Source organism: Spinacia oleracea, chromosome 6 (genome assembly GCF_020520425.1).
Source record: "Spinacia oleracea cultivar Varoflay chromosome 6, BTI_SOV_V1, whole genome shotgun sequence".
In the NCBI taxonomy this organism is placed as follows: domain Eukaryota; kingdom Viridiplantae; phylum Streptophyta; class Magnoliopsida; order Caryophyllales; family Amaranthaceae; genus Spinacia; species Spinacia oleracea.
This window is the reverse complement of record NC_079492.1, coordinates 58,308,603-58,380,691: the sequence shown is the minus strand read 5'-3', so window position 1 is coordinate 58,380,691 and position 72,089 is coordinate 58,308,603. Positions and strand designations below refer to the sequence as shown.

At 37.2% G+C, this 72,089-nt stretch overlaps 1 protein-coding gene across 1 annotated transcript; it reads right to left on the bottom strand.

Annotated features, from left to right (window-relative positions):
• Window positions 1-20,516: 20,516 nt before the first annotated feature.
• On the bottom strand, window positions 20,517-23,914 carry LOC130462789 (uncharacterized). The gene is made up of 2 exons (XM_056831701.1): window positions 23,776-23,914; window positions 20,517-21,151 (listed from the first exon to the last, which is right to left on the bottom strand). Exons 1-2 carry the CDS (start codon window positions 23,831-23,833, stop codon window positions 20,820-20,822), a joined length of 390 nt encoding a protein of 129 aa, XP_056687679.1. The 5' UTR covers window positions 23,834-23,914; the 3' UTR covers window positions 20,517-20,819.
• Window positions 23,915-72,089: the final 48,175 nt, after the last annotated feature.

Genomic DNA, 72,089 nt, shown 5'->3' with positions numbered 1-72,089 from the left:
TGGTAATTAGGTCTAAAACCACGCATAAATACATGATCTCTAATCACCAAAACATTATTGACCGTGTTCACATTCTCACAATCGGAACAAGGACAAAAAAACTCTTTGACCCCCGTACTAGCTTGATGTTGCAAAGCACTCATACAAAACTCCGAAACCCCATGCATGAAATCCTTTGTGTCACGACTACCATACATCCAACTACGATCCATCTCCGGGAACTTCTAAACAAACCAAAACCCCCGTTTAATTGGCATAGAAAAACAAAAACTCTACCACTTTAGCATATGCATACAGAAGTTGATTTATCGAATGAATGCATGCTTCCAAAGGTCCTTATCACTCCAACCTAACCCATCCTTGAACGTCTAACCCCACTAGTGAATGCATGTCAACTATTCAATTCTAAGGAAAATCCGGCAACATTTCCCTACTGTTCACCAAGTACACGATGTAGGTAAGTTATTACCTACATATGTACCCAGAGAACAAAATAGGGAAACGACGAGCCAGTATATTCCTTAGAATCAAAAAAAAGACATACATTCACTTCCTAAGTGAGATTAGACGTCCAAGAACAGTCCCAAACCGGGGACTATTCAAGACTTACTCCTAACGAGTAAGTCTTGAACGGGTATCTAGGCATATGATGATGATGCATTTACTTCTAGCCAATAATGTAAACAGTAAACATATATGCATAAATGCTCGATTATAAAGTGTAAAGGGAGGAAAACTCACCTAAAAAACAATCGAGAATTGAATTTTCTACTGAAAAGGGTGGGGAAGCGTCTAGCCTGCACATAGGAGCAAAAAGCTATTAGATTACAAAAAAGTGAATTGTGTTCTTGATAATAAAAAGATTTTAGGCCGCATATAGATGAGATCAACAAATTAAAAATAAGGAATTGTGTTCTTGATAATAAAAACATTTTAGGCCTTATTTTCATAACTCATTTGTTTTCTTCGTTTTTATAAAATTTTAAAGTTTAATTAGTTTAATTAGTTTAGTTTTTAGTTTTCATTATTTATTTATAATTATATTTGTACTTCTATTTGTATTTCTAATTATTTATTTATTATTATAATTATAATTATAATTATTATTATTATTATTATTATTATTATTATTATTATTATTATTATTATTATTATTATTATTATTATTGTTATGGGAAACCACCAAAACGTTACAAGCTTAACAAGCTACAAAGATCAAGTAAACTACAAGAAGTTGGTGGGGAGCCGAGATACAATCTGGGCCCCCACTCCTCTAGCTATGGCGAACCCGATCCTGCTGAAAATGTGGGCAGCTGCCCGTGCCCCTATGTCTTGAGCCCTGGAGTACGTCTGGACCCGCTTCAGCAACGAAACAGCCCCTTTCTCTAACTCCCCAAAAGAAGAGAAGGAAAAAGGAAAGAAACCGTAACCCAAAGCCCTACAACGTGCCGCATACTTAACCTGCTTCCGCTGCGCAGCAACCGCCACAACCCGACCCGGAACGAAGTCTGACAACCCAGATTGCGTCATAGGTGAAGACCCAGTCAAGTCAACACACACATCTACACCGCCATCCCAAGAATAAAGCAATATATCTGCAGGACGAAGAGCTCCATCACTCTCACTAGTCAGCCCAACATCAACCTCCTTTCGAGCAGAAATCCCCGACCGATAGCAAATATCCAAAAGGGTATCACGAACAACATTATGCCGATGTTTGATACCCACGATTCCAGCATAAGACACGGCATGATCCCCATAAATATCCCCATCGAAAACCCGAGAGCAAGCAGAACACGGCGTCGAATCAGAGAACAACGGAATACCCAACCGATAGCAAAGAACCGAACGATAAGTCTTACCGTTCATAGTCTGGCCTAAACCCGAGATGGGGACTGCCCGCAACCAGGCTGAGGAGTGATCCCCCTGCTGGGATTTCCAAAGGGCAACATGACGCGAAGATAAGGAGTAGGCGGATACCGCATTGTTATTGTTATTATTATTATTATTATTATTATTATTATTATTATCATTATTAATAATGTTATTATCATTAATGTTATTATTATTATTATTATTTATTATTGTTATTATTTGTTATTATATCAACGTTATTGATGTCTATGCCACGATGCCTATGCTCTACCTCCCTCCCACCACCTCCCACCACCACTAAACCATCTCAAGCCACCACCTCCCCCACCACTGAACCGACTGTGCATCTGCCTCACTCGTCCCACTCGTCTCCCTGCATCATCCAACCCCCTCCAACAACCACCGAATCACGACGACCAACTCAACCTTCTCAAGCGCAACCTCCTCCATTTTCGCACAAACCAAGCAAAACAGAGAAAATAAGGGAGTAATTTAACTAAATTATGGAATTACACCATACCTAGGAACATCAACCACCGAAAATGGAGAGAATTGCGTGGTGAGTGAAGAGAATTGCGTGTCTCGTCGCCGGAAAAGAAGGAACAGGAGTCGTAACTGCCGGAATTACTGCGAAGAAGAACACCTCACTGCCGGAACAGGGGCTGCGGCGAAGAAGAAGACCTTACTGGCCCGGAATCTGCTAAGAGGAGGGGCTGCGAATTGAACACATGACTGCTGGAATCTGGAGCCGCGAAGAAGAAAGGTAAATGCGCCGGTTGGAGGTGAAGAAGAACGGAAACACGGTGGTGTTGGTGGTGATGGTGGGCGGTGATGGAGAGAAGAAGAAGGAGAAGAGAGTATGAAGTACGTACGGTTTAGCTCTACGTGACTGCTGCAGGATGGAAATGAAATGTTAGGGTTAAAAGTTGCGCTTGTTTCAGTTGGAGGGAAAATGATTTTCATTTAAATTTTTTTATTTTTTTTAAACCATCAAAAGTTGCTCTTGTTATTTAAGGGCAACCTTTGATGGGCATCCTATAAGCATTTTTCCTCTAGTGTGTTGAGGATTTAGTGTCTAATAATTTTAATGAAATTTACTTATGACAGATTTTCATCTCTTACAGTAAAGTTTCATAGGTCTGTCCGATACTAGTCTTCCCAAAGTAAGTATCTATGCAAATGATTACGACATTTCCATGTCCACATAGTTCAAGAAACAGAATTACTAGTCATCTTGCATTCTAGTCGTCTAACGTTTTCTATGCGTCTATCTTTATAGAAAACTCCGATCAGGGACCATTTCCAACTTTTGACATTCAAGTTCACTTGATAGACATTTCTTAGTCACAGGACTGGTCCTGACAGTCTATCTTGAATATATCGTCAAATTGAAGGGACTCATCATTTAATTATCCACAAATTAAATGGAAAAATGAATTCTATTCATTTATTGTGAATGATTAACCAATAATGTTTTACAAAGTATTAAACTCTAAAACTTTAAAACATTAAACAAGGACATCAAAGCCATTGTCCAATATGCTTGATTCCCATAGTTGTAGTGTGCGAGTTGTGCTTCTCCTGCGGCAGAGGTTTAGTCAATGGGTCTGATATGTTGTCATCAGTTTCAATCTTGCTTATCTCGACTTCTTTTCTTTCAACAAACTCTCGTAGAAGGTGAAATCTACGAAGTACATGCTTGACTCTTTGGTGGTGTCTAGGCTCCTTTGCCTGTGCTATAGCTCTGTTATTATCACAATATAGGGCTATTGGTCCTTTAATGGAGGGGACTACACCAAGTTCACCTATGAACTTCCTTAGCCATATAGCTTCCTTTGCTGCTTCATGTGCAGCAATGTACTCCGCTTCAATTGTAGAATCCGCAATGGTGCTTTGCTTAACACTTTTCCAGCTTACTGCACCTCCGTTGAGGCAGAAGACAAACCCAGACTGTGATCTGAAATCATCTTTGTCGGTTTGGAAACTTGCGTCCGTATAGCCTTTAACAATTAATTCATCATCTCCACCATAGACCAGGAAGTCATCTTTGTGCCTTTTCAGGTACTTCAGAATATTCTTGGCAGCAGTCCAATGTGCCTCTCCTGGGTCTGACTGGTATCTGCTCGTAGCACTGAGTGCGTACGCAACATCCGGACGTGTACATATCATAGCATACATTATTGAACCAATCAATGATGCATATGGAATCCCACTCATTCGTCTACGCTCATCAAGTGTTTTTGGGCACTGAGTCTTGCTTAGAGTCATTCCATGAGACATGGGTAGGTAGCCTCGCTTGGAGTCTGCCATCCTGAACCTTTCAAGCACCTTATTGATATAAGTGCTTTGACTAAGTCCAATCATCTTTTTAGATCTATCTCTGTAAATCTTGATGCCCAATATGTACTGTGCTTCTCCTAGATCCTTCATCGAAAAACATTTCCCAAGCCAAATCTTGACAGAGTTCAACATAGGAATGTCATTTCCGATAAGTAATATGTCGTCGACATATAATACTAGAAAAGCAATTTTGCTCCCACTGACCTTCTTGTATACACAAGATTCGTCTGCGTTCTTGATGAAACCAAAGTCACTGACTGCTTCATCAAAATGTATATTCAAGCTCCTGGATGCCTGCTTCAATCCGTAGATTGATTTCTTTAGCTTGCATACCTTTTTAGCATTCTTTGGATCCTCAAAACCCTCAGGTTGTGTCATAAACACAGTTTCTGTTAAAACGCCGTTTAAGAAAGCGGTTTTGACATCCATCTGCCATATTTCGTAATCGTAATATGCAGCGATTGCTAACATTATCCGAATAGACTTTAGCATTGCAACTGGTGAAAAGGTTTCATCGTAATCCACACCGTGGAATTGCCTGTAACCTTTTGCAACCAATCTAGCTTTGAAAACTTCAAGTTTTCCATCCTTGTCCTTTTTAAGTTTGTAAACCCATTTGCTTCCAATGGCTTGGTAGCCATCTGGCAAATCGACAAAATCCCATACTTGGTTTTCAGACATGGAGTCTAATTCAGATTGCATGGCTTCATGCCATTGCTTGGAGCTAGGGCTCGGCATAGCTTGTTTGTAAGTCGCAGGTTCATCACTTTCAAGTAATAGAACGTCATAGCTCTCGTTCGTCAAAATACCTAAGTACCTTTCCGGTTGAGATCTATATCTCTGCGATCTACGCGGGGTTACATCTCTAGATTGTCCATGATTCTCACCAGATACTTCTAAAGATCTCTGAGTTTCATCCTTAATGTTATCTTTAGCATTCTCTAGAGTTTGTTGTTCGACTCGAATTTCTTCTAGGTTTACTTTTCTCCCACTTGTCATTTTGGAAATGTGATTCTTTTCCAAAAAGATACCATCTCGAGCAACAAACACCTTGTTCTCAGATGTATTGTAGAAGTAATACCCCTTTGTTTCCTTTGGATAGCCCACAAGGATACATTTGTCAGATTTTGGATGAAGTTTGTCTGAAATTAATCGTTTGAAGTATACTTCACATCCCCAAATCTTAAGAAAAGACACATTTGGAGGCTTTTCAAACCATAACTCATATGGAGTCTTTTCAACAGCTTTAGACGGAGCTCTATTAATAGTGAGTGCAGCTGTCTTTGGTGCATGTCCCCAAAATTCTATTGGAAGTTCGGCCTGACCCATCATTGATCTAACCATGTCTAGCAAGGTTCTGTTCCTCCGTTCCGACACACCGTTCCATTGTGGTGTTCCAGGAGGAGTCAATTCTGATAGAATTCCACATTCTTTCAGATGGTCATCAAATTCATAGCTCAGATATTCACCGCCTCTATCAGACCGCAGTGCCTTAATCTTCTTGCCTAATTGATTCTCTACTTCACTCTGAAATTCCATGAATTTGTCAAAGGATTCAGACTTATGCTTCATTAGGTAGACATAACCATATCTACCGAAGTCATCAGTGAAAGTGATAAAGTAGCTGAAACCACCCCTAGCATTTGTACTCAATTGTCCACATACATCTGTATGGATTAAACCCAATAGTTCAGTTGCTCTTTCTCCAACTTTAGAGAAAGGTTGCTTTGTCATTTTGCCAAGTAAACATGATTCGCACTTTCCATAATCCTCTAAGTCAAATGGTTCAAGAATTCCTTCCTTTTGAAGTCTTTCCATGCGTTGTAAGTTAATATGGCCTAATCGACAATGCCACAGATAGGTGAGATCTGAATCATCCTTTTTGGCCTTTTTGGTATTTATGTTATAAACTTGTTTGTCGTGATCTAATAAATAAAGTCCATTTACTAATCTAGCAGATCCATAAAACTTCTCTTTAAAATAAAACGAACAACTATTGTCTTTTATTAAAAAGGAAAATCCCTTAGCATCTAAGCAAGAAACAGAAATGATGTTTTTAGTAAGACTTGGAACATGGAAATACTCTTCCCGTTCTAATACTAGCCCAGAGGGCAACGACAAATAATAAGTTCCTACAGCTAATGCAGCAATCCGTGCTCCATTTCCCACTCGTAGGTCGACTTCACCCTTGCTTAGCCTTCTACTTCTTCTTAGTCCCTGTGGATTGGAACATAAATGTGAGCCACAACCTGTATCTAATACCCAAGAAGTTGAATTAGCAAGTATACAGTCTATAACGAAAATACTTGAAGATGGAACGACTGTTCTGTTTTTCTGATCTTCCTTTAGCTTCAAGCAATCTCTCTTCCAATGCCCCTTCTTCTTGCAATAGAAGCATTCGGATTCATAAGTGGGTTGACTGACCTTCCTCTTTTCAGATTTGGCGCCAGCTTGCTTAGTTGGGCTGGCCTTGTTGCCACCTTTCTTAGCATTCCTCTTCTTTCCAGATTTCTTGAACTTGCCCCCACGCACCATAAGCACATCTTGCTTATCACTTTTGAGGGTCTTTTCAGCGGTCTTCAGCATACCGTGAAGCTCAGTGAGCGTTTTGTCCAGACTATTCATACTGTAGTTCAGCTTGAACTGATCATACCCGTTATGAAGAGAATGGAGGATGGTGTCTACAGCCATTTCCTGAGAGAACTGCTGATCCAGCCGACTCATATTCTCAATGAGTCCAATCATTTTGAGAACATGTGGACTCATGGGCTCGCCGTTCTTAAGCTTGGTCTCAAGAATTTGCCTATGAGTCTCGAATCTTTCGACCCGAGCCAGATCTTGGAACATGTTCTTTAACTCACAGATGATCGTGAAAGCATCTGAGTTGATGAACGTTTTCTGTAGATCTGCACTCATGGTTGCAAGCATTAGACATTTCACATCCTTGTTGGCATCAATCCAACGATTGAGGGCTGCTTGAGTGACCCCTTCGCCTGCGGCTTCGGGCATTGCCTCTTCCATGACATACTCCTTTTCTTCCTGCATAAGAACTCTTTGCAAGTTCCTTTGCCAGTCAAGGAAGTTTTTCCCGTTCAACTTCTCCTTTTCGAGAATTGATCGAATGTTGAATGAATTGTTGTTTGCCATAATTAAAAATACAATTGAAAAAGAATAAACAAATAAATAATCATTCACAGTTTCTCTTAATAAACTTAAATTCTAGCATACATGCATAATTCAATGTTCATTAAGCATTTTATTCAAGTTATGTGTTCCGGCAGGTGTGAATAAAATGATTCCAAGATCCTAAAACCCATTGAAGAATTAAGCACATTATGTATTTAGACTCAATTCTAAAATCTTTTAGGTAAGCAAAAGCCTTTTGCTAATAGTCTAGAAACTACTCTCTGTTGATAGGTACGTCTAAGAACTTATTAGGTAAACCTATCGATTTTGCCACGACATAAAAGGACTCCGTACTTATATCGTTGAGTTTCACCAAAACTAACATGTACTCACAATTATTTGTGTACCTTGCCCCTTTAGGATCAAAAAGTAACACCTCGCTGAGCGTAATCTATTACTAGATTGATGTAAAGGTTATCCAAGTAAGTGTTACTTTGGCATGGCACCTTTTAACTCAATTTTTAAGTTTGGAACTTAAGGCTCTTACTATGTTGGTTAGATTTTAAGTTAACTAAAATCCTTAATCATGCAACATAATCCAGCTTCGATCTCATGCATATTTAAGACATATTTAAAAGCAATAAATAACTTAAAGCATGCATAAGATAAATGTGATCTAGTATGGCCCGACTTCATCTTGAAGCTTCAACTTCAAAGTCCGTCTTGAAAATGGATGGAAACTTCGTCTTGAATTTCACCGTGGGAGGCGCCATTTTCTTCAAATAGGATGAGCTATAATTAAACTAATTACAACTATTTAATGGTACGAAGACCATATTCGAATTGAAAAACAAATTTGGTGCTTTAGACCAATTACATTCAAATTAATGGTACGCAGACAATATTTTCTATCCTATTTGGGCCATACTAGTCACTTCATTACCTGCAAAACATTACATATACAATATATACCATTCACCCATTCATTATAATGAATGCCCCACATAATTGGTTAGTAAAAACACATTGTATGCATCACATAAATATTTGAAGCAATTAATCAAGGGCACCAATAATCTACCAATTATTCAGTCCTTATTAATTCTAATCAAGTTGTTTAACCTTAAAGGATTTGTAGACCTAATCAAGAGTTTATGACTAAAATTGCTCCCACTTAAACCAATAACTTTATATGCTTTACTAATTTTAAACATAAAAATGTATTTCTAGTCTAACCGGAAACATACAGATTTAATTAAAATTTAAAGCTCATATAAATTTATAATTGAATCCATTTTATTTATTTTATTTTTTAGTTGAATTTAATAAATTTAAATTAATTCAAGGTTTAATTTTAGTAAAATAATTAGTATAAATAAAATTTATAATAATTATAATATTCAAAATTAAAATCCGAGAAAACAATTTAAATTATTAATTTTAAAATTAATTAAAATTATTTCCGAACTGAAAATCAGAAATTAAAATTCAAAACGCGTCAATCGTAACACGACGAGGCACTTGGGCTTGCGCCCAAGCCCTATCATGCACACGACCAATCGATGGCCCATAGCACATCGCAGCAGCAGCCACGCGTAAAAGCAGCAAGCCAAGCCACGCTTGCGCGCAACTTGCTTGCCCGTATGCATCGCAGCAGCTACGGAAGGAGCGCTCGCTCGCTCGCGCGCAAGCAAGCCCTCGAGGCATCGCATGTTGGTGCGCTGAGCGGCGATCGCTGGGCGACCAAGCTCTCGCCCTCGCGCGCGCGCCTTTCCATATGCCACGCCATCGTCCTTCGCCCATCGCCCATAGCACACAGCACCCACGCATAGGCTCCCTTGCCTCGTGCGCGCGCCATGCGCTAGGTTGCTCGTTGCATTCGTACCGCACGGGCGACGAGCTCCCTTGCTCGTCGTCGCATGCCCGCACTATACAACACCCGTTAAGGGTAACACGTAGCGTCCATTGCTTTGTGCGTGCAAGATTTATGGGCGTGCTTAATAAAATTTAAAATTTTAATTCAAAATTAATGACAAATTAATAAATCATATTAATTTCATAATTTTAGGGCGAAAAATCGAAAATTTATTAATCAATTAATTTCCGATTAACATGGATTCAAATCTAGGTCATAAAAATTTAAAATTTAACATAAATTAACAATTTTTATGGTGGATTTTAATCATGGATACCTAATTAAATTATTAATTAATTATGAAAAATAAATCAATTCTAAATTATTCGAATTTCAACAAATTAATCATAATTACAAATTAGGTTGTATAATTAACAAGTCTAGGCATTCATAATTGTTAAACATATACTTTAGGTCAATCAAAAACTCAAGATTTATCAACAAGAATCGCAAATACTTAATTTAACATCTTAAATTTACAAACTTTTGTGTTCGAAAAACTTAAACCTCCGAAAAGTCATAGTTAGGCTTCGAATTTGGGAATTCTGGGTTCGGCCGGCACGAATTCAAAGCCAAAAATCTCAACTTGGGAGAGGTTGCTCAACCCAAATATCCTAGATTTTGCATATTAAACTTGAAATTGAAAGCTTGAATATTTAAATGTTTGAACTTGAAATGATTGAAATTTGAACTTGAAATGATCCTAGTTTAGAGAAATAACTATGAATAACCCTAAACATGGCAAGATCTTTGAAAATTGAAGACTTGAACTTGTATATTGAAAATGGAGTTTTGAATCTCAAAGACTAAACCATTAAATGTTAAAAGGTGTTTATCTTTGATTACCCCATGTTTAATGGTGATTCTATCCCAAGATATGATTGTAAACAACTTGGACATCCTTGAATCTTTGAAAATTGTATTTTGTATTTTGAAAAAGTTTGTATTTTTGGAAAACATGTGTGATTGTTGCAAGTGGTGTTTTTTATTGATTAAAAACACCAACTTGCTAATCATTTAGAAATCAAAGCAACATAGTAGATTAGAATGGGATTCGGATTTACCTAGTTAGATTTAGGCAAGAGCTCCCAATTGCTTTAGATTTTAGGAATTTTTTATGTGTTTTTGAGGAGTTTTGAGTTGTATTTTGAGACGTAATGTCGAAATTACAACGTTGTATTGTTGTGCTCTCTCTTTTTTCGATGGAAATGAGGGGTATTTATAGGAGGGAATGGTGCAAAACGCCAGACATGCCAGCGTAGGGCGCCAGGCCAGCGCAGTGCACTGCTGACGTGGCTTGAATGCCGCCAAAGCAAGGACGGGGAATCGTCCTTGTTTCGTCTTGTAGCGTTGTACCTGTTGTACGAATAGTACTAGGTTTGGCGTTTTGTATTTTCTTGGAGGTTAAGGCATCGTTTAGCGTCTAAAAGCAAGCCTTTCTCGGGTTTTTTAATTCCGGTTTTACGGGACGGGGCCCGGCATGCTTGGTTTTGTGGGTCGGCGCCCGAATTTGACTTGCCTTATATGATTTTGAGTGGAAAAGGCCTAGTAAAACCAATGGAATGGTCTACTAGTTGAGATTGTACTTGGATTTTGAAATTGGATTTGGAAAGTTTCTTAGCAATTGGGATTTCCGCCTGGAGTTACTCCAATCACCTAACAAGGATAATGGTATCGTCATCATCCCAAAAGGGAGACACGAATTAGGTGTCTACAGCTTCCCAAAGGAGCACGTTGATTGTGGTTTCAACTCAAACAACAATGGCATTATGTTGTGGCAATGAGATAAATTATGGTATTAATTTATTAACCAAGAGTAATTTGGAGATTACTAGGAATAGGTTTTGCTTACCTAGAATCTTAAACTACTTAAGACATGCCAAAGCTTCTTAAGGATTTAAGACTTTTAGGGTCTTGGAATCGTTTCATTCATTTTGGACCATGTTTTTACTTTTGCATGAATGAAATGTTTAATAGCTTTAATGATTGCATGCTAGCATTTATTTTAAAGTTATTAAGTTATGAATGGTTATTTATTGCGAATTCTTTTCAAATGTAGTAATCAAATGGCCACAAACAATAACAACACATTCAACCTGCGTTCAATTCTCGACAAGGAGAAGTGGAATGGCAACAATTTCCTCGACTGGCAAAGGAACTTGCAAATAGTTCTAATGCATGAGGAAAAGTAATATGTCCTAGAGGAAGGGTTACCAGAGGCCACCGGGCCAGAGGTGACTCAAGCTGCCCTTAACCGCTGGATCCAGGCCAACAGGGATGTCAAATGTGTGATGCTTGCATCCATGAATCCTGAACTTCAGAAAACGTTCATTAACTCGGATGCTTACCAAATCATCTCGGAGTTGAAGAACATGTTTTAGGACCAAGCCAGGATTGACAGATTCGAGACTCAGAGCTTGATCCTTGAGACTAAGCTCAAGAAAGGAGAACCAGTGAGCCCACATGTTCTTAAAATGATTGGACTCTTTGAGAACACGAGAGCTCTAGATTCTGACGTCTCAAATGATATGGCTATTGACATCATTCTCCATTCGCTTCATAGTGGATATGATCAGTTCTAGTTGAATTACAACATGAACATCATGGAGAAAACTCTTACTGAGCTTCACGGCATGCTGAAGACCGCTGAAAAGACGCTCAAGCAAGAGAATAAGCACGACGCGCTTATGGTGCGTAAGGGCAAGAATTTCAAGAAATTTGGCAAGGGAAAGGGCAAGTAGGGTAAGGGCAAGGCTACACCCTCACCTAAGTCAAACGGCACCATTTCTGGTAAACAGAAAAGGGTGACTCGTTCTCCTGTTGACTCTGAATGCTTCTACTGCAAGAAGAAGGGGCATCGGAAGAGGGACTGCTTGAAGAGAAAGGAAGATGAGAAGAACGGGAATGTTGCTTCTACTTCAGGTATATATGTTATACATTGTAATCTTGCTAATTCTACTAGTTGTGGCTCACACGTATGTTCCAATTCGCAGGGACTAAGGAGAAGTAGAAGGCTTGATAAAGGCGAGATGGATCTACGCGTGGGAAATAGAGCACAGATTGCTGCATTAGCCGTAGGATCTTATTTTATTTCTTTGCCTAGTGGTTTTGTTTTGGAACTAGAAAACTGTTACTATGTTCCTAGTATCACCAGAAACATTATTTCCGTTTCAAAGGTTTTAGTTTTCAATTTAAAGTAAATAGTTGTTCTTTTGCTTTGAATGGAATGTTTTATGGTTCAGCACAACAAGGAAATGGTCTATATGTGCTAGATACGAGCAAACACATTTATAACATAAATACTAAAAAGGCTAAAACTGGTGATTCCGATCTCACATTTCTATGGCATTGTCGATTAGGCCATATAAACACAAAGCGCATGGAATTACTTCAACGGAAGGGAATTCTAGAATCATTCGACTTAGAGAAGATTGATAAATGCGAAACTTGTTTACTTGGCAAAATGACAAAGCAACCTTTCTCAAAGGTGGGAGAAAGAGAAAGCGAACTACTAGGGCTAATACATACGGACGTATGTGGGCCTATGAGTACGAAAGCTAGAGGTGAGTTCAGCTATTTCATAACGTTTATGGACGATTTCAGTAGATATGGCAATATTTACTTGATGAAACACAAGTCTGAATCGTTTGAGAAAATCCGAGAATTTCAAAATGAAGTAGAGAATCAAAATGGCAAGAAAATCAAAGCTCTAAGATCAGATCGAGAAGGTGAATACCTTAGCTAACGAGTTTGATGATCATCTAAAAGAATGCGGTATTCTTTCTGAATTGACTGCCCCGGGGACACCTCAATGGAATGGAGTGTCAGAACGGAGAAACAAGACCTTACTCGATATGGTCAGGTCAATGATGGGTCAAGCCGAACTTCCTTTAGAGTTTTGGGGACATGCGTTGCAAACAGCAACACTCACACTGAATCGTGCTCCGTCAAAAGCTGTTGAAAACACTCCATACGAATTATGGACTGGAAAACTTCAAAAATTGTCTTTTCTAAAGATTTGGGCTTGCGAAGCATATGTCAAGCGATTAATTCCGGACAAGCTCGAACCAAAATCTGACAAATGTTTCTTCGTTGGGTATCCAAAAGAAACAAAGGGGTATTACTTCTACAACAAGTCAAACAACAAGGTATTCGTTGCTCGTGACGTTGTCTTTTTGGAAAGAAATCTTATTTCCAAATTGACAAGTGGGAGAATAATAGATCTCGAAGATATTCGAGACGAACAGCGAACCAAGAACTCTTTAGAAGCAGTTCAGAATGAAGAACCTCCAAGGTCTTTAGAAGAGCCAGTGGGAGTAGTTCCTCAAAACTTTGTAGCCCTTCGTAAGACAAATAGAACTAAGGTTCAGCCGGACAGATGGACAGGCGTCCTTTTGACTGAAAACTTAGACGTTCTCATATTAGATAGTGATGAACCTATAACTTACAAGGAAGCTATGACGGACCCAAGAGCCACTGAATGGTTAGAGGCCATGAAATCCGAGATAGACTCCATGTCTGAAAATCAAGTTTGGGATTTGGTAGATTTCCCGGATGGATTCACACCTATCGGATGCAAATGGGTCTTCAAATTTAAGAAAGACAAAGATGGAATTTTATACATATACAAGGCTAGATTGGTACCAAAAGGTTATAGGCAAGTGCACGGCGTTGACTGCGATAAAACCTTTTCTCCAGTCGCGATGCTTAAGTCTATTCGGATAATCCTTGTGATTGTCGCGTTTCATGACTATGAAATATGGCAAATGGATGTCAAAAATGCCTTATTGAATGGTGTTCTTGAAGAGACTATGTTTATGACGCAACCGGAGGGTTTTGTCGATTAAAAGAACCACGGAAAGGTATGCAAGCTTAAGAAATCCATTTATGGCGTAAAGCAAACATCAAGGAGTTGGAATAAACTATTTGATGAAGCAGTCAATAATTTTGGCTTCATCAAGAATCAGGACGAATCTTGTGTATACATGAAGGTCAGTTGGAGTAAAATTGCATTCCTGGTCTTGTATGTAGATTACATACTACTTATTAGAAACGACATTCCTACGTTTGATTCTATAAACACTTGGCTTGGAAAGTGTTGCTCAATGAAGGACTTAGGAGAAGCACAATACATATTGGGCATCAAGATCTATAGGGATAGATCTAAGAGGATGATTGGACTAAGCCAGAGCACTTACATTGAAAAAGTGCTAGCTGGGTTCAATATGATGGAAGCCAAGAGAGGCCATCTACCCATGTCACATGGCACATATCTAAGCAAGACTCAGTGTCCCAAAAAATCTAGCGTAGAAAGATGAGTGGAATTCCATACGCTTCGGCTATTGGATCCATCATGTATGCTATGATTTGTACAAGGTCGGATGCTTCGTTCGCATTCAGTGCAATGAGCAGGTACCAATCAGAACCAGGTGAGGCACATTGGACTGCTGCCAAGAATATCCTAAAGTACCTGAAAAGGACTAAGGATCAGATTCTGGTTTATGGTGGTACAGATGAGTTGATTGTTAAGGGCTATACGGACGCAAGCTTTCAAACCGACAGAGATGATTTCAGATCACAGTCTGGGTTTGTGTTCTGCCTTAATGGCGGAGAAGTAAGCTGGAAAAGTGCTAAGCAAAGCACTGTTGCGGATTCTACAATGGAAGCCGAGTACATTGCTGCCTCAGAAGCAGCAAAGGAAGCTGTTTGGATTCGGAAGTTCATCGAAGAACTTGGGGTTGTCTCCTCCATTAAAGGACCAGTGGCTTTGTATTGCGACAATAGCGGTGCCATTGCCCAGGCAAAGGAGCCTAGGAGCCACCAGAAATCCAAGCACATACTGCGGCGATTTCATATACTTCGAGAAATCATTAAAAGGAAAGAAATCGAGATTTACAAGGTTGGAACTGACGACAACGTCGCGGATCCATTGACTAAATCGTTGCCACAAGCGAAGCACAACGCACATGTAGCAACCATGGGAATCAAGCATATTGGAGGATGGCTTTGATTTTCTAAGTTTTGTTTTAGAACATCTGTTAGATCTGTGTTTCAAACAATTGGTTTAACCATTTCATATTTATGAAATTTATTATTTCATATTTTTGGTTTAGTATTAAATGATAAGTCCATGTGATTCAAAACATTCAAAATGGGATGTCAAGATTGATTCTTCGACAAAGAAACACCCATAAGTGAACTTGACTATTGAAGTCACAAAGGATCCCTAATCCATGTTATTGAAAGGTGGACGACCAATGACTAATGAAGATTAGATTGCAAGTAGATTTTTAGTTCTGTTTCTTGAACTAGATTGACTGGATGTCAGAATCTTTTGCAAAGATACTTATTGGATCTTGTATCGGATTAACCATGAGAACACTTTAAGAGATTAAAGTCATGTCATAAGTAGTTGTCATTAATGGTGATTAGAACCATTAATTCCTTAGAACATGAGCGATTATGTCTGCTCGTTTGAGAATTAGTTTGCTTTGATTCTAAAAGGAGGCTATAAAAGCAGTTATTGGGCGTACTATGAATCAAAGTGAGTGGTCATAGATTGCAAGAATAGATTGTCCTCCTATCTTTGATAGGATATGGTGTTGTTTTGTAACAAGGCCTCTCGGAGAGTTAAAAGTTTAACAGTTGAGCTTTGTAATCCGAGAAACACTTCTGGACCTAATAAGGATGGCTTGGATCTTACCTTATGTTCAGCAAGTAACACTAAGCGACAAAGGAATGTGAATGCACACTTATCTGAATGACAAGTGGGAGACTGAAATAAATATGTTCTTCACCCAAGGTGCATTAATTCTAATATCAAGGTTCAGATTAATTGCGAACAATTAATTCAGTAAGATCAAGTGATCGGAACAGCTAGCTGGAGCAATGCTTCCGATCAGTGAGTTCTAATGGATATTAAGCTCACAACTTACTCTTGACTGAACCTATAAGGTCACACCAATGGCATGTAACAGATCACCGGATTAAATGAATCGGAAATTCATTTAATATCTTTTCGGGAATTAGTTTGGAAAACGTATTATACGATACGACCTTGCGTCGGAATCGTGTATCGTATCGCAAATATTCGTAAGATGGGCGAAATGAATAATCGTATCGTACGACGGTGAGTCGTTATATATGATACGATAAATAATAGCCGTAAGGCGTTAGTCGCGAATACGAGCCGCATCGGAGCTGCCAGCCCGTCGATCCAAGCGCGCAAGGCCCAACGAGCCAGTGAGCTCGCGAGAAAGCAAGCAAGCCAGCGCGGGCGTGGTACAAGCGCGCAACACCACACATCATTGCAGCAGCGAGCACGCAAGGCCCACGGCCTAGCTGCTCTGCTGCGCGCGTTGTGGGCTTCGGCCTCTAAGGAGTGGCTAGGCCCGGGTGTGTGGCCGTGTGCAAGTGTGGCCGGTCAAGGCCCTTAGTCTTGGCCGGTTACACTAATGTAATAATTAGGTTATTATATTTTTGCATACACTCCAACATTTAGTTTTCCATCAAACCTAAACCTAATTCCTAAATTACGTTCTTCAGTTTTTTCTCTGAAAAATTGTTCATCCCGAAAAGCAAAAATCTTGTTCGTTGTCTAAGCTACAATAATCAAGACGGATCTGAATGTGTCGGTGAACCAAATAGAGGAACTACAAGTGGAGTTCATTGTTCGTGTTTGTTGATACAATACTCGGGAAAACACGCTTGGAATGTAAGTTTGCTTAAACTGTGCTTTATACATGTTTCCTGGCTTTGGGGATGTTCCGTACATGTTATGTAGGTTTAACTGTATTCCCCTACAGTACTCCCTTATGCCCATAGTCGTTTCCGGGACTATACTTTGTGCGGATGGGCTAAAGAAGGATGCAAATTTCGAGACTTTTGGTGGTATCCCCTTGTTATTGTGGTTAATCATTCGTATTTTATACATACATTTTTTATATATACATATTTTTTGCATAAATTTATTTAAAGCAGGGTGAGCACTACAAAATTGTGGCCCCTAATTCTGCGCCAAAAATTATTTAGCGCTTGGCCGGTTGGGAAATAGTTGAAGTACTGGTGACTTTCAGCGCACAGGTTGTTTGAGCTAGAATTTTCTAGAGCTCTTTCCTTGTGCGCTGGAGTTTTCCAACGCTGTATTTTGTTCGTGTTTGCTCGTTTCGTTCACGTTTTGATTTTGCGACTTATTTGCGAGTGTTGTGTGATTGATTCGTGTTTTGTATTTTCAGATTTGGCTTATGGAGCGGCTGAGCCTCTTAGAGGCCCCATTTGATCTTAGGACTTACTGTCCCCCGGCTCTTGGCAACAGGTAATATCTGCACCAAGAAGAGAACAAGGCTGAGTAGTCCTCATATTTTACTCATGGTCTTTGTTCTGTTAAGTGGGTAAACCCGTGGTGGGGTCTACAATCAATGATAGGCGGGGCAGAATGTATTGGTTTCACAAGGCTTGTAGGGTTGACTCATCCAACCTTTTTGTTTTTGTATCGGGTTATGAGGTTGTACGGTATGCGGCAGACTATCCCTTTTACGGATACCAGTCCACCAGGAACAACTTTTTCCCCGCGGCACATCCCTTGGGGTGGCAGAATATTATGAAAGTCTACCCCATTGGGATGTCACCGCGGATGGGAATATTACTATATCTGAAAATTATAAGCTTTGGATGAGCTCAAAAGATGTTGCAGAGAGAACTAAAGGTCGTTATGGTGAAGCTACTTAGCTGTTGCGGTCGCAAAACATACCTATATATGTATGAGCGGGAGATGGTTCCAAGGTCTTGTGATGCCAGCTCTACACCTTAGAAAAGGAAGATACACAAGAAGCGTAGAACTAATCATCCTTATGCCAATACTAGGTCTCGCAAGAAGCCTATTGAGCGTGGTGTAACCGCGCCCAAGAAGACTTCGGTAATAGACCCGGTTAAGGGTCGTCGTCGTGAGAGAGGTAAAAGGAAGAAGTGGACTAAGAGGTCTCCTACTTCTGCAAGTGCAGTAGTTGAAGCCTCTAGTTACAGTGCACCTTTTGAGATTTCTGCATCTGGAGTTGGTACGTTGATTGATATAAATGTTGAGAAGATGACCGAGGCCTTGGCATCCATGGAAATAGGCCTACCAGAACCAGGTGCTTTTATGGATATTGATGCGGGGGTGGTGAAAGAGTCTTTTGGTGTAACTCTAGCGTGTTCCAACCTTCACAAAGCTTTGTTTGAAGATCCCGAAGAGTTGGAGTAGAGTTGTAGGATGTTTTGGGTTTCTTGTGCCCCTTTTTATTTCCTACTTTAGTTTGATGTTAGACGAGTACTGCCGGATGAAGATATTGGTGAAATCTTCCCAAGTGGGGAAGGTTTTAGGGTCCTGGTGATAAAAACCACTAAAGTGGAGTTCATTCCAGGGACAGAGGGAAGGCTGATAAGTACATAGACTTGTCCACGTCTTTGAGATTCATCGTGCACAAAAATCATAACAAGTGGTTCATGGGGTTATGAGTTACCTTAAACTTGGGAAAATCAGACGAATTGAACTTTTATGGTAGTTTGAGGATCGAGCGAGAAGTATTTGCTTCCCATAGCCTGCTAAAGGACCATTTTCTCGTTCTTCATTTCATTATCGAGGTCATTTTGGACCTGAGTAGCTTCTAGATTTTGGTTTTCTATGCGGAGTTGCTCCATAGCGATAGCCATTTGTTTTAGCTGTGCGTGGAGATCTTCGAGCGACATGTTGTTGGTTGGTGCAGGAGAGAACTTAGGCTGAAATATTAGGTACCCTAGAAAAGTAGAATGACGGGTGGAGACAGGAGTTACAATTTCTGCAATCGGACTAGCAATTAGGGTGGAAGACTCAAGACGCGTTAATCTTGGACCTCCAACCCGACACCAAGCAACGGAAGTGACCCTATGCATAAGACATCTATTTCAGGATAACGGATTTTACTCTGGACAAAATTTTGGTCTAGACTCGAAAGGATTCTTGTAAAAGAGATTTTCGAAAACTTAGCTTAGGTGAACGTCGAAATTATTTCAGCCTGAATGGTGCTATGCCAAACATAAGTGTTATTAGAGGAACAATAACTACTTTACGAATCCATTTTTTTAAGTCACAAATATTTAGAAGTTATTTACAGGAACTGAACCAGGAGGCGCCAACAAATTTCTAACGGTGGGATGAGCAGCGCCAGAATTTTCTAGCGCATTCTTGTTGTGCGCTGCTAATTTCAAGCACTTGCAAGTCCTTTTGTGGCTTGTTCGTGCATTTGGTTTTTTCGTCAGTCAAACTTTCTTGTAGCTTTAATTTTACTAATCTAAGCCCTTTGTTTGAGCGTCTGTGCCATCAAATTAGCACTTACGAATCATCACTTGAATGGACACCTATAAAGCTAGGTGTCCATGCAAGTGATGCATTTAAAAAGGGAAAATTTGGTAATATTAATCCAACCTTTGACCGATTTTCTTTTATTAAGCCCACCTACGACATATTTTTTAATAATCCCACCTTTATTACCCAACAACTTTTATTGGGCCCAACAGGTCATAAAACTGTTGTAAGCGGCATTATTTCTCTACATGGCAGTACTCTCTCTCGATATATTCAGTCATCATCATCAATTCATCACCATCTCGTTGACTTTTTCACCGATTACCGGCCACTTAAGCCCAATAAAAGTTGTCGGGTAGTAAAGGTGGGATTATTAAAAAATATGTCGTAGGTGGGATTAATAAAAGAAAATCGGCCAAAGGTTGGATTAATATTACCAAATTTTCCTTTAAAAAAAACAGAAAGTATTATCGAGAATCCAAATATCGAAATGTTCTCTTCATATGGTTTGCATGCAAATATTATCCAGTCTAGTATATCAGGGAGCCGAAACGTCTAACAATATGCATGAGCAAATCTAAAAGAAATCTTGAAACAAAACGATGTTAAAATTATTAAGTGTCATTCATTTCCGTGGATAAAAAGGTATCAAAAAATTATAAGCTTTATGTCGTATTTATTTCTACGTAAAGTTTCTGAAATTTCCGGCACAAACTTAAATACATTCTGCTTGTTCATTTATTGAGTAATTGATTTGAAGTACAAGTATATGTTTATTTATCTCCACGTGGAGTCGTCAGTCGACAATAGATTTCATATAATATCATAACTATTTACAAATTATAACTCTCTTGTGAATTTTTTTTACCCTACAAATATCAACATTCCGTATGTCAAAAAAAAATTAGCTACATTAAAAAATCGGAATTGTTTAATTGTGACTTGCAACAAATTAAAATGAAAGTTTTTATAATGCACTCGTTTTAAAATACAACTCAACTATTTCTAGTCCGCAGTCCGCAGATCTAGTAAATGTTAAGTATTGATAACACAATCAGAAGTTACAAAGTTTTCCAATCCAACCACAAACTGTGAAAATAAAAAGCGAAGGAAATCACACAAAGCACACGTCATTAACAAAAAAAAAACACATAAAAGAACATCGAATTAAAAGTTACGTAGACCATATCCATTTTCATGGGTTGATGAGGTGTATGAAAAATGGCAATTGTGTTGACTTCACACTTAAACGCAGTTGTATGTATCACCACCCATCGAAACACATGAAAGACCGGAATCTTCACAACATTCGTAAAGGCCAGGATAACATTCATGATTTGGGTGGTCTTCACATTTTTCTTTGCATTTAAATACTCCGGGTGTAACTTGAAGACATGTAAGTGTATCACAACACTCGTATGTTGGTGCTAAAGGATCACATGGAGCGTCATAGATGTTGCAACACCTTTTTAGTGTGCCATCGGTAAATCCACAAACACATGGTGAAGGACACGCAGGTGGACACACTGCACCTGAACACCCCGCTTCCACTTTCATCGCAAGGATTTGCAGCAACACTAAGAAGAAAAAATTAAAAATGAAAGACCAAAGTTTCTATTATTATTATCATACTAGATCAGGTCTGGTTTAATGCAAGGTTACTACGAAAATAAGTTATTTCAATAGTAATCAAGTAAAAGACTTATGATATTAGGAAAATATGGAATTAAAAAGGATATAAGAAAAAAATATAAATTCAAAGTTGTGTATAAAAACATATTCAAACGAACTAAATTTGCATATTACAGTATGAAGTTAAGGACTATAGTTGTGTACTTGTAGACCGGTCTAATAAAGTTAACAAAACCCGAAATGACTGACCCAAGACTGATTTTCGAAAGTAGCAGAACATAAATGCATCATAGTTTGAATTGAGTATAATTTTTTTAAATGGACTTCTTATATTAATTAGTCTATTGACCATGTATTATTATTTTAATTAACATTCGTACTTACAATTTATTATATTAACATTAGAAATGGACTAACATTAGAAGTCTATTCATCAATATTATTTAAATTTATTATCAGATTAAAAAGTTATAATAATACATAAATAAAAGCATACCATAAAGGAAAAAATAATATTGATTCAACTTTCCTCCAATAATAATAAACATTATGCTCGTTGACAATAATAATAATAATAATATAATTTGGACTAGTTATGTTATGAAATTTATAAATCAATTTATATAAATTTATGCTACTGATAATTAATATTTTAAATAATGTTAGATAATTAAAACGCTTGTTGAGGCTTGGTATTTCATTTTAATTTAATTTTTAGCCTTTTTAGCTTGAAAATTATTAGGTACACCCAGGTGCACCGTGTACCCAAGGGTATTTTAATGTCAATTTCTGGTCTCTCTCACGTTTTTTCCTCACATGAAGTGGAAAATGTGAGAGGATGCACGGTGCACCCGAGTACGCCTAATATGTTATATATTTAGCTAGCTGTAAATACACTTATCGAAATGATTGTATTAATTGATTTTTGTATGACTACATGGATGTGAGTTGATTTTTACAAAAGTAATATTTTCTTTGTAATACTTGATCATTTATTTATGTATCAATTTATTGTTTAAGATTAAATTTCAGTAACTATATTTTGATGTTACTCCCCCGTCCCGTCTATTTTTTTCGTATTCCATTTAGGCACCTGTTTTTAGTTTATTGACTCTAGAATTTAATAATTTATTTAAAAATGATGATTATAGAGAAATGATGTACTCCATAATATTTAATACCTCCATATTAACTTCAAAAATTAACTACCTTGTTATGCTAAGATGTCCATGTATAGTATATAATTGTACCTTGAGAATGATACAACCCTAAATTCCAATTTAATATTAGAAACGTATCGAATATAATAATGATTGATATTTATCAAGCAGTAAAAATAAAATTATATTTCCAACATTTTTCAGATTTTCACATATAGTATAACATAATATTTTTTTTCATATGGAATAAATAAATGGTCTACAAAGTGTTTTTTATTTTATTATGTAATTGATATTATTTGTTGAGGTTGTAATAATTAATGTAACGTACCCTTTTCATCAAAAAAAAAAAACATTGTAACGTACACCATTATCTTCTTTATTTTTTTGGGTGGGGAGGGGGGTTTTGGATGGTTTTTTTTATCCTAGTTTAATTTCTTATTACTCTGTATATGTTGTGGTTTAAACATTTGTCTGATGTTTTTTATTGTAAAAATAAAAAACATTATACTATTAGTTAACTGTACAATAATAAATTATGAATTTTGTAACCTTCAAATTTTTCCCGTTTATTTTAGCAGTTTGAATAATAGTTTGACAATAGTCAATCATTATGTTTTTGTTATTTAAATTTCCTTTTTGAAATTTTTTTATTTATTTAGCAATAGTGACTTAAATAGTGCACCTAGTAAATTATAGAGTGAGAATTATTTCCTTAAATAACCGATGCATGAGATTTTTTCGAATTCAATTAATTTTATTGATTTTTTAATTTCCTAAACTTTCTTGAATAAGAAGCATGAGAGTTGAAGATTAGGGTTTTGGAGCCCTCACCTTTCTCACCATTCTGCTTTAATAATATAGATTAGATATTTCAGATGTGCATAAATTGTATAGACTATTTGTTATATTTTGACGAAAAAAATAGTAATTTTAGCCTACATTTATTTATGTTTAAATACTGTAGTACAAAAGAATTCAGAGCATAAACCAGCTACAAAGAGAAATGCAAAGTAAAGCCAATACAGTAATAATTTTAGCCTATAGCAACGTATGCAGATACTCCGTATATGTAAAAATATTCTATCTTCGTTATTGAAAGTATTTTATGCCTTGTAATATGTGTTTAGAGTATGAAAAACTTAACTGTAAATTCTCACTATTATATACATCAAAACATTATCATAGAATATCTTGTTAGATTGGTTTCGATATGTAATAAGAATATCAACATTTTATAATATTTTTAATGTCACATACTTGATTAGATATAATAGTGGTTAAATATTACATTAGAACCCGTGTAATTTTTTATTTTTTTGACATAGGCTCGTGTAATAAGTTTAAGAAACAAAGGTATGTTTAAACCATAAAAAGTAGTGAGACAATATTTTATACCTGCTACATACCTGCTACAATAAGGAACGAACATGCTAACTTGATTTTCTGAGAGTTAGTGATCTTCATTTTTTTGGTTAGGAAAACTTCTCAAATTTCTATTTCCACTTAATTTGTAAATGTGATGTATACAATGTTTTTTGTTTAAGAATTCTCTTAGTTTTTTATCCCCATTTATAGTAGTTTTATGAACGTAAATAATATTATTGTAATTTCTTTTATTTTTGATATTTTTTATTCTAATTGTGTTTTTATAATACCATATCGACATAATGTTTACATTGTTCATCATGTCTAAAACCGTTATTATTCGGTCACCTTGAGACTAAAGCTATTTTATATGTTTTAATTTGTTCCGTTTGACTTAAGTTAATAATATTGTTTTCGTATACAAAGTACATACTTTCTTATTTATATTAAACTAGTTTTTGGGTCCGTTCGATGAACGGGTTGGTTATATGTTGGTAGTGTAATGGAGTTTAGAAATATGTTGCTTTTAAGCAGGTGTTAGAAGTTGTTTAAACCAAATGACAATAATAAAACTTTACGACCTATGAAGTCTTGTCTTTTTAATCATTACATTTTTGTTCATCTCCCCTGAAAAAATAGACCCACTTTAAATCACCTATTGCCACCAATAAAACAAAACTGTTACAGTGTACGACTATACTCATGATATCCAATTAAGGGAAGGGCTTTACAAATACTAACTATTAAACTATATTGACAAAACTTTTCTTATTGGAGAACTAAAACTAATTGTAAGTTCTCTAACAACAAAAATAACCAAATAAAACCCACCTAAAAGTCTCAAAATGTTGATGACGATTTGCCTACCTTTAATCATTTGCATGGAGACATACATTATAAGATTTTTCTTCTCTGCAAAATGAATTGCAACTAATTAATTATCCTTCTCTGCAAAATCAATTACAACTAATTAAGCAAGAAAATAAACAACATACTTCCAATATGCTTAAGAAAAATCAAGAATAGCGTGCCTAGAGAGCGAGAGGGGGAGCGAGAGGTGGTACTACAACTTGAATTGCATGCATGAAAATAAACAATAGAAATGTTGAATTAAAACACCCTATAACCTCCTACCGTTTAAAATAGGATCAATCAAAAACTCTATTAGTGAAAGTTTAAATTTTGAATGAACGCTACAGTAGATTGAGAGAAAATTTGGGGATTGAATTAAATTGACATTGAAAATAATTGAGGTTGGAGAGTTAATGGGAAGATGAAGAACGAGAAAGATGAAGTAGGGGACGGTTGTTTAGTCATAATCAAGTTGAGTATCGATCCTAATTTTTGGTACTCCCTTCGTCTCATTTCTATAGTCCAGTTTTTTTATTTTGAGCATCCCAAAATTTAGAAAAATCAAGAACAATTTACTTAGAGAGAGAGAGAGATAGAGGGGGTACTACAACTTGAATTGCATACCTGAAAATAAACAATCGAAATGTTGACCCTATAATCTCGTACTGTTTAAAAACGGACCAGTCAAAGAGTATATTAGTGGGAGGTTAAATTTTGAATGAATGCTACATGAGAAGGGTAGAAGATTTGGGAATTGAATTAAAATGACATTGAAAATAATTAAGGTTGGAGAGTTAATGGGAAGTTGAAGAATGGGGAAGATGAAGTAGGGGACGGTTGTTTAGGCATAATCAAGTTTAGTATTGATCCTAATTTTTGGTACTCCCTCCGTCCCATTTTTATTGTTCTATTTCTATTTTGAGAGTCCCAAAATTATAGTCATGTTTCTACTTTTGGCCATTAAGTTTTCCACTTTTCCATGTGCTATATTAATTTAAAATGCTTGAAAACCCAACAAAACTTCTCCATGTACTATATTTCAATTCTTCATGTACTATATTCCCTTTTCTATGTACTGTATTTCACATTCTCATACAAATCAATTATCAATGTACTATATTCCAATTTTCCGTGTACTATATTTCATTTTTCTTAAAACCCGTGTTTTTAGTCAATGAGGGTATACATATGCGACAGATGAGTACATTTCTAATATATTAAAGAGACTGAGATTAATAGTCTACTACGTGAAAACTAATGGCAATAACGTGGAATAATGAATTACCATTATTTCTTATAACAAAACTTAATAGAAATATTAATAAGGTTTGGACACATGTATTCAAGATGGTGTTGCTTATGTTTCATTCAAATGATGATGGTTATGTTTTTTAAATACTAGGTATTGATGATCTAGAATGTCGATAGAAACATAACAATGAGATTATAGTAGTTTGACTTTTACAGTTTCAGGAATGAATTAAATTGTGTGTAATATAATAGAGGGCAACTTTTGTGTAGGACTACCTTATCGAAATGTTAAAAAAGACAGTTTTGATGGAAACTTTACTGGTGCGCGCGCGGAATCATGGCGACGTCATTTTAAAAAAAATCAAAATTTTCTTTTTGAATTTTTTTGTACTAACTCGTGTGTACTAGCCAGTCAGATTTTGCTTGTTATTCCCATGTAGTGTGCGCTGTAATTTTCTCGTGCTCAGTACAGACGCGCTGGAAAATTGTAGCACTGCCATGGTCTGCGCTGCTATTTTCTGGCGCATATTCCAGGGATGTTGAATATTTAATTCCGTTTTTACGATTCGTAGCTTTTATTCGTTTTTCGACGTTTTTAAGCGTTTTTTTATTGACTTTAGTAATGTTGTTGACTCTAAACTATGTGTCTAGTTAGTTAGTGACATATAGCTAATAAAACTTCTACACGAAACTAACAATAAACATGGATTCAGATACGGATGCGCATTTAGTTTTATGCTGAGTCTCTAAAGTGCGATAGACTGGGTGTCAAAAGTGTAACAAATCTATCGTCAATTCCCCAACATGCCTTGATCAAAGTAGTCGGGTTCATGAACGGATTTTATCAAGGCCTATCAAGTACACACTGGAGTGGATATACCGAGAGTGGACCTAGGAGATAAGTGATTTTATTTGGGTGGATATGCTACATCGCGAACGTGCCGAGTTGAGAACATTCGGAGCGCGTGCACCCCCCCCCCCCCCCCGGGGGGGATGATAGGTGTCCTTATTCCCAACTTCTGAGATGTAACATGCCAAGGAAGCCAAGATTGGTATAGGTTCTGTCTCAAATAGTTCGTCACATTCAATACTTCAGGTCGTCCCAACTTAATACGGAAATAATTACGGCATAGTTTTCGATTTCTGCTATAAGGCTTCCTCACCGAACACTACATGCACAAATTATTCCAGAAATAACCCCAGTGGAGTCGCCACTATGAAAGGGTCGAAAAATCCGACGAGCGTACTTTTAGCGCACTTTTCCTAAGAAAATGGCTCGAACGACATTCCCCTCGGGATGTGGCAATCATATTAAGTAAACAGAACTAACTGTAGGCGTTAGGCTCTTTTACTAGTCTTTAGGAGTCGCCATTCAGTTTTACAACTACAATGAAGAAAACTAACAAAACCCGGTTATCGTGATTTGCCCGAAAGGCGAACATATTTGATCACAACGGTCATAGGTTCCCTTGTGATCCCTGTAGTGGATATGCCTCAATGTACATCCAGTGGAGTAGATAATGAGAGTTCGGGGGACGTTTGCTAATACGGCGAGTGCCTAGCATTAGCCCATGCAGCGATCCTTACTAGTTCAATGTAACGACAAAAGGGACGCACGTTAGATTATATTACTAATATGAGTTTCTTTTAATACACAAATAATTAACTAACAATCGTCAAAATAGTGATTTAAGTGAATTAAAGGTACTTAACACTACCGGTTTGTCCAAGAATTATCTTATTAGGGGTGATTAATACAACAAGTTATGTGAATAGATATATAGTGGTGATAAAAGAGATAAAAATTATATTTCAGGTTACAGTATAGCTTAGGCTATACTGCGGTTCTCAGGAACACTAATCACTTGTCTCTACTAGCCTTCCTTTTCTACTTCGAACTTCCTGGTAAGTGCCTGGCTTTTTTGTGAGATTCTTCCAAAGTTTCCTTTGAATTCCTTAGTTTTGGCTTGGGATTCGGTCAGAACTTCGGTAGTATATTATAGGCTGGGCTGAGCAATTATGAAGACAGAGTATGCTTATCAGTGTGTTAATACGGCCGACGGTTGAGAATACGGGGCAGAGTGAAGCTTTGGTAAACACTCAAGATTTAGGGTATTTGGTGGTAATTGGTGATCGTTTTAGGATTTTAGAGGGTCGTATTTATAATGTAACAAGTCAAAAAAAGATAGACGTTTGAAGAGGTCAAATTTTTATGAAAATCAAATGGCAGCGCCAGAAAAAAAAGTGGCGTTGACCATGTGAGAGCTAAAATATTATAGGGCATAACTTTGGAGTGCCAGATTTGTTAGTGCTGAGTCACTGAAAGCTCATTCAAAAACATATTTGTGCCGTATTTTATGGATTTAGCATGTTAGGTGATGAAAGCCATAAACAAGTAAAGCGTCATCACAATAGAAAATAAATTGCAGAATTAGTAAAGATTATACATCACCACCTAGAAAAAGGACTAGGTGTAAACTACATTGCCTAGAACGACTAGGAAAATAAAGTTGCATAAATAGTAAGTGCGGAATTGAAAGGTGCAATATTTAAAGGCGGAATTGAAAAAAGAATTAAATAAGCACTAAAGCATAGAAGTTGAATAATAGAAATTGCATAACTTGAATATTGAAAATTCGATTGAGGAACACTTGCTCAAAAGCTAGTGATTTGGCTCCTCACGAATCCAATGATATAATTAATCTCACTTTAAAATGAGTTGCTCGTTAAAGAGTATCATCGATTGTATATTGAATATTGAAATAGAACTTGAATATTGAACTTGAACTTGAATATAGGACATGAATGTGAAATTATGAGGTTTTTAATCTCAAAGGCCAAGACTTTATGTAAAGGCTCCACCTTTGGAAAGCTCCATACTTGTATTTGATTCTAGTTTTAAGGGAAATAATGAAGGAAATAATTCCCTTGGTCCAAGTATGCATTTAATGATAAGTCTAATAAATGCGGTTCAGTATTAATTATGCAAGTTAATAATTCAGTGAGATCAAGTGAACTGAATGCCTAGCTAGAGGCCGCTTCAGTTCAAGTGGATTAATGATATTAATCCACGGCTTACTCTTGACTGAACCCGTAGGGTCACACAAATAGTACGTAAACGGATCAAGTATTTAATGGCATTGAATACTCTATCTAATCAGTATTCGGAATCGACAGATCTTGGTTTCAGTGGGAGCTGAGATCGTCAAAGGCAAAGAAATGAATACTCCGGAAACGATGATATTGCCGGAAAAGGAAATATGGATCGTATCGGAAATATAAATATTATCCAAATGGTAGATGTTGCCGGAAACGGAAACATGGTACGTATCGGAAAATATTATCGGAAATGGAAATATTACCGGAATCGGAAATATTGCGGGAAACGGAAATATTGTCAGAATCGGAAATATTATCGGAATCGGAAAATAATTCCGGAAACGAAAATATTAAACATTTGTTCGAGACGGAAATTAATTCCTGAATCGGAAATGTTAAATATTGTTCGTATCGGAAATGAATTGCGGAATCGGGAAATTAATCGGAAGCGTGTCTTACGAATTAGCATCGGACGAGCTTGCTAGACGAAGGCCCAACACGAAGCCAGGCCCGCGTCCAGCAAGGCAATCGCGCGCCACAACACGCCCAGCCCAAGGCTGCGCCAGGCCAACCGCAAAGCAGGCCCAGCTAGAAAGGTGACTAAAATCGCGCGCCAAAGGGGCAGGCAGCTCGTGGGCTTCGTGGTGAGTGGGCTGCGTCGCTTGGGCTTCGCGCGCGCGCGCTCATGGCGCCCCTCATGGGCTGTTGTGCCTGCGTGTGTGTTTGTGTTCACTTACGAAACCTAAAGCGTATAGGATTCGTTTGATGATTAAATTTCCTAATCCTAAAAAGATAAATTAGTTAAATAAGCGTTCTGCTAGGATTCTAATTTAATTAATTCGTATCCTAGTAGGATTCGATTACTTATTCCATGGCCTATAAATATGAGTTAAGGGCTCATAATTTATAACGAGTTTCAAGTATTCAAAGGTAAGAATTTGAGCAAAAATTCAGCCAAACACTAGCCCATATTAGCCGAATATTTTAGTACCTTAAGGGCGATTCTAGTTGGTCAATCTTAAGGCGGATCCGGACGTGCTGTGGACTTTCTACGGAGGGACGACACTTGGAGTCCTAAAGACTTGTTCTTGTTCGGTTCGGGCGCAGCAAGGGAGGCCACGCTAGAAAGAGTATGCATCCTAATTATGCTAATTGTTATGTGGCAATTAATTTGGAATCCTAGCATTTATGGTTATTTCCGCATAATTTATATTCGTTTATATGTACCATAACCTAACGAATGATTCCCACTAAAACATCATTGAATATTTGAACTTTGAAAATTGTATTTGTACATGAAATTGAATGATTCATGTGTTCTAACTTAAAGAATGGGTTGACCTTCTTTAACTATCATTGAACTTGTATAAAGGTTGAAGCTTTTTGAAAACTTGAGTCATGGTTGTTAGAAGGAGTATTTTCAATCATGAAAACCTCACTTTATTAACCAAGTTTTATAGAAATGAAGCATAAAGATAGAATTTTGAACTTGAAATAGGGGTTGGAATATCATTTGAGGGGGGTTTCAAGTATGAAATCCCCTCAAAGATTACCCCTTTGGTACATAACCTAGTTCAAATGAGTATGAAAATCCTTGTCTTTAGAGATTAGCAAAATAGTAGATTAGAAGGGACTCGGATTACCTAAGTAGGCAAGATTGATTTCTCCAAGGTGATTTCCCAATTGAAAAATAGTAAGAAAATTTGTGTTTTTAGAATTTTGAGGATTTTGAGAGGATTTGTTAATTGTATAGTGATTTTGGCGTCACGGCCTTGTTTTTAGTTTTTGGTTTTCAGCCCACCCCCCGCAATGCTTTGAAAAATGAGGGTTGATATAGAAATGCGGTTGAAAAACCAACAAAAGGCTGGCGCCAGGCGCTGGTGCTGAGCTGGCATCTGACGCCAGCAGATGATGTAATACCTCGTATTTATCGGAATTCATAAATATATTTAGTGTATTTATAAAGTACTTTTATGAAACTTACAAATTAAAATTGCATTTAATATTGATTTAAATGTATTTTTGTTTAAATAAAATAATAATTATTTTTATTAAACCTGGAATGTTTTAAATGAATTTATTATTTTAAGCGGGAATTTTATTAATTGGGTCATGTTTAAATAGTATAAAATTAATTTCAAGCCTGATTCAATCAGTTGGTGAACCCAACAGAGATTTTAATCATAAAATTCTAAACCAAACCCAATTGTGCAAGCCCATTGTCAAACCCTTAAAGCTAAGCCCATTAGGGATTAGGAACCTATAAATTCAACCCCTCACATTAATGATCCCCACATATTTTCAGAAATTTCTCTCTCCTCCTCTTGCTCTCTTTCTCTCGTGCCTCTATTGTGCCTGTCCCCCTAGACCCGCACATGCACGCACGCAACCGAGCACATCCCTTGCTGCTGCCCTATGCCTCGTGCCCGATCACACTCGCCCTCGCCTCGCCCCTTGGGTGCCTCTCGCGCAGCACATCGCTCACCCCTCTCCTTTTTGTGCACGCTGCTGCTGCCTCTCATGCACAGCCAGCACACCACACACTCTCGCTTCGCCTCTCTCTCGCCCTCAGCACAGCAACGCACCGCGTGCTGTTGCATGTTATCGTCGTTGCTCGTGTTGTTGCTCACCCAACCTTACTCACTCACTCGCACTTCCTCTCTTTGTCGCTCGTGCCCACACGAGCACTGCTGCTGCCCTTGCTCGACACTGTACCCCACACGCAACACCCGCATATCAAGTGTGTGTTGTGTGTATTGTTCTTGTTCCGTTAATTCTTTTTGCACCCAATCACATTCAATTCGGATTGTACCGTGCTATAGGCCGGTTTGGTATAATATTCTTCCTTGCCTATTCTATTTCAATTCCGTATTTTAAAACTATATTATTATTATTATTGATTTTGGATTATTAAATTGTTCGGAACGGTTGTGAACACCGTATTGTGATGCTTTATGTGTCTGGAATCATAAGGAATGTTTTAAATCAAAGAACAATAATTTTCAGATTGAATAAAGTAATAAAGTGTTGATTTTTAATGTTTTAAAGTGATTTTTATGATTAATTAGGGTTAGGGTTTTAATTCCAATTTCATGGTTAGTTGATTTACATAATTGAATGTTAATTTTAATTATGGAAATCAAATATAATTTTTAGATTTAATTCAAAATTTAAAAGTGTCATTTTTAATGATTTTAAAGGCGAAATATTAGTATTTTCGTACTAGGACTTTGATTTTTCAAGTGAGACTATTATTATAATTATAGGCAACCTATTTTTCAAATTAAATTAAAGGTTTTAGAATTTATAAAAGTTTCTGGAAATTTAGTAAGCATGGATAATAACTAAGTTTTATTATTTTAATTATAGAAGGTGATTTCTAGCCTTGAGTCGTTATTCGCAAAGCTAGTGGCCCCCGTACTTAGATATTCGAGATACGTACATGCCTAGGGTGACCACCGTTTACATGAGGACTATGGGATACTTTATTATTGTAAATCATGTGACTTGAATTTTAATCGGATTCATGTTTGATTATTATTGGATTCATGTTTAAGGTGGTGAACAAGAGTGTTATTGGATATTGTTGAATTATGAATCCTATGTGAACAATCATGTTATAAGTATGAATAATCGTTGGATTATGTCAAGCATGTTGTTCAAGTTTATATGCATGTGTGGGTGTTTCACATGGAAGGATTATGTTTATGCTATCGTACTTAATGTCTAGCATACTTTGAGCCAAGTAGTCATGCCATGTGCACTATTTTATATTGCCCCATCTATAGGGTATGTTTGGGAAGTTTATGTGAATTGAACTAAGGACTATTCGTGCCTTATGCACACCCCGCTTGTTAACTGACAATGTCGGGTTATCTCAGTAGTGTATTGAGAAGGAACAATAAGAGTAATATCACTTGAGTCCTGTGTTTGATCACAAGTCCTAAAGGATTAAAATGAAGTGTCATTGTTTGGTTGCTTGAACGAGCTTCAAAACTCTTGAAACGTATATACCTTGAGTATGCACAATGGGGGGAGTCTTGCCGGAAAACTTGTAAGCCTTGAATGATACAAGACGTTGTTTCATTCTTTCGTTTAAAAGCGAGAATTCTATTGGTACGGCGCGATAGTTGGTATGGCTCGACATTTATTTATTATTTTGGTGGTTGGTGGGCTCCCAACACCCTTCCTTTTATATATGGATACTTTCTTTTACCCGTTCGAAGCTAATTCTCAATTCATCTGTGAGTCAAGAGTCGTGTCAAGTGTCGAGTCTTGTCTCCATGTTTCCTTGTTTAATAAATGGCTTTTGCATGTGGATTATTATATTGTGGAGTAAAGCATGTTAGACTAGGATTTTATTCTAGCTTGTTCGTACTCAGCTTTCGTTGACTTCATGCTTCATGCTTCCTTTGGTCATGGGTTTTCCTTAATGACCCTATGATGATCCATCATTGAATTTGCATTATTGGGGAGTATATTTTTAATAACAGGTTTGTAGAGATAACTTGTGGGAGAAGTTATCAAACATGGGATTGAGTTGAGAGATGTTTTCTCTTCCGCATTATTAAACTCTATTATTTTTATAGTCATGACTACATAAACTTTTTAATTATTGGATTTTTAAATGTTTTTGTTTGGGCCGTAATGGTTCTGAATTGTATGGAGGCCATTAACTATTCATATGTTTGAAATTTAGTTATATTCCGCTGCATAATTCTGGTAAATAGTCTTAACCGTCACGGTGGTGGTAATATCTTGGTAATTCCTTTACTTTAAGTTGAAAAATGGTTTTATAAAAGCAAGGAATTATTAGGGTGTTACAGACGCTGCCAAAAAAAAGGACAATGACGTCGTCCTTTTGAGGCGCGTCTTGGTGGGGACGTTGTACCTTTTCTATTGTAGTGGGGGAGGTTTTCTTGGGGAGGTTGCTTAATGAGGTTAAATTGCTTGTTTTTAGACGCAAACCTCTTGCTGATTTGTACAGTTGGAATCCTGTTTTATGGGTCGGTGCCCGGGATGCTCGGTTTTATAGGTCGACGTCCGAATTTGGATTGCTTAGTGCCATTTTGACTGGCAATGTGGCCCGGAGACCAATGGATAGGTCCCTTTTGAGATTTTTTACTTGGAATTTTGAATTTGTATTTAGGAATTGAATTTGGTACTAAGTTCCGTAATGGGAACAAACTTGGGTAGTGGATTTTGGACTTTTGGACTTAGAATATTTAGCAATTGGGAATTCTACTCGGAATTTTTCCAATCTTGGCGCTAATCTAATGATTTCCTCATCGGCCCTAAAGGGGAGACATAGATTTGGTGTCTACAAAAGCCCCCACTTTGACTGAGCGTTCGGTGAGGAAAGCGAAAGTCAAAGTATTCGAATTGGGACAGAGCACCCATTCTCCCTATTTCCCTGAAGTCAGTTGTTAGCAAGTGGCTTCGCTCGCTTGCTCCGACTGAAAAGATATTGCTGAAAGAATATTCTTTAGATTCTTTTTAGGAGTACATCAAATAAAAATTTACTTTAGTTTTATTCATGCTGCCCTGAATTTTTGGGATCCGACCATCACGTGTTTGTTTTTTCGTAATAGCGAGATTGTTCTATTACCTGAAGAATTTGCTGCAATTCTAGGTTACCCTGTTAATGCACATTCCGACACCCCTAGTATATTGTTGATTAGGGAAGGAAGATTATGGGAAAATTCCTTGGCTTGGCTGATAATGCGGTAATGATATATAAATTGGAGATACTTTCGATCTGTCTATGCTCATTAAACATTTTATGATCTCTACTGAAAATATAACAAAACAAAAGTGTAGCGTTGGGGCTTTTTGCTTCTATTTGTTGAACTGTTATTTATTCTGTAACAATGACAATATGTTTGGAGGTATGAAACTGATGCCGATTGTCAGGTTGATGAAAGTCGGTACTTGAAGGAAATATTTCCTTCCCCCAAGGTGCATTAAGTCTAATACCAAGGTTCAGATTTATTGCGAACAACTATTTCAGTATGATCAAGTGATCGGAACAACTAGCTGGAGCAATGCTTCCGATCAGTGAGTTCTAATGGATATTAAGCTCACAACTTACTCTTGACTGAACCTATAAGGTCACACCAATGGCATGTAACAAATCACCGGAATAAATGAATCGAAAATTCATTTAATATCTTTTCGGGAATTAGTTTGGAAAACGTATTATACGATACGACCTTGCGTCGGAATCGTGTATCGTATCGCGAATATTCGTAAGCTGGGCGAAACGAATTATCGTATCGTACGACGGTGATTCGTCGTATACGATACGATAAAAATTAGCCGTAAGGCGTTAGTCGCGAATACGAGCCACATCGGAGCTGTCGGCCAGTCAAGCCAAGCGTGCAAGGCCGAACGAGCCAGCGAGCTCGTGAGCAAGAAAGCAAGACAGCCCGGAGCGTGGCACAAGCGCGCAACACCGCACAGCATCGCAGCGGCGAGCACGCAAGGCCCACGGCCCAGCTGCTCGGCTGCGCGCGCTGTGGGCTTCGGCCTGCAGCGTGTGGCTGGGCGCGGTTGTGTGGCCGTGTGCAAGTGTGGCTGGTCAAGGCCCTTAGTCTTGGTCGGTTACACTAATATATTAATTAGGTTATTATATTTTTGCATACACTCCAACATTCAGTTTTCCATCAAATCCAAACCTAATTCCTAAATTACGTTCTTCAGTTTTTCTCTCTGAAAAACTGTTCATCCTGAAAAGCAAAAATCTTGTGCGTTGTCTAAGATACAATAACCAAGACGGATCTGAACGTGTCGGTGAAACAAAAAGAGGAACGACAAGTGGAGTTCATTGTTCCTGTTCGTTGATACAATACTCGGGAAAACACGCTTCGAATGTAACTTTGCTTAAACTGTGCTTTATACATGTTTTCTGGCTTTGGGGATGTTCCGCACATGTTATGTATGTTTAACTGTATTCCCCTACAGTGGTATCATGAGCCTTATGTATTCAAAGCATTTTTTAGCATGATTTAATTGTTTTTGCTGTTGTCGAAATTTTTGTTGATTTTTCGGAATTATTATGAATTATTGGATTAATTGTGTAATAGGTTCTGAATTCTCAAATATTCGTATTTTAGACTTTCCTGACCCGAATCTGATTGAAAACGATTTTCTAAGATCAACTCATGTGAACGGAATTGCAAAAATAGGCCACGGAGTATGTGTGTTTGGGCGTTTTTGCTAAATTTCGAATTAAAATTAATAAATTTGGAAAGTTTTTCAATTCATTGGTCGACCTAAACTACTCGGAATTGATTGAAATTTGAACACAATGTTGTTGGGTATATTATTTAATTATGGTAAAATTTCATCCGTTTTTTATAAGTATAAACCCTAATTCTACTTTCCCCAAATTCGTAAATTTTAAATCACTAATTCATCTTTTAAATAATCTGGATCTAGTAGTTTGGTTAATTGGGAAAGGGAATATAATTTCATGGTCAGTGGCGATTTTTAAAAAAAATATTGGATTAAAATTTTGAATAGTTTCGTTAATTTTAATCGACACTTAAACCAAATTCGTTAAAAATCTGAAATTTAAATGTTTAGAACGATTTAAATTTTATATTTGATTATTTAAAAGTTCAAATTGTTAGTTGAAATCGTTCGTTCTTAAAATTTGAATAATGTTAGCCTTGGTTTAATAACTTTAACAAAATTGGATTGTTGTTAAATTAATTAAATCGTAAAAACGTTATTTTTTTTCAAAAATAAAAATCGTAATTTTTTATGAAAAATAACTTAATGCAAATGTTCGTGAAATTTTATTTTTTTTTAATTAGTTGGTCCGTAGGCATGAACCAAAGGCATGAACTCAAGGTGGGGTGGACGTGTGATTTGTCGAGCCATGCGGGCTGCCACGCCGGTGCCGAGCCGCAGGGACGCGGGCAGCAGCAAGCGTGCTGCGTGCCGCGCGCGCACTGGGCGAGGAAGGGGCAAGCAAGGCAGGCCGCCTTGGCTTGCGAAAGCTGCGAGCAAGCAAGGCAGCCTTGCCTTGCGCAGCGTCGAGCACAACAGACACACAGGGGCAACGTGAGCTGTGGGTACGTGGGCGCTGGCTGCGGGGGCATGGGCTATTGCTCGTGTGCCTCGTAGGCCACAACGTGCATTGTTGGGCTAGGGGCAAGCCTAGCCCACATTGCACTCGAACACTTTTATTTTATTTTTTTTGTTTCGTTGGGCTTGACATTTATGTTTGATTTAAAATTGGCTAACGGGATAATTAATAATTATTTTATTTTACTTGGGCCGGGCAGTGAGTTTAATTTAATATTTAAATAATTAATTATCCGGAATAATTATTGGTTTGAGTGGGAGCCGGTAAATGAAATTAAAAATGAAATAATTGTTTTAATTATTTTCGTATGTCGCATTATTTTAATTAAATTCAATTTTAATTAGAATAAAGTCTAAGGATTAATAATTTGGAAATTGATTAATCTTTTAGGACGCGTTTATGTGAACGTGAATTTTAATTAATTCACGTAAATACTTGCATAATTATATGGGCCATTCGTTTTAGCGTACGAATGGGTGAATGCATAGAATGTATATTTTATGTAATGAGGGTACTCCAAGTGACTAGTATGGCCATTTTAGGATAGTTAAATACGGTCTGCGAACCATTCTATCTTTGAATGTAAAGTTTTAAATATGGTCTGCGAACCATGGAAATTTTGATGTAATTTTATTATTTTCAAGTATCTCTAGTTTAGAACTTGATGTTAGCATTGAATGAAGATTCAAGACGATGCCAAGCTAACAAGATGGTGAAGAAGATTGGATGCTTCAAGACAAGATGTTTTGGGCCATACTAGTTCACCTATTATTTATGCACTTCATATATACTATGCTTGAATGAATGTATATTATGCATGACTAGGTTGTTTGTATGACTCGATTAGATTTAGTTCACTAAATAATCGAACCAACATAGAAACAACTAGGTCCAAAGAAATATTGAGTTTAAAAATTGCCTTCCAAATCAAGCACTTACAAAAATCTAAGGATCTAACGTAGTAGGTTTACGCCAAAGCGAGGTGCTATATTAGTTGACTTAGATGGTAAGGCGTCCCAAAGGAGCACCTTGATTGTGGTTTCAACTCAAACAACAATGGCATTATGTTGTGGCAATGGGATAAATTATGGTATTAATTTATTAACCAAGAGTAATTTGGAGATTACTAGCAATAGGTTTTGCTTACCTAGAATCTTAAACTACTTAAGACATGGCAAAGCTGCTTAAGGATTTAGGACTTTTAGGGTCTTGGAATCGTTTCATTCATTTTGGACCATGTTTTTACTGTTGCATGAATGAAATGTTTAATATCTTTAATGATTGCATGCTAGCATTTATTTTAAAGTTATTAAGTTATGAATGGTTATTTATTGCGAATTCTTTTCAAATGTAGTAATCAAATGGCCACAAACAATAACAACACATTCAACCTGCGTTAAATTCTCGACAAAGAGAAGTTGAATGGAAACAATTTTCTCGACTGGAAAAGGAACTTGCAAATAGTTCTAATGCATGAGGAAAAAGAATATGTCCTAGAGGAAGGGTTACCAGAGGCCGCCGGACCAGAGGTGACTCAAATTGCCCTTAACCGCTGGATTCAGGCCAACAGGGATGTCAAATGTGTGATGCTTGCATCCATGAATCCTGAACTTCAGAAAACGTTCATTAACTCGGATGCTTACCAAATCATCTCGGAGTTGAAGAACATGTTTTAGGACCAAGCCAGAATCGACAGATTCGAGACTCAGAGGTTGATCCTTGAGATTAAGCTCAAGAAAGGAGAACCAGTGAGCCCACATGTTCTTAAAATGATTGGACTCTTTGAGAACATGAGAGCTCTAGATTCTGACGTCTCAAATGAGATGGCTATTGAAATTATTTTCAATTCGCTTCATAGTGGATATGATCAGTTCTAGTTGAATTACAACATGAACAGCATGGAGAAAAACCTCTTACTGAGCTTCACGGTATGCTGAAGACCGCTGAAAAGACGCTCAAGCAAGAGAATAAGCACGACGTGCTTATGGTGTGTAAGGGCAAGAATTTCAAGAAATTTGGCAAGGGAAAGGGCAAGAAGGGTAAGGGCAAGGCTACGCCCTCACCTAAGTCAAACAGCGCCAGTTCTGGTAAACAGGAAAGGGTGACTCGTCCTCCTGTCGACTCTGAATGCTTCTACTGCAAGAAGAAGGGGCATCAGAAGAGGGACTGCTTGAAGAGAAAGGAAGATGAGAAGAACGGGAACGTTTCTTCTGCTTCAGGTATATATGTTATACATTCTAAGGAGAAGTAGAAGGCTTGATAAAGGAGAGATGGATCTACGCGTGGGAAATGGAGCACGGATTGATGCATTAGCCGTAGGATCTTATTTTATTTCTTTGCCTAGTGGTTTTGTTTTGGAACTAGAAAACTGTTACTATGTTCCTAGTATCACCATAAACATTATTTCCGTTTCAAGTTTGGATTTTAAAGATTTTAGTTTTCAATTTAAAGACAATAGTTGTTCTTTTGCTTTGAATGGAATGTTTTATGGTTCAGCACAACAAGAAAATGGTCTATATGTTCTAGATACGAGCAAACACATTTATAACATATATACTAAAAAGGCTAAAACTGGTGATTCCGATCTCACATTTCTATGGCATTGTCGATTAGGCCATATAAACACAAAGCGCATGGAATTACTTCAACGGAAGGGAATTCTAAAATCATTCGACTTAGAGAAGATTGATCAATGCGAATCTTGTTTACTTGGCAAAATGACAAAGCAACCTTTCTCAAAGGTGGGAGAAAGAGAAAGCGAACTACTAGGGCTAATACATACGGACGTATGTGGGCCTATGAGTACAAAAGCTAGAGGTGAGTTCGGTTATTTCATAACGTTTATGGAAGATTTCAGTAGATATGGAAATATTTACTTAATGAAACACAAGTCTGAATTGTTTGAGAAATTCCGAGAATTTCTGAATGAAGTAGAGAATCAAAATGGCAAGAAAATCAAAGCTCTAAGATCAGATCGAGGAGGTAAATATCTTAGCCACGAGTTTGATGACCATCTAAAAGAATGCAGTATTCTTTCTGAATTGACTGCTCCGTGGAGACCTCAATGGAATGGAGTGTCGAAACGGAGAAAAAAGACCTTACTCGATATGGTCAGGTCAATGATGGGTCAAGCTGAACTTCCTTTACAATTTTGGGGACATGCGTTGCAAACAGCAGCACTCACACTGAATCGTGCTCCGTCAAAAGCCGTTGAAAACACTCCATACGAATTATGAAAAATACGAAATGGTTAAACCAATTGTTTTAAACACAGATCTAACAGATGTTCTAAAACAAAACATAGAAAATCAAAGCGATCCTCCAATATGCTTGATTCCCATGGTTGCTTGTAACGCCCCGACCTCTAATTCAATTATTTAATCATAATTAGCAGCGGAATTAACCTAATTCGGTCGGGACATTACCCGCCGTAACTCCCTCTTGGGAATTACAAGGCAACTATCAATCACAAGCTATTAAACTCCAAAATTCACATAATCATCCTTCTCAATTCCTTAATCAAAGTACATAACTTAATCTCGAATCTTTACTGAAACTTGTTACAACTTAACATTAACTTAGGTGAACTTGGTAATAGTGAAATCCTCGCCACTACTCGTTTCCGTTATCCCCAGCAGTACCTAAAACGGAAAACAAAACGGTGAGCCGAAGACTCAGTAACAAGTTACCCTAGCATCGTAACATCACTTCAATTCATTTTATTTAATAAACAGGGAGAATAGAATATAGTAAAACATTTAATAAATCCTCGTTTTAGAAGCATCATCATTTCAAAAACATCATTTCAATAACGTCATTTTAGAAACATCGTTTCAGGAATATCATTTCAGGAACATTATTTCAGGAACATCATTTCATTAATCTTTTTCCTTTTAACAGTATTATTCTGGTCGTCAGGACTTTACAGGAAAACATGGTAGGACGTCTCCTACGAACAGGGGAAGCCAGTGCTTCATAACAGGGGGAGTCAATGCTCCATAACAGGGGAAGCCAGTGCTTCATTTCAGGGGGAACCTTGGTTCCATATCAGGGGAAGCCAGTGCTTCTTATCAGGGGGAACCTTGGTTCCATATCAGGGGAAGCCAGTGCTTCTTATCAGGGGGAGCCTGGGCTCCATATCAGGGGAACTTGACCAGTTCTTACACTTTCATTTATCATGTTTACATTTCTTTTAGTTGAAGATTGATCAGGAAAATCTCATTCAATCAGGATAGTTCAATAAAATCATTAAATCTCGTTATTTCATAAAATCGTTTCTTTCAGGAATAATAATTCATTAAATCGATACTTTGCATAAGCTGCATTATCGTAAAACAATTCAATCAAATCATACTTGTAATCCCGCAATTCATAAAACATCATTATAAAACATCAATCATTCATAACATCATTCATAAATACATTTCGAAGGGAATGCGGGTACTAGCAATAACCGTTACCTCAATTCCACGATTTGACAGGCCTTTTTCCTTGGTCGTTCGTCTTGAGCTCCGAGTCCGATTTCTTTCAAAGTATCAAATTACTGAATTAATTACTAAAACGATAAATTTCTTTAAAACTAATATGATTTTAAAATAATGAATATGTATTTTATAATTTCGGAATTAATGAAATATTATTTATTCCCAAAAATCTGTCAAATTATATTTTAAATCATTATTAATAATTTATTTTATTGAAATGTTTAAATAACTATTTATTTTCATAAAACATTTAGATTGCCAAATTTATAAATAATAATTTTATAAATAGTGAATATTGAAATGATGAATTTAATAAAAATATGAATGTTTATAATTTCTTGAAAATATTATTAAACGAAATTTCAATCAAAGTTTCATAAATCGATTTACATGAATATTATTAAAATTAAAATTTCAGTCAAAGTATGTATTTCAAATCATCATTTAAAATCTATATTATCACAATATTGAGTTTTGTAATAATTTATGTTCATAAAACATTAATACTTAATTAAAGAAATAATACTCCCTTTGAAGTATTGGGTCAAGGAAAGGATATTGGGCTTGGCTTGGAGGATGGGTTTAGAATCAGTAAAACCACTTGGGTTTCTTTTCTTTTTTTTTTCTTTTTTTTTTGTTTCGTTCCCTGGGGTTTTCGAACAGAAACAGGGGAAGCAGAGGAAAGGGAGGAGAGCACGATGGAGGAGGGAGGCTGGGCGGCTGAGCTCAGGTGGTGTTGGTGGAATGGTGTCGCGATAATCGAAAGGAGGGGGAGAAATTGCGCGAAAGGAAGAGAGGGAGCAGGGACATTTGTGAGGTGGCTTGGGTGGTTCAGGGGGCGGCGGCTGGCCGGGTATTGGGGGTGGAGATTGGGCGGCGGCATAAAGCCGGAGGTAAAGCCATCACGGCAGCTCGGTGGTTGTGCGATTCGGAGAGAACAAGGGATTTCGAGATAGGAGGGAGGCAGGGGAGGTGGTGCGAGCGGCGAAGGGAGGTGCGGTAGCCGGAGTCTGGGTTTGGGCGGCACCGAGACGCGAAAACGCGCTGGAATTTTGACGATGCTGGTGGTTTCGTGGCGAAGCAATGAGATGAGGGGAAGAGTGTGCGAAAGGAAGGAAGAAAAACAGGGGAGTTTGAGGGGTGTTTTCCAGTCAGTTCTTGCCGGAGATGGAGACGGTGACGGGTTCAGAAGTTGGCAAGGGTTGCTGGGAATGGTGGCGCGACAAGGTGGTGTAGAGAGGGGTGCAACGAAGGGAAGAAAGAGGGCGGGAATGGTGGTGGTTATGGGTGTTGATTTTTCAATTTTGTTTACTGATTGTTGGGTTGAAGAAAATGGGACAAATTATGGATTGTTTATACTGTAAAGTAGAGTGAAGAGGAAGCATTCACTCCTTGATGACCAAGGCATGAATGTGGACTGAAATAGGTGGAAAGGGGAGTTGAAGACATACGTGGAGAGGGAGGAAGAAGAAGAAAATTGCCATTTTTGCTCTTGGGGGTATTTTGGTCATTTCACAAAGTTAGGCCAAAATTCAGAAATATGTTGCTATAATTAGAAATTGACAAAAATAGAAATCCCTAATTAAAATAAGTTTTGTACTAATTCTTTTAGAAAATATATCGTTAACGAAAAATAAATAAATTTAGTTTTCGAATAAAAATAAGAACGTCCTGAAATTATTTAAAAATTCGAAATAAATTACGAAATGATTTAAAAAGTAGGTTAAGCTCGTAAAATTTGAAATTAAATTATAAAATCCTAAAATAAAGCGTGTAACAATATTAAAATTTAATCGCAATAAAACTTCGTTAATTTAAAATAAAATTCAAAATTAATATCTAAAACGATTTTAGGCTAAATAAAAATAATTTAGCATGATTAATCAAATTTAAAAACTTCGGGGTATTACATTGCTACATGTGCGTTGTTCTTCGCTTGTGGCAACGGTTTAGTCAATGGATCCGCGACGTTGTCGTCATTTCCAACCTTGCAAATCCCGTTCTCGAAGTATATGAACTCGCCGCAGTACGTGCTTGGACTTCTGGTGGCTCCTAGGCTCCTTTGCCTGAGCAATGGCTCCGCTATTGTCGCAATACAAAGCCACTGGTCCTTTAATGGAGGGGACAACCCCAAGTTCTTCGATGAACTTCTGAATCCAAACAGCTTCCTTTGCTGCTTCTGAGGCAGCAATGTACTCGGCTTCCGTTGTAGAATCCGCAACAGTGCTTTGCTTAGCACTTTTCTAGCTTACTGCTCTGCCATTAAGGCAGAACAAAAACCCAAACTGTGATCTGAAATCATCTATGTCGGTTTGAAAGCTTGCGTCCGTATAGCCCTTAACAATCAACTCATCTGTACCACCATAAACTAGAATCTGATCCTTAGTCCTTTTCAGGTACTTAAGGATATTTTTGGCAGCAGTCCAATGTGCCTCACCTGGTTCTGACTGGTACCTGCTCGTTGCACTGAGTGCGAACGAAACATCCGGCCTTGTACAAATTATAGCATACATGATGGATCCAATAGCCGAAGCGTATGGAATTCCACTCATCTTTCTACGCTCAACAGATGTTTTGGGACACTGAGTGTTGCTTAGATATGTGCCATGTGACATGGGTAGATGACCTCTCTTGGCTTCCATCATATTGAACCTAGCTAGCACTTTTTCAATGTAAGTGCTCTGTCTTAGTCCAATCATCCTCTTAGATCTATCCCAATAGATCTTGATGCCCAATATGTACTGTGCTTCTCCTAAGTCCTTCATTGAGAAACACTTTCCAAGCCCAGTGTTTATAGAATCCAACGTAGGAATATCGTTTCTAATAAGTAGTATGTCATCAACATACAAGACTAGGAATGCAATTTTTCTCCCACTGACCTTCTTGTATACACAAGATTCGTCCTGATTCTTGATGAAGCCAAACTTATTGACTGCTTCATCAAATCGTTTATTCCAACTCCTTGATGTTTTCTTTAATCCATAAATGGATTTCTTAAGCTTGCATACCTTTCCTTGGTTCTTTTGATCGACAAAACCCTCCGGATGCGTCATAAACACAATCTCTTCAAGAACACCATTCAAGAAGGTAGTTTTGACGTTCATTTTCCATATTTCATAGTCATGAAACGCGACAATCGCAAGGATTATCCAAATAGACTTAAGCATCGCGACTGGAGAAAAGGTTTCATCGCAGTCAACGCCGTGAACTTGCCTGTAACCTTTTGCTACCAATCTAACCTTGTATATGTATACAATTCAATCTTTATCTTTCTTCAATTTGAATACCAATTTGTTAGGTTATGATACATATGACAAAACATAAATCATGCGGAAAACCTTAATGCCAGGAAACATATTATTTACACATAATCATTTAGCATAATTCAGATGCATACACTTTGTAGCGTGCCCTCCCTAGCTGTGCCCGAACCGAACAAGAACAAGTCTTTAGGACTCCAAGTTTCGTCCCTCCGTAGATAGTCCACAGCACGTCCGGATCCGCCTTAAGCTTGACCAACTAGAATCGCCCTTAAGGTTCCTAGGAATTTCGGCTAAATGGTTGCAAGTGTTTGGCTGATTTTTGCTTCAAAATCTTACCTTTGAATACTTCAATGTTGTGTGTAAATTTGTGACCCTAGGCCCCTATTTACAGAGTTATGGAAAAGGACTTATGATCCTATTAGAATACTAGTTTAGTTTAATTAGAATCCTGCTAGGACTCTATTAAATAAACTTTATCTATTAGGATTAGAATTTAATCATATGTCGAATTCCAATAGCTTTAGGATTCGTATAGCACACAACCATAGACGCGCATGAGCACGAGCACAGCCCGCGCAAGCCTTGCGGCCCACGCGAGCTGCACTTGCTCGCAGCCCATTGTCGCAGCCCACGACTGCTCCGCGTGCGCCACAGGCCTTGGCTGGGCCTGGCCTTGCGCTGGGCCTGGTCGAGGCTTGGCGTGTGGTTTGTTGCGCTTGGCTTGTTGGGCGAAGGCCTTGCTTCGTTCTGGGCCTTCCTCTAGCGAGCCTCGACCGATGCTAATTCGTACGATACACTTCCGATTAAATTCCCGATTCCGGAATTCATTTTCGATACGAACAATATTTAATATTTCCGAATCCGGAATTAATTTCCGTTTCGAACAAATATTTAATATTTTCGTTTCCATAATTATTTTCCGATTTCGATAATATTTTCGATTCTGACAATATTTCCGTTTCCGACAATATTTCCGATTCCGGCAATATTTCCATTTCCAATAATATTTTCCGATAAGTACCATGTTTCCGTTTCCGGCAACATCTACGACTTGGATAATATTTATATTTCCGATACGATCCATATTTCCGTTTCCGGCAATATCATCGTTTCCGGAGTATTCATTCTTGCTTTTGACGATCTCAGCTCCCACTGAAACCAAGATCCGTTTACGTACTATTTGTGTGATCCTACGGGTTCAGTCAAGAGTAAGCTATGGATTAATATCATTAATTCCACTTGAACTGAAGCGGCCTCTAGCTAGGCATTCAGCTCACTTGATCTCACTGAATTATTAACTTGTTAATTAATACTGAACCGCATTTATTAGACTTAACATTAAATGCATACTTGGACCAAGGGCATTATTTCCTTCAGTCTCCCACTTGTCCTTAGGGACAAGTGTGCATTTCCTAATTCCTTTGTCGCTCGATGCTTGCTCTTGAACATAACGTAAGAGTTGTCATCCTTATTACGTCTAGAGGTGTTTCTCGGTTTCAGAGTTCAACTGATCAAATAAATAGATAATCATAGCGTATGATTCATCCGAGCACGGCCATGCATTTTACAGTTTCTAGCTCTCCGAGTGGCCTTGTACAACTTTTAAGCATCTCATCCTGATTTATGGGAGGACAATCCCAATCTTGCGATCTTGAGATTAGACTTCGTTTGATAGGTGATTACCTGAGCGTTGCCTTTATAGCCTCCTTTTACGGTGCGACGGTTGGTCAACGTCAAAGTAAGTAGTTCTCAAACAAGTAATCTCAAATCACTCAGGTATTGAGGATTAGTGTCTAATAATTTTAATGAAATTTACTTATGACAGATTTTCATCTCTTACAGTAAAGTTTCATAGGTCTGTCCAATACTAGTCTTCCCAAAGTAAGTATCTATGCAAATGATTACGATATTGCTATGTCCACATAGTTCAAGAAACAGAACTACTAGTCATCTTGCATTCTAGTCGTCTAACGTTTTCTATGCGTTCATCTTTATAGAAAACTCCGACAAGGGACCATTTTCAACTTTTGACATTCAAGTTCACTTGATAGACATCTCTTAGTCACAGGACTGGTCCTGACAGTCTATCTTGAATATTTCATCAAATTGAATGGACTCATCATTTAATAAACCACAAATTAAATGGAAAAATGAATTCTATTCATTTATTGTGAATGATTAACCAATAATGTTTTAAAAAGAATTAAACTCTAAAACTTTAAAACATTAAACAAGGACATCAAAGCCATTCTCCAATATGCTTGATTCCCATAGCTGCAGTGTGCGAGTTGTGCTTCGCCTGCGGCTGAGGTTTAGTGAATGCATCTAAGATGTTGTCATCAGTTCCAATCTTGCTTATCTCGACTTCTTTTCTTTCAACGAACTCTCGTAGAAGGTGAAATCTACGAAGTACATGCTTGACTCTTTGGTGGTGTCTAGGCTCCTTTGCCTGTGCAGTAGCTCCGTTATTATCACAATATAGGGCTATTGGTCCTCTAATGGAGGGGACTACACCAAGTTCACCTATGAACTTCCTTAGCCATATAGCTTCTTTTGCTGCTTCATGTGCAGCAATGTACTCCGCTTCAATTGTAGAATCCGCAATGGTGCTTTTCTTAGCACTTTTCCAGCTTACTGCACCTCCGTTGAGGCAGAAGACAAACCCAGACTGTGATCTTAAATCATCTTTGTCGGTTTGGAAACTTGCGTCCGTATAGCGTTTAAAAATTAATTCATCATCTCCACCATAGACCAGGAAGTCATCTTTGTGCCTTTTCAGGTACTTCAGAATATTCTTGGCAGCAGTCCAATGTGCCTCTCCTGGGTCTGACTGGTATCAGCTCGTAGCACTGAGTGCGTATGCAACATCCGGGCGTGTACATATCATAGCATACATTATTGAACCAATAAATGATGCATATGGAATCCCATTCATTCGTCTACTCTCATAGAGTGTTTTTGGGCACTGAGTCTTGCTTAGAGTCATTCCATGAGACATGGGTAGGTAGCCTCGCTTGGAGTCTGCCATCTTGAACCTTTCAAGCACCGTATTGACATAAGTGCTTTGACTAAGTCCAATCTGTTAGGTTATGATACATATGACATTTACATAAATCATGCGGAAACAACCATTAACCCAGGAAACATATTATTTACACATAATCATTTAGCATAGTTTAGATGCATACTCTTTGTTGCGTGCCTTCCCTAGCTGCGCCCGAACCGAACAAGAACAAGTCTTTTAGGACTCCAAGTGTCGTCCCTCCGTAGAAAGTCCACAGCACGTCCGGATCCGCCTTAAGATTGACCAACTAGAATCGCCCTTAAGGTACTCAGAAAATTCGGCACTTTTGGGGCAAGATGGGTTTTAATTTTCTCTCAAAAAACTCACTTTTGAATACTTTGAAACTTGTATATAAATTATGACCCCTAGGCCTTTATTTATAGAGTTATGGAAAAGGAATCGTAATCCTAGTAGGATGCGAATTAATTGGAATTAGAATTCTACATGAATTCTACTTAATCAATTTATCCAATAGGAATAGACATTTAATCATACACTGACTCTTGCAGATTCAGGAATCTCGCATGAGCTCAAACTCACACACACACGGCAGCCACAAGGGCTGCCCACGCATGCGAGCAGCAGCCCACGCAGCGCGGCCCACGCATGCGCGGCCTTGTGCGCGCTGGGCTGTGGCGTGCGTGCTTGCTGGGCGATGGCCTGGCTTCGTGCTGGGCCTTCGTCCGGCAGGCCTCGTCCGATGCTAATTCGTACGATACGCTTCCGATTAAATTTCCATTTCCGGAATCTATTTCCGATACGAACAATATTTAATATTTCCGATTCCGGAATTAATTTCCGTTTCGAACAAATATTTAATATTTCCGTTTCCGGAATTATTTTCCGATTCCGGTAATATTTCCGATTCTGACAATATTTCCGTTTCTGGCAATATTTCCGATTCTGGTAATATTTCCATTTCCAACAATATTTTCCGATACGTACCATGTTTCCGTTTCCGGCAACATCTACGACTTGGATAATATTCATATTTCCGATACGATCCATATTTCCGTTTCCGGCAATATCATCGTTTCCGGAGTATTCATTTCTTGCCTGTGACGATCTTAGCTCCCACTGAAACCAAGATCCGTCGGTTCCGAATATTCATAGATGGAGTATTTAATGCCATTAAATACTTGATCCGTTTACGTACTATTTGTGTGACCCTACGGGTTCAGTCAAGAGTAAGCTGTGGATTAATATCATTAATTCCACTTGAACTGAAGCGGCCTCTAGCTAGGCATTCAGCTCACTTGATCTCACTGAATTATTAACTTGTTAATTAATACTGAACCGCATTTATTAGACTTAACATAGAATGCATACTTGGACCAAGGGCATTATTTCCTTCAGTCTCCCACTTGTCCTTAGGGACAAGTGTGCATTTCCTAATTCCTTTGTCGCTCGATGCTTGCTCTTGAACATAAGGTAAGAGTTGTCATCCTTATTATGTCCAGAGGTGTTCCTCGGTTTCAGAGTTCAACTGATCAAATAAACAGATAATCATAGCCTATGATTCATCCGAGCACGGCCATGCATTTCACAGTTTCTAGCTCTCCGAGTGGCCTTGTACAACTTTTAAGCATCTCATCCCGATTTATGGGAGGACAATCCCAATCTTGCGATCTTGAGATTAGACTTCGTTTGATAGGTGATTACCTGAGCGTTGCCTTTATAGCCTCCTTTTACGGTGCGACGGTTGGTCAACGTCAAAGCAACCAGTTCTCAAACAAGTAATCTCAAATCACTCAGGTATTGAGGATTTAGTGTCTAATAATTTAATGAAATTTACTTATGACAGACTTTCATCTCTTACAGTAAAGTTTCATAGGTCTTGTCCGATACTAGTCTTCCCAAAGTAAGTATCTATGCAAATGATTATGACATTGCCATGTCCACATAGTTCAAGAAACAGAACTACTAGTCATCTTGCATTCTAATCGTCTAACGTTTTCTATGCGTCCAATTTTATAGAAAACTCCGACTAGGGACCATTTTCAACCTTTGACATTCAAGTTCACTTGATAGACATTTCTTAGTCACAGGACTGGTCCTGACAGTCTATCTTGAATATATCGTCAAGTTGAAGGGACTCATCATTTAATAAACCACAAATTAAATGGAAAAATGAATTCCTTTCATTTATTGTGAATGATTAACCAATAATGTTTTACAAAGATTTAAACTCTAAAACTTTAAAACATTAAACAGAGACATCAAAGCCATTCTCCAATATGCTTGATTCCCATAGCTGCAGTGTGCGAGTTGTGCTTCGCTTGCGGCAGAGGTTTAGTTAATGGATCTGATATGTTGTCATCAGTTCCAATTTTGCTTATCTCGACTTCTTTTCTTTCAACGAACTCTCGTAGAAGGTGAAATCTACGAAGTACATGCTTGACTCTCTGGTGGTGTCTAGGCTCTTTTGCCTGTGCAATAGCTCCGTTATTATCACAATACAGGGCTATTGGTCCTTTAATGGAGGGGACTACACCAAGTTCTCCTATGAACTTCCTTAGCCATATAGCTTCCTTTGCTGCTTCATGTGCAGCAATGTACTCCGCTTCAGTTGTAGAATCCGCAATGGTGCTTTGCTTAGCACTTTTCCAGCTTACTGCTCCTCCGTTGAGGCAGAAGACAAACCCAGACTGTGATCTGAAATCATCTTTGTCGGTTTGGAAACTTGCGTCCGTATAGCCTTTAACAATTAATTCATCATCTCCACCATAGACCAGGAAGTCATCTTTGTGCCTTTTCAGGTACTTCAGAATATTCTTGGCAGCAGTCCAATGCGCCTCTCCTGGGTCTGACTGGTATCTGCTCGTAGCACTGAGTGCGTACGCAACATCCGGGCGTGTACATATCATAGCATACATTATTGAACCAATCAATGATGCATATGGAATCCCATTCATTCGTCTACGCTCATCAAGTGTTTTTGGGCACTGAGTCTTGCTTAGAGTCATTCCATGAGACATGGGTAGGTAGCCTCGCTTGGAGTCCGCCATCTTGAACCTATCAAGCACCTTATTGATATAAGTGCTTTGACTAAGTCCAATCATCCTTTTAGATCTATCTCTGTAAATCTTGATGCCCAATATGTACTGTGCTTCTCCTAGATCCTTCATCGAAAAACATTTCCCAAGCCAAATCTTGACAGAGTTCAACATAGGAATGTCATTTCCGATAAGCAATATGTCGTCGACATATAATACTAGGAAAGCAATTTTGCTCCCACTGACCTTCTTGTATACACAAGATTCGTCCGCGTTCTTGATGAAACCAAAGTCACTGACTGCTTCATCAAAACGTATATTCCAGCTCCTGGATGCCTGCTTCAATCCGTAGATTGACTTCTTTAGCTTGCATACCTTTTTAGCATTCTTTGGATCCTCAAAACCTTCAGGCTGTGTCATAAACACAGTTTCTGTTAAAACGCCGTTTAAGAAAGCAGTTTTGACATCCATCTGCCATATTTCGTAATCGTAATATGCAGCGATTGCTAATATTATTCGAATAGACTTTAGCATTGCAACTGGTGAAAAGGTTTCATCGTAATCCACACCGTGGACTTGCCTGTAACCTTTCGCAACCAATCTAGCTTTGAAAACTTCAAGTTTCCCATCCTTGTCCTTTTTCAGTTTGAAAACCCATTTGCTTCCAATGGCTTGGTAGCCATCTGGCAAATCGACCAAATCCCATACTTGGTTTTCAGACATGGAGTCTAATTCAGATTGCATGGCTTCTTGCCACTGCTTGGAGCTAGGGCTCGTCATAGCTTGCTTGTAAGTCGCAGGTTCATCACTTTCAAGTAATAGAACGTCATAGCTCTCGTTCGTCAAAATACCTAAGTACCTTTCCGGTTGAGATCTATATCTTTGCGATCTACGCGGGGTAACATTTCTAGATTGACCATGATTCTCACCAGATTCTTCTAAAGATCTCTGAGTTTCATCCTGAATGTCATCTTGAGCATTCTCTAGAGTTTGTTGTTCGACTCGAATTTCTTCGAGGTCTACTTTTCTCCCACTTGTCATTTTGGAAATGTGATCTTTCTCCAAAAAGACACCATCTCGAGCAACAAACACTTTGTTCTCAGATGTATTGTAGAAGTAATACCCCTTTGTTTCCTTTGGATAGCCCACAAGGATACATTTGTCAGATTTTGGATGAAGTTTGTCTGAAATTAATCGTTTGACGTATACTTCACATCCCCAAATCTTAAGAAAAGACACATTTGGAGGCTTTCCAAACCATAATTCGTATGGAGTCTTTTCGACAGCTTTAGACGGAGCTCTATTTATAGTGAGTGCAGCTGTATTTAGTGCATGTCCCCAAAATTCTAATGGAAGTTCGGCCTGACCCATCATTGACCTGACCATGTCTAGCAAGGTTCTGTTCCTCCGTTCTGACACACCGTTCCATTGTGGTGTTCCAGGAGGAGTCAATTCTGATAGAATTCCACATTCTTTCAGATGGTCATCAAATTCATAGCTCAGATATTCACCGCCTCTATCAGACCGCAGTGCCTTGATCTTCTTGCCTAATTGATTCTCTACTTCACTCTGAAATTCCTTGAATTTGTCAAAGGATTCAGACTTATGCTTCATTAGGTAGACATAACCATACCTACTGAAGTCATCAGTGAAAGTGATAAAGTAGCTGAAACCACCTCTAGCATTTGTACTCATTGGTCCACATACATCTGTATGGATTAAACCCAATAGTTCATTTGCTCTTTCTCCAACTTTAGAGAAAGGTTGCTTTGTCATTTTGCCAAGTAAACATGATTCGCATTTACCATAATCCTCTAAGTCAAATGGTTCTAGAATTCCTTCCCTTTGAAGTCTTTCTAAGCGTTTCAAGTTTATATGGCCTAATCGACAATGCCACAGATAGGTGAGATCTGAATCATCCTTTTTGGCCTTTTTGGTATTTATGTTATATACTTGTTTGTCGTGATCTAATAAATAAAGTCCATTGACTAATCTAGCAGATCCATAAAACATCTCTTTAAAATAAAACGAACAACTATTGTCTTTTATTATAAAGGAAAATCCCTTAGCATCTAAGCAAGAAACTGAAATGATGTTTTTAGTAAGACTTGGAACATGGAAACATTCTTCCAGTTCCAAAACTAGCCCGGAGGGCAACGACAAATAGTAAGTTCCTACGGCTAATGCAGCAATCCGTGCTCCATTTCCCACTCGTAGGTCGACTTCTCCCTTGCTTAACTTTCTACTTCTTCTTAGTCCCTGTGGATTGGAACATAAGTGTGAGCCACAACCTGTATCTAATACCCAAGAAGTTGAATTAGCAAGTATACAGTCTATAACGAAAATACCTGAAGATGGAACGACTGTTCCGTTCTTCTGATCTTCCTTTAGCTTCAAGCAATCTCTCTTCCAATGCCCCTTCTTCTTGCAGTAGAAGCATTCGGATTCAGAAGTGGGTTGACTGACCTTCCTCTTTGCAGATTTGGCGCCAGTATGCTTAGTTGGGCTGGCCTTGTTGCCACCTTTCTTAGCATTCCTCTTCTTTCCAGATTTCTTGAACTTGCCCCCACGCACCATAAGCACATCCTGCTTATCACTTTTGAGCGTCTTTTCAGCGGTCTTCAGCATACCGTGAAGCTCAGTGAGCGTTTTGTCCAGACTATTCATACTGTAGTTCAGTTTGAACTGATCATACCCGCTATGAAGAGAATGGAGGATGGTGTCTATAGCCATTTCCTGAGAAAATTGCTGATCCAGCCGACTCATATTCTCAATGAGTCCAATCATTTTGAGAACATGTGGACTTACGGGCTCGCCTCTCTTAAGCTTGGTCTCAAGAATTTGCCTATGAGTCTCGAATCTTTCGACTCGAGCCAGATCTTGGAACATGTTCTTCAACTCACTGATGATTGTGAAAGCATCTGAGTTGATGAACGTTTTCTGCAGATCCGCACTCATGGTGGCGAGCATTAGACATTTCACATCCTTGTTGGCATCAATCCAACGATTGAGGGCTGCCTGAGTGATCCCGTCGCCTGGAGCTTCGGGCATCGCCTCATCTAGGACATACTCCTTTTCTTCCTGCATAAGAACTATTTGCAAGTTCCTTTGCCAGTCAAGGAAGTTTTTCCCGTTCAACTTCTCCTTTTCGAGAATTGATCGAATGTTGAATGAATTGTTGTTTGCCATATTAAAAACTACAATTGAAAAGAATAAACAAATAAATAACCATTCACAGTTTCTCTTAATAAACTTAAATTCTAGCATTCATGCATAATTCAATGTTTATTAAGCATTTTATTCAAGTTATGTGTTCCGGCAGGTGTGAATAAAATGATTCCAAGATCCTAAAATCATTGAAGAACTAAGCACAGTTTGTCGACTTAATCCTAGAACATCTTAGGTAAGCAAAAGCCTTTTGCTAATAGTCTAGAAACTATTCTTGGTTGATAGGTACGTCTAAGAACTTATTAGGTAAACCTATCGAATTTGCCACGACATAAAAGGACTCCTTACTTATATCGTTGAGTTTCACCAAAACTAACATGTACTCACAATTATTTGTGTACCTTGCCCCTTTAGGACCAATAAGTAACACCTCGCTGAGCGAAAACTATTACTAGATTGATGTAAAGGATATCCAAGCAAGTGTATATTTTGGCATGGCACCTTTTAACTCAATTTTTAAGTTTGGAACTTAAGGCTCTTACTATGTTGGTTAGATTTTAAGTGAACTAAAATCCTTAATCATGCAACATAATCAAGCTTTTGATCTCATGCATTTTAAGACATATTTAAAGCAATAAATAACTTAAAACATGCATAAGATATTTGTGATCTAGTATGGCCCGACTTCATCTTGAAGCTTTGACTTCAAAGTCCGTCTTGAAAATCTCCGTGGGAGGCACCATTTTCTTCAAATAGGATAAGTTATAACTAATTACAACTATTTGATGGTACGCAGACCATATTTGAATTGAAAAATAACTTTGGTGCTTTAGACCAATTACATTCAAATTAATGGTACGCAGACCATATTTTCTATCCTATTTGGGCCATACTAGTCACTTCATAACCTGCAAAACAGTACATGTACAATATATACCATTCACCCATTCATTATCATGAATGGCCCACATAGCTGGTTAGTTAAAACACATTATGCATCACGTAAACATTTGCAGCAATTAATCAAGGTCACCAATAATCTACCAATTATTCAGTCCTTATTAATTCTAATCGAGTTGTTTTAACCTTAAGGATTTGTAGACCTAATCAAGAGTTTATGACTAAAAGCACTCCCACTCAAACCAATAAATTCATATGCTTTACTAATTTTAAACATAAAATTGTATTTCTAGTCTAACCGGAAACATACAAATTTAATTAAAATTTAAAGCTCATATAAATTTATAATTGAATCCAAAAATTTAATTTTAATTTCAGTCACATTTAAATTAATTTATGATTTTAATTTTAGTAAAATAATTAGAATAAATGCCATTTATTATAATTATAATATTCAAAATTAAAATCCAAGAAATTAATTCAAATTATTAATTTTAAAATCAATTAAAATTACGTGAACTGAAATTTTCAAATTAAACATTCAAAAACGATCTAATCGAAACGCAAACATCCTATGCGTTGCACGCCCATGGGCTGTACGCACACAGCCATTGCTGGCCATGTGCGCGCAGCCCATGCGCTCGTTGCATAGCTGCTGCTGTCCCATACGCAAGCCTCCGCACAGCGCCCACCGCACGCGATCATCCTTTTAGATCTATCTCTGTAAATCTTGATGCCCAATATGTACTGTGCTTCTCCTAGATCCTTCATCGAAAAACATTTCCCAAGCCAAATTTTGACAGAGTTCAACATAGGAATGTCATTTCCGATAAGTAATATGTCGCCGACATATAATACTAGAAAAGAAATTTTGCTCCCACTGACCTTCTTGTATACACCAGATTCGTTTGCGTTCTTGATGAAACCAAAGTCACTGACTGCTTCATCAAAATGTATATTCAAGCTCCTGGATGCCTGCTTCAATCCGTAGATTGATTTCTTTAGCTTGCATACCTTTTTAGCATTCTTTGGATCCTCAAAACCCTCAGGTTGTGTCATAAACACAGTTTCTGTTAAAAACCGTTTAAGAAAGCGGTTTTGACATCCATCTGCCATATTTCTTAATCGTAATATGCAGCAATTGCTAACATTATCCGAATAGAATTTAGCATTGCAACTGGTGAAAAGGTTTCATCGTAATCCACACTGTGGACTTGCCTGTAACCTTTTGCAACCAATCTAGCTTTGAAAACTTCAAGTTTTCCATCCATGTCCTTTTTCAGTTTGAAAACCCATTTGCTTCCTATGGCTTGGTAGCCATCTGGCAAATCGACCAAATCCCATACTTGGTTTTCTGACATGGAGTCTAATTCAGATTGCATGGCTTCTTGCCATTGTGTAATACCCCGAATTTTTAAAACTCGATTAATTATGCTTAATTATTTTTTTTAGCTTAAAATCGTTTTAAATCCTAAATTAGAACTTTAATTTAATTAACGAAGTTTTATTTCGCTTGAATTTTTAATATTGCTACACGATTTATTTTTCAGTTTATAATTTAATTTTCATATTTACGAGCTTAACGAACTTTTTAAATTTTAATTATTTTCCGGATTTCTAAATTTATTTTATTCGGAAACTAAAGTAATTATTTAACGTTCTTATTTTTAAATGGAAACTAAATTTATTTTTCGTTAACGATATTTATTATTATTATTATTTTTATTTTTATAAAGAATTAATTTAGCTAAACATTTCTATTTTTAGTAATTTCCTAAAATAGCAACAAAATTTCTGAATTTTAGTCCAACAATGTGAAATTACGAAAATGCCCTTGGAGAAGCAAAATTCCATTTATCTTCTTCCTCCTACTCTCCACGTATGTTTCATTCCCCCTTTTCTTTGAAATCAGTCCAAATTCTTGCCTTGGAGACCAAGGATTTCTCCTTCTTCATCACTCTACCTTCTTACAAAAATCATAATTTCCAATTCAATTTCAATAAATCAACCAAAACACAAAAAACCAATCTCACTCTCCTTGTTCTTCTATGACTCAAATCACCACCGCCAACATCCACCGTCTGACCACCACCTCAACCATCGACCACCACTATCTACCACCTCTGACAACCACCCCAACCACCCTGACCGCCGTTGCCCCACAGCACCACCGTACCCCACTGTACTCCCTCTCCTTTCCTACGCAACTCCCCTGCCCTCTCCCTCTTTTCTCTTCGCAGCACCACCCCCGACAACCACCACCACCTCCAGCCACCTTCATCACCTTGCCAATCAACCACCGCCACAAAACAACCCAGCGAGCCTCCCTATCGCCGCCCAGAATCGCCCAAATCACCACCCCTCCCCTGCTTTCCCCTGTTCGCGCGCCCCTCCCCTTCCTTGTTGTTTCGCCGCCGCGAACACACCACCACCATCGCCTTACCGGCGCCATTCCGCGCCTTTGCGCCGTCCAGAACCCGAGCGCAGCCCCAACCCCCTCTCTCTCCTCTCCTCTCCTCTCCTCTCCCTCCCCTGTTTCCTTTGTGCCCCTTCCCCAGTTTTTCGTGCTTCCCTTTCGAATGAAACAGGTTCCAAATTGGAACCTTGTTTCCTTTATTTCCCACGCCAAAGCCCAAAACAAATTGGCCCAAATTCTTTTCAAAGTGAGTTTTACTATTTATTTAAGCTCTAATTAATTGTTGCTATTTTCTCGTATATTAATTATAAGGATTTTAAATGATAATTAGCATTTTTATATTTTGGGCTGAAAAGTTGGATTTAAATAATATTTTCGTTGATTCATGAAATTAAATAACATTTCTTGTAAATCGATTTAAGAAATGTATATATATGTTTTGATTGAAATTTCGTTTAATAATATTTTCAAGAAATTATAAACATTCATATTTTTATTAAATTCATCATTTCAAAATTCACTATTTATAAAATTATTAATTATAAATTTATCAATCTAAATGTTTTATGAAAATAAATAGTTACTTAAACATTTCAATAATATAAATTATTAATAATGATTTAAAATATAATTTGACAGATTTTTGGAAATAAATAATATTTCATTTCCGAAATTATAAGATACATATTCATCATTTTAAAATCGTATTAGTTTTAAAGAAATTTATCGTTTTAGTAATTAATTCAATAATTTGATACTTTGAAAGAAATCGGACTCGGAGCTCAGGACGAACGAACCAAGGAAAAAGGCCTAGCAATCATGGAATTGAGGTAACGGCTATTGCTAGTTCCCGCAATCCCCTTATAAATGTATTATGAAATTATGACGTTATGATTGGATTTATGAATTAAATGTTTTGACATGTTTTATGGATTGTGGGAATGAATTATGATTTGTTTGAATTATTCTTTATAATATGATTTGATTGAGTTTTCTCATAAAATGATGTTTATAAGATGCCTTGAATGAAATGTTGTTTTATGGATCCCAGGATCTAAATGATGTTTTATGATATTAAATGAGTTATGATGTTTCAACTGAAATACAAGCCAAGGCTTGGTAAAATTACATACAACATGATAAATGAAAGTGAAAGACCTGGTTTGTTTGGCGGTATATAAACTACCATCTTCCTATCTACCGGTCATGCATGCACCACGGACACCTGTCCACCCATGGATTACGAGCCCAGGCTCCCATGGTTTATGAGCCCAGGCTCAGGGCCCAGACCCATGTTACGATGATGAGCCCAGGCCTAGTGGAGAATTCCTTCACGGTTCGTACTTGCCGACAACTAGCATGTTAATTAAGAGTTGATGAATGAAGTTTTCATTAAAAGTTTATGAATGAATTGAATATGATGTTTTATTAAATGTTTTACCTATTCTATTCTTCATGTGTTATTAAATAAAATGAATTGAAATGAATTTACGTTGCTAGGATAGTCGTTACTGAGTCTTCGGCTCACCGTTTTGTTTTCCGTTTTAGGTACTGCGGGAATCGATGGAAACGCGTAGTTGCGAGGAATTTCACTTTAATAATATTCACCTAGTTTATGCTTAAAGTTATAATAGTTTAATTAAAGATTTTGAGTAAGTTATGTACTTTTATTTTGAGAATATAAAGGATTATTATATTAATTGGAGGTTTTTATGGCTTATGTATGATGTTGCCTTGTAATTTCCAAGAGGAAGTTACGGCAGGTAATGTCCCGATCAATTAGGTTAATTCCGCTGCTAATTATGCTTTAATAAGTGATTTAGAGGTCGGGGCGTTACAGTTTGGTATTCAGAGCAAAGGTTCTGGACCATAAGTGCTAAACCTTACGGGTTTTTGCGCATAGTAGAATTCAATAGGCTTTAAGCAAAGAGTTTTAAGGAATAAGTTAAAAAGAATATGTTAAAATCAAGTCAAGTTAAGATGAAATGAGTGTGAGCGTAGGAACGCATGGGATAAAAGGGATTCATTTCTTATGTTATTGATGTTTTCTTGATTGAATATGTTATGCGAAATATCGATTATCGAACTTACCAACGATGCCACGAACGAAGCTCACAACAAAGCGCAACATTCACGATAACGTCGCTCACAATGATGTTCCCTATGATGATTTCTATGACGACCAACCTATAGAAGACCCCAAGGAGATGATGGAACGATTAAGAAACTGCACGTACGTTGTCAACTGAATTAGTCAAAGATTCTTGGCAAACGAAAGTTACTAATGCGAACGGAAAAGCGTCACTATTTAAGAAGTTTTCACCTTCGAATCCACCAATCTATGATCGCAAGCCAATTCGATGGAATTTAAAAGACTAGATCAATCATATGGATCAACTACTCGAAACTTTCGACATGCTCTAACGAATGGAAGCGAATATCGTGCGAAAAACGAATACTTGTTATTTATGTCGAGGAAAAGATTATTTCGTTAAAGATTGTCCTAAACCACCTCCAACGAATACCGGAACATTAACCTCGACCAATCATGAACGAAACAACAACAATGCTAAATCCATCACGCCCGTCAACATACGTAAGAGATTACATGATAAAGGACAAAGATGACGCCAACGCCGATATTATTTTGATTTAGCTCTCTCTCGCTTTAGAATCGAACTTCCCTTGATTTTATGTTTACCGTCACATGTCATGTTATGAGTTTTCTACCCTAGATAGACTAGGCAAAGTTTAAGCATTTCCTTGGAAGAAGTTAAGTTGAGCATAGTGCGAACTCAAATATTTTGTTGATAGTTTTGAGGAATTTTTGATGGTTGTGAAATCTTTAAGGATAATATAAACGTTAGGAGTACCAAATGAGCATAAGGCTGTGGTTGATCACTGATTATGTTAAGATTATTCTAATTTTTAAAGTGTTAAAGTTATGAACAAAAGTGATTCTTGGGTTACCTTTCCGATGAATATTTTAATGTTTATAAGTACTAAAGTCTATTATCTAGAAGATGATTGAGTAAGGAAGCTAAGAAGTTATACAGAAAAGTTATGAACCCAACATGAGTTATGATAAGAGACCCAGTTGAGTTGAGCCATGAATAAGATCTTGCGGACTTTACCAAAGTAAGCTATCAAGAATTAGTCTGTCGATAAGGTTTAATGATAGGGTACCGAAAGAACAAAAGTTTGTGTTTTGAGTGGCGAGTCACCGATTAAATCAAGGATTATTCAAGGTTTAAAGCATGCGAGTAGAATTGATTTTTGAGTTACTATTCCGCACTCTTTATAATGATTGCTCTATGGTTGTAAGTATCTAAGTGTATTTTCAGATATGTGAAGGAAGCTAAGCTAGAATTTTAAAGTTATGTAAGAATATTATGCGAAACCAAACATGATTGAGGTTACACATGAAGTTCTGAGAATTATAAAAGAAGTTATCAAGAATTATTCTTTCAGTAAGGTTGAGGGTATTCTTGGTTTACCTTTCCGCGTCTTTAATAGGGATTATTTTTGTGTATTTATCTAAAAGGATGCTTGATAATCTCCATAAAGGAAGTTGAACTAGAGAATGTAGGGTGTTGCAAAGATGTTATCTATGATTTATGGTGGAAACATGAACCTGAGTTTGCGTAAAGCTTTGAGGATCTTACCAAGGTAATTTACCGAGAATTAGTCTGTCTATCAGGTTGATGGTATCAATGAAGGTTGTGAAATTCGAAAAGGATTATGAATGATTGAGGAATGCAATGGAGTTGAGAATAGAGAATCGACAAAATGACATGTCTATAGGACCAGGTAGTCTGAACTGAGTTTTCTATGAGCTAGATTGTTTCTAATAAAGGCACACTTGATGGCTTAGCGTTATCTGCAAAATACGAGATTCATTGATTTAAAATATTAAGGATAAGTAACGAAGTCGTATGTCTAACGATATATTTCTAGCCACGTGATTGGAATGGAACCCCTGCAACGAACATAGTCGACGAAGTTATTCAACGTAGAAGAAAAGATCGGGGATCGAAATCAAAACGTATCGAATAAAGAAAGTCAACGACAAGATTCCTGCAGCAAAGGAGCCAATAGCAAATGGAAACGAAATATTATTCGCCTAAAAACGATATGATTTACGAATCACGATGTTTTATGAATAAGGTTAATTAATGATGAAAATGTTGGAAGCGATATGCGCTAATTGAGTCTCAAACTAAGAAGTGTTACCATCACTAGTATATGAATATTATGCTTATGTTAATTGTGCACGTTTCAATTAAGAATTATTTCTTTATGATATGCTTTATGGATTATGTTTACGCTGGCATGATTGTGTTGATAATAACTAATGGTTATACATGGAAGCCGTCTCCAATGGAAGTTCTCCCGAGCTCAGAGTACGAGATTGTGATAATAAATAACTTTTACAATTATTTGAGTATTGCAATTGATAGATAAGTATTTATTTTCATTATATATATACATATATTTTCAGAATTATAATTTTTCATCGAATGTTACTATTTTTGGTATTGGGAAATATTTTCAAAACAGGATCTCGCAAAGTAAAATGAGAGCCTAGTCTATGCTAACAAGTTTGCCCCTTTTATGTTCTTTGCTCCTCGATCCTTTTATATGAAATCAAGAGGAGATACAAAAGACGATGGCGAAATGTAATTGACCTTAATGGCGATTCAGGATCAATATACAATTTTGCCCCTTTTGCATTCTTTACTCTTCGATTCTAGGTCTCGAGTTGAAGCGGAGTCCTAAAAGATGATGGCGGAATGAAGGCTAGACATTGTCGGGATTGAAATAAAATTTTGAGATCTTGGTTTCAAAATAAAACATCATACTTTTATTCGAGCGTTTTCAATTTTCAACAAACATTTTATAAATCTAATTTTCAAGTTTCGAGGACGAAACTTTTTCTAAGGGGGTAAGAATGTAATACCCCGAATTTTTAAAACTCGATTAATTATGCTTAATTATTTTTATTTAGCTTAAAATCGTTTTAAATCCTAAATTAGAACTTTAATTTAATTAACGAAATTTTATTTCGCTTGAATTTTTAATATTGCTACACGATTTATTTTTCAGTTTATAATTTAATTTTCATATTTACGAGCTTAACGAACTTTTTAAATTTTAATTATTTTCCGGATTTCTAAATTTATTTTATTCGGAAACTAAAGTAATTATTTAACGTTCTTATTTTTAATCGGAAACTAAATTTATTTTTCGTTAACGATATTTATTATTATTTTCATTTTTATTTTTATAAAGAATTAATTTAGCTAAACATTTCTATTTTTAGTAGTTTCCTAAAATAGCAAAAAAATTTCTGAATTTTAGTCCAACAATGTGAAATTACGAAAACGCCCTTGGAGGAGCAAAATTCCATTTATCTTCTTCCTCCTACTCTCCACGTATGTTTCATTCCCCCTTTTCTTTAAAATCAGTCCAAATTCTTGCCTTGGAGACCAAGGATTTCTCCTTCTTCATCACTCTACCTTCTTACAAAAATCAGAATTTCCAATTCAATTTCAATAAATCAACAAAAACACAAAAAACCAATCTCACTCTCCTTGTTCTTCTATGACTCAAATCACCACTGCCAACATCCACCGTCCGACCACCACCTCAACCATCGACCACCACTGTCTACCACCTCTGACAACCGCCTCAACCACCCTGACCGTCGTTGCCCCCTAGCACCACCGTACCCCACCGTACTCCCTCTCCTTTCCTACGCAACTCCCCTGCCCTCTCCCTCTTTTATCTTCGCAGCACAACCCCCGACAACCACAACCACCTCCAGCCACCTTCATCACCTTGCCAATGAACCACCGCCACCAAACAACCCAGCGAGCCTCCCTATCGCCGCCCAGAATCGCCCAAACCACCACCCCTCCCCTGCTTTCCCCTGTTCGCGCGACACCCCCTCCCCTTCCTTGTTGTTTCGCCGCCGCGAACACACCACCACCATCGCCTTACCGACGCGATTCGGCGCCTTTGCGCCGTCCAGAACCCGAGCGCAGCCCCAACCCCCCCTCTCTCCTCTCCTCTCCTCTCCTCTCCCTCCCCTGTTTCCTTCGTGCCCTCTTCCCCTGTTTTTCGTGCTTCCCTTTCGAATGAAACATGTTCCAAATTGGAACCTTGTTTCCTTTATTTCCCACGCCTAAGCCCAAAACAAATTGGCCCAAATTCTTTTCAAAGTGAGTTTTACTATTTATTTAAGCTCTAATTAATTGTTGCTATTTTCTCGTATATTAATTATAAGGATTTTAAATGATAATTAGAATGTTTATATTTTGGGCTGAAAAGTTGGATTTAAATAATATTTTCGTTGATTCATGAAATTAAATAACATTTCTTGTAAATCGATTTAAGAAATGTATATATATGTTTTGATTGAAATTTCGTTTAATAATATTTTCAAGAAATTATAAACATTCATATTTTTATTAAATTCATCATTTCAAAATTCACTATTTATAAAATTATTAATTATAAATTTATCAATCTTAATGTTTTATGAAAATAAATAGTTACTTAAACATTTCAATAAAATAAATTATTAATAATGATTTAAAATATAATTTGACAGATTTTTGGAAATAAATAATATTTCATTAATTCCGAAATTATAAGATACATATTCATCATTTTAAAATCGTATTAGTTTTAAAGAAATTTATCGTTTTAGTAATTAATTCAATAATTTGATACTTTGAAAGAAATCGGACTCGGAGCTCAGGACGAACGAACCAAGGAAAAAGGCCTAGCAATCATGGAATTGAGGTAACGGCTATTGCTAGTACCCGCAATCCCCTTATAAATGTATTATGAAATTATGACGTTATGATTGGATTTATGAATTAAATGTTTTGACATGTTTTATGGATTGTGGGAATAAATTATGATTTGTTTGAATTATTCTTTATAATATGATTTGATTGAGTTTTCTCATAAAATGATGTTTATATGATGCCTTGAATGAAATGTTGTTTTATGGATCCCAGGATCTAAATGATGTTTTATGATATTAAAAGAGTTATGATATTTCAACTGAAATACAAGCCAAGCCTTGGTAAAATTACATACAACATGATAAATGAAAGTGAAAGACCTGGTTTGTCTGGTGGTATATAAACTACCATCTTCCTATCTACCGGTCATGCATGCACCACGGACACCTGTCCACCCATGGATTACGAGCCCAGGCTCCCATGGTTTATGAGCCCAGGCTCAGGGCCCAGACCCATGTTACGATGATGAGCCCAGGCTCGGGGCCCAGGCCCAGTGGAGAATTCCTTCACGGTTCGTACTTGCCGACAACTAGCATGTTAATTAAGAGTTGATGAATGACATTTTCATTAAAAGCTTATGAATGAATTGAATATGATGTTTTATTAAATGTTTTACCTATTCTATTCGTCATGTGTTATTAAATAAAATGAATTGAAATGAATTTACGTTGCTAGGGTAGTCGTTACTGAGTCTTCGGCTCACCGTTTTGTTTTCCGTTTTAGGTACTGCGGGAATCGATGGAAACGCGTAGTTGCGAAGAATTTTACTTTAATAATATTCACCTAGTTTATGCTTAAAGTTATAATAGTTTAATTAAAGATTTTGAGTAAGTTATGTACTTTTATTTTGAGAATATAAAGGATTATTATATTAATTGGAGGTTTTTATGGCTTATGTATGATGTTGCCTTGTAATTTCCAAGAGGAAGTTACGGCAGGTAATGTCCCGATCAATTAGGTTAATTCCGCTGCTAATTATGCTTTAATAAGGGATTTAGAGGTCGGGGCGTTACAGTTTGGTATTCAGAGCAAAGGTTCTGGACCATAAGTGCTAAACCTTACAGGTTTTTGCGCATAGTATAATTCAATAGGCTTTAAGCAAAGAGTTTTAAGGAATAAGTTAAAAAGAATATGTTAAAATCAAGTCAAGTTAAGATGAAATGAGTGTGAGCGTAGGAACGCACGGGATAAAAGGGATTCATTTCTTATGTTATTGATGTTTTCTTGATTGAATATGTTATGCGAAATATCGATTATCGAACTTACCAACGATGCCACGAACGAAGCTCACAACAAAGCGCAACATTCACGATAACGTCGCTCACAATGATGTTCCCTATGATGATTTCTATGACGACCAACCTATATAAGACCCCAAGGAGATGATGGAACGATTAAGAAACTGCACGTACGTTGTCAACTGAATTAGTCAAAGATTCTCAGCAAACGAAAGTTACTAATGCGAACGGAAAAGCGTCACTATTTAAGAAGTTTTCACCTTCGAATCCACCAATCTATGATCGCAAGCCCATTCGATGGAATTTAAAAGACTAGATCAATCATATGGATCAACTACTCGAAACTTTCAACATGCTCTAACGAATGGAAGCGAATATCGTGCGAAAAACGAATACTTGTTATTTATGTCGAGGAAAAGATTATTTCGTTAAAGATTGTCCTAAACCTCCTCCAACGAATACCGGAACATTAACCTCGACCAATCATGAACGAAACAACAACAATGCTAAATCCATCACGCCCGTCAACATACGTAAGAGATTACATGATAAAGGACAAAGATGACGCCAACGCCGATATTATTTTGATTTAGCTCTCTCTCGCTTTAGAATCGAACTTCCCTTGATTTTATGTTTACCGTCACATGTCATGTTATGATTTTTCTACCCTAGATAGACTAGGCAAAGTTTAAGCATTTCCTTGGAAGAAGTTAAGTTGAGCATAGTGCGAACTCAAAGATTTTGTTGATAGTTTTGAGGAATTTTTGATGGTTGTGAAATCTTGAAGGATAATATAAACGTTAGGAGTACCAAATGAGCATAAGGCTGTGGTTGATCACTGATTATGTTAAGATTATTCTAATTTTTAAAGTGTTAAAGTTATGAACAAAAGTGATTCTTGGGTTACCTTTCCGATGAATATTTTGATGTTTATAAGTACTAAAGTCTATTATCTAGAAGATGATTGAGTAAGGAAGCTAAGAAGTTATACAGAAAAGTTATGAATCCAACATGAGTTATGATAAGAGACCCAGTTGAGTTGAGCAATGAATAAGATCTTGCGGACTTTACCAAAGTAAGCTATCAAGAATTAGTCTGTCGATAAGGTTTAATGATAGGGTACCGAAAGAACATAAGTTTGTGTTTTGAGTGGCGAGTCACCGATTAAATCAAGGATTATTCAAGGTTTAAAGCATGCGAATAGAATTGATTTTTGAGTTACTATTCCGCACTCTTTATAATGATTGCTCTATGGTTGTAAGTATCTAAGTGTATTTTCAGATATGTGAAGGAAGCTAAGCTAGAATTTTAAATTTATGTAAGAATATTATGCGAAACCAAACATGATTGAGGTTACACATGAAGTTCTGAGAATTATAAAAGAAGTTATCAAGAATTATTCTTTCAGTAAGGTTGAGGGTATTCTTGGTTTACCTTTCCGCGTTTTTAATAGGGATTATTTTTGTGTATTTATCTAAAAGGATGCTGGATAATCTCCATAGAGGAAGTTGAACTAGAGAATGTAGGGTGTTGCAAAGATGTTATCTATGATTTATGGTGGAAACATGAACCTGAGTTTGCGTAAAGCTTTGAGGATCTTACCAAGGTAATTTACCGAGAATTAGTCTGTCTATCAGGTTGATGGTATCAATGAAGGTTGTGAAATTCGAAAAGGATTATGAATGATTGAGGAATGCAATGGAGTTGAGAATAGAGAATCGACAAAATTACATGTCTATAGGACCAGGTAGTCTGAACTGAGTTTTCTATGAGCTAGATTGTTTCTAATAAAGGCACACTTGATGGCTTAGCGTTATCTGCAAAATACGAGATTCATTGATTTAAAATATTAAGGTTAAGTAACGAAGTCGTATGTCTAACGATATATTTCTAGCCACGTGATTGGAATGGAACCCCTGCAACGAACATAGTCGACGAAGTTATTCAACGTAGAAGAAAAGATCGGGGATCGAAATCAAAACGTATCGAATAAAGAAAGTCAACGACAATATTCCTGCAGCAAAGGAGCCAATAGCAAATGGAAACGAAATATTATTCGCCTAAAAACGATATGATTTACGAATCACGATGTTTTATGAATAAGGTTAATTAATGATGAAAATTTTGGAAGCGATATGCGATAATTGAGTCTCAAACTAAGAAGTGTTACCATCACTAGTATATGAATATTATGCTTATGTTAATTGTGCACGTTTCAATTAAGAATTATTTCTTTATGATATGCTTTATGGATTATGTTTACGCTGGCATGATTGTGTTGATAATAACTAATGGTTATACATGGAAGCCGTCTCCAATAGAAGTTCTCCCGAGCTCAGAGTACGAGATTGTGATAATAAATAACTTTTACAATTATTTGAGTATTGCAATTGATAGATAAGTATTTATTTTCATTATATATATACCTATATTTTCAGAATTATAATTTTTCATCGAATGTTACTATTTTTGGTAGTGGGAAATATTTTCAAAAATGGATCTCGCAAAGTAAAATGAGAACCTAGTCTATGCTAACAACTTTGCCCCTTTTATGTTCTTTGCTCCTCGATCCTATTATATGAAATCAAGTGGAGATACGAAAGACGATGGCGAAATGTAATTGACCTTAATGACGATTAAGGATCAATATATAATTTTGGCCCTTTTGCATTCTTTACTCTTCGATTCTAGGTCTCGAGTTGAAGCGGAGTCCTAAAAGATGATGGCGGAATGAAGGCTAGACATTGTCGGGATTGAAATAAAATTTTGAGATCTTGGTTTTAAAATAAAACATCATACTTTTATTCGAGCATTTTCAATTTTCAACAAACATTTTATAAATCTAATTTTCAAGTTTCGAGGACGAAACTTTTTCTAAGGGGGTAAGAATGTAATACCCCGAATTTTTAAAACTCGATTAATTATGCTTAATTATTTTTATTTAGCTTAAAATCGTTTTAAATCCTAAATTAGAACTTTAATTTCATTAAAGAAGTTTTATTTCGCTTGAATTTTTAATATTGCTACACGATTTATTTTTCAGTTTATAATTTAATTTTCATATTTACGAGCTTAACGAAATTTTTAAATTATAATAATTTTCCGGATTTCTAAATTTATTTTATTCGGAAACTAAAGTAATTATTTAACGTTCTTATTTTTAATCGGAAACTAAATTTATTTTTCGTTAACGATATTTATTATTATTTTTATTTTTATTTTTATAAAGAATTAATTTAGCTAAACATTTCTATTTTTAGTAGTTTCCTAAAATAGCAACAAAATTTCTGAATTTTAGTCCAACAATGTGAAATTACGAAAATGCCCTTGGATGAGCAAAATTCCATTTATCTTCTTCCTCCTACTCTCCACGTATGTTTCATTCCCCCTTTTCTTTGAAATCAGTCCAAATTCTTGCCTTGGAGACCAAGGATTTCTCCTTCTTCATCACTCTACCTTCTTACAAAAATCAGAATTTCCAATTCAATTTCAATAAATCAACCAAAACACAAAAAACCAATCTCACTCTCCTTGTTCTTCTATGACTCAAATCACCACCGCCAACATCCACCATCCGACCACCACCTCAACCATCGACCACCACTGTCTACCACCTCTGACAACCACCTCAACCACCCTGACCGCCGTTGCCCCCTAGAACCACCGTACCCCACCGTACTCCCTCTCCTTTCCTACGCAACTCCCCTGCCCTCTCCCTCTTTTCTCTCCGCAGCACCACCCCCGACAACCACCACCACCTCCAGCCACCTTCATCACCTTGCCAATCAACCACTGCCACCAAACAACCCAGCGAGCCTCCCTATCGCCGCCTAGAATCGCCCAAATCACCACCCCTCCCCTGCTTTCCCCTGTTCGCGCGACACCCCCTCCCCTTCCTTGTTGTTTCGCCGCCGCGAACACACCACCACCATCGCCTTACCGGCGCGATTCCGCGCCTTTGCGCCGTCCAGAACCCGAGCGCAGCCCCAACCTCCTCTCTCTCCTCTCCTCTCCTCTCCCTCCCCTGTTTCCTTCGTGCCCCCTTCCCCTGTTTTTCGTGCTTCCCTTTCGAATGAAACAGGTTCCAAATTGGAACCTTGTTTCCTTTATTTCCCACGCCTAAGCCCAAAACAAATTGGCCCAAATTCTTTTCAAAGTGAGTTTTACTATTTATTTAAGCTCTAATTAATTGTTGCTATTTTCTCGTATATTAATTATAAGGATTTTAAATGATAATTAGAATGTTTATATTTTGGGCTGAAAAGTTGGATTTAAATAATATTTTCGTTGATTCATGAAATTAAATAACATTTCTTGTAAATCGATTTAAGAAATGTATATATATGTTTGATTGAAATTTCGTTTAATAATATTTTCAAGAAATTATAAACATTCATATTATTATTAAATTCATCATTTCAAAATTCACTATTTATAAAATTATTAATTATAAATTTATCAATCTTAATGTTTTATGAAAATAAATAGTTACTTAAACATTTCAATAAAATAAATTATTAATAATGATTTAAAATATAATTTGACAGATTTTTGGAAATAAATAATATTTCATTAATTCCGAAATTATAAGATACATATTCATCATTTTAAAATCGTATTAGTTTTAAAGAAATTTATCGTTTTAGTAATTAATTCAATAATTTGATACTTTGAAAGAAATCGGACTCGGAGCTCAGGAGGAACGAACCAAGGAAAAAGGCCTAGCAATCATGGAATTGAGGTAACGGCTATTGCTAGTACCCGCAATCCCCTTATAAATGTATTATGAAATTATGACGTTATGATTGGATTTATGAATTAAATGTTTTGACATGTTTTATGGATTGTGGGAATGAATTATGATTTGTTTGAATTATTCTTTATAATATGATTTGATTGAGTTTTCTCATAAAATGATGTTTATATGATGCCTTGAATGAAATGTTGTTTTATGGATCCCAGGATCTAAATGATGTTTTATGATATTAAATGAGTTATGATATTTCAACTGAAATACAAGCCAAGGCTTGGTAAAATTACATACAACATGATAAATGAAAGTGAAAGACCTGGTTTGTCTAGCGGTATATAAACTACCATCTTCCTATCTACCGGTCATGCATGCACCACGGACACCTGTCCACCCATGGATTACGAGCCCATGCTCCCATGGTTTATGAGCCCAGGCTCAGGGCCCAGGCCCATGTTACGATGATGAGCCCAGGCTCAGGGCCCATGCCCAGTGGGGAATTCCTTCACGGTTCGTACTTGCCGACAACTAGCATGTTAATTAAGAGTTGATGAATGACGTTTTCATTAAACGTTTATGAATGAATTGAATATGATGTTTTATTAAATGTTTTACCTATTCTATTCTTCATGTGTTATTAAATAAAATGAATTGAAATGAATTTACGTTGCTAGGGTAGTCATTACTGAGTATTCGGCTCACCGTTTTGTTTTCCGTTTTAGGTACTGCGGGAATCGATGGAAACGCGTAGTTGCGAAGAATTTCACTTTAATAATATTCACCTAGTTTATGCTTAAAGTTATAATAGTTTAATTAAAGATTTTGAGTAAGTTATGTACTTTTATTTTGAGAATATAAAGGATTATTATATTAATTGGAGGTTTTTATGGCTTATGTATGATGTTGCCTTGTAATTTCCAAGAGGAAGTTACGGCAGGTAATGTCCCGATCAATTAGGTTAATTCCGCTGCTAATTATGCTTTAATAAGGGATTTAGAGGTCGGGGCGTTACACATTGCTTGGAGCTAGGGCTCGTCATAGCTTGTTTGTAAGTCGCAGGTTCATCACTTTCAAGTAATAGAACGTCATAGCTCTCGTTCGTTAAAATACCTAAGTACCTTTCCAGTTGAGATCTATATCTCTGCGATCTACGCGGGGTTACATCTCTAGATTGTCCATGATTCTCACCAGATACTTCTAAAGATCTCTGAGTTTCATCCAGAATGTCATCTTGAGCATTCTCTAGAGTTTGTTGTTCGATTCGAATTTCTTCGAGGTCTACTTTTCTCCCACTTGTCATTTTGGAAATGTGATTCTTTTCCAAAAAGATACCATGTCGAGCAACAAACACCTTGTTCTCAGATGTATTGTAGAAGTAATACCCCTTTGTTTCCTTTGGGTAGCCCACAAGGATACATTTGTCAGATTTTGGATGAAGTTTGTCTGAAATTAATCGTTTGACATATGCTTCACATCCCCAAATCTTAAGAAAAGACACATTTGGAGGCTTTCCAAACCATAACTCATATGTAGTCTTTTCAACAGCTTTAGACGGAGCTCTATTTATAGTGAGTGCTGCTGTATTTAGTGCATGTCCCCAAAATTCTATTGGACGTTCGGCCTGACCCATCATTGATCTAACCATGTCTAGCAAGGTTCTGTTTCTCCGTTCCGAGCCAACGTTCCATTGTGGTGTTCCAGGAGGAGTCAATTCTGATAGAATTCCACATTATTTCAGATGGTCATCAAATTCATAGCTCAGATATTCACCGCCTCTATTAGACCGCAGTGCCTTAATCTTCTTGCCTAATTGATTCTCTACTTCACTCTGAAATTCCTTGAATTTGTCAAAGGATTCAGACTTATGCTTCATTAGGTAGACATAACCATATCTACTGAAGTCATCAGTGAAAGTGATAAAGTAGCTGAAACCATCTCTAGCATTTGTACTCATTGGTCCA

Excerpts from the sequence above, each read along its gene's own strand:
- LOC130462789 (XM_056831701.1), bottom strand. The coding sequence starts at position 23,833 with ATGAAGATCACTAACTCTCAGAAAATCAAGTTAGCATGTTCGTTCCTT. Across the intron at positions 21,152-23,775 it reads TTCGTTCCTTATTGTAGCAG|TGTTGCTGCAAATCCTTGCG; the intron begins GTATGTAGCAGG and ends TTTTCTTCTTAG.